Consider the following 72,089-nt stretch of genomic DNA (forward strand, 5'->3'; position numbering starts at 1 on the left):
AGCTTTCGAAGCAACTCCGTAGAATTACCCAACAACTCCACTAATAGTTGGATTTTACCCAGTTGAATTCACTAAATTAAATCGTATTTCAATAAATTTAAAACGATTTTCGCGACGTTTACGACGAACTACGATAATCCATATAGTGGTTTCGTAGCGCGGTGTCACGAACACTAATGCAAATCTACTGGTTGAAAATATGCCCATTTGATTTTGCTGGGAACAGATGATCTTTGTTTACTATTTTCAACCAGTAACTCAAGTGGTATTCGTGTAATGCACGCAACACTACTAAAAGTAGAAACCACTATTGGTTCGCGACGGAGAACTAACTGACAGCATAGAGTTGGGTATGTTAGTTCGGTATAGATGTGAATGTAGTAGTAAAGTGATGCTGGAAGGAAAAGAACCGTCGCGAATAGAATACCGGATCACTACTAGGGGTTTGTACATAGGGATAAGCGTGGGAGTAGTTTATGGACGGTCATGTAGATGATAAGTAGTCATTGTAGGTTTCCTTATTCGGATTGTAATCTGAAAATAGAATAGAAAATAGGCTTCAGTTTCGGTGCGGTCGTCGCGAGATTAGGTCGAATCGTTATTTGACCACGGAATTCAAGTTCAGTATTTCGGTTAGTGCCATGTTCTCGGATTGTTATCTGAGTGGGCCATCGAAGGCCAGAAATAGTGAGAGAATATTGAAGAAGAGGAATAGAGTGATTGGGAAAATTGAAGAAGATGTAGTGATTCGCAACAGCGAAAGAAAATGATAAGATGAAGAAGATTTAGAAGAGTTCCGTAAATAGTCGAAGATCAAGTGCATGCTAATAGTGTAAGATAGAGTGAAGACAAAAATAAATCAATAAGGAAGTAGTGTATAGGAATTTATGTCGGTGTCTACAGAAGACCGATGGATGACTGGCAATGTATTAAGATGCAGTTCAGAATCGCGTTGAATTAGGTTAGAGGGAAGACATATTGAATTCGTTAATGTTTGTATGTAAGCGTTTTTTGGTGCCCTATAAATTTGCAAAAACCTAGAATTAAATGTAAAACTTTTAAACATATACCTGCAGAAAAAATATATTTCCTGCGTCAATATATTTTTTTGGTGAGAATGGGGGTAGTGCTACCCCTTGCAACGTACCCTTTGTAACGTGGTTACAAAATACCGTTTTCTTCCTATTTAGATTGATTCGCTTTTCGTCTTGAAAAGTTATTAGGCGAATCCAGATGACCCCCAATTGTAGAGGCGCTTGGTGAGATAAGGGGAAAACCGTTTGTTTACATAAAAAAGTAAATTTTTTATCGTCAAATTTTACTCATTTTTTGCTCTAGAAGTTGCTATTTTCCATTTTCAATGGCTTCTAGTATCATCAATCTCGATGCCCACGGCGACAGACACCGGATTGGCCAGCTAACAAAAAATCCGGAAGATTGCCCGCCGGAGGCATAGCAAGAGCTCCTCAAATTAATCACATAAATTGTTTGTAAGTACCAACCGGATCTAAGCGCATTTGAATGAGAATTAAATTTTCTTTTAAAAAAGTGCTCGTTTGTTTCTCTACGATGCGCAATTCGATATGAAAAAGTGAATAAAGTGCACTTTGCCTATGCTGCGCCATGTGAAATTTTGGAGGAGACACGTTTTTCATAGGGTTCTCATTCCTGCCACCAGATGCGGAGGGATCGTTAGCTTCCGTTGGATTTACCTATTGGCATCGTTTAAAAAGGAAAGCAGAAAGATTCGAAAACCCTTTATACATCTGGAGCGCCTCTGGTGGTCGGATTAAGAATCACCACACACCCCACTTCACACGCAATTAGCCTAAGTCACTCGTCGTTACAAAAGTAATGAGACGATAAGAGAACTTTTATCCAATCCATTCTTAAAATTATTGAAAGAAGTATATAGAAAAAGGAACACCAATTGATTGCTCTTTTCCGAGTTGAACAGCATTCAACCAGGGCCGCTCCACTTTTTAGAAGTTTCAACGAAGAATCTTTCACAAAATCGTCCAGGGATTCAGTAAGAAAATTCTCCAGGGATTCCTTCAATTTTTTTTTTTTGAAGTATTTCCCAAAACAATCTTGAAATGATTCTTTCAGTTATTCCTCAGCGATTTCTTCAGAAATTATTTAACTCGATGGATTAACCAGGTAAAACGCGATGAGTGGACGTGACCTTGGCGACCAGGACTGAATGTTTTAACGTGAAAATATGAGATTATGGAAGATTGATTTTGAAAACGTTTAACATTTTAATTTTTTTAAAGATCTCAATGGCGGGGGAACGGATGAAGTATTGCAGTATACTAGAGAAGTTGCTCCTCATCCTCATCTGCATCAAAATAACAGACCTGGTCCGCAGCAATGACCTCTGTGCGAATTCCATTTCACAAACGGTCCCCTCCGTCTCCATCCGGCACACCATTCATTGTTCCAGTCCCACAATTGCATTGAAAAGTAATTTCCAACATGTGTCTGTCAGTCAGCATCAGCAGCACACCGAGAGGAACAACTCTTCCTCCCATTCCGAATTTCCGAACTTTTCTTCCGAACCCGAAAAGATGTTTCCATTATTCGCTCTGTCCATCATCCGTTTTCTTCAATGTCACTCCTCGAGAAACTAGCAGCAGCATTCTTCCTGCACCGAACGAACACCAGAAGACTGACGTAAGACGACTGCGTTGTGTCCTTCACACCCACCTCAGCTGCTGCTGCTGCTGCTGCACATTCCTCCTGGTCCCATGTCAGTCCCAACCAGGAGTTGAACCAGAGTGAATGAGTGACTGACTGGTTAGCACAAGGACGACGACGACGACGGCGAATGGATTGGGTTGTTGCAGCAGCAGTAGCAGCTCGCACTCCAAACCTTGAGGAAATTCTGCTACTACTTTGTTAGAGAGGGAACACGTCGGGACACACCACCCTAGCTCAGCTGCCGCCTTCATAGTTTAGTGTATGAAAACTTTGAAGAAAAAGATCTGTAACTGACACATGAAACTGTCGTAGACAGGCGACGTCAAGTTGTCAGTCATTCTCCCGTCTCGGTGTGCCATTGCAGCTTTAAATTCCCATTTCCAGCTCGTCCAGACTTCCGCAGACGAAATGAGTTTTAATATGTAGTCCCACGTCCTTTCAGAGCATGTTTTTTTTTTAGTGGGGATGATTGTTTGCAACGGGTTGAAGCGCCTCTCGGCTTAATAAAGGCAACAATAATGACAAGAATATCATTATGCAACAAAATAATGCAAAGTGCCACGGCTCCAGCACAACAATGATATAATGGTATGTGATGTTAACAGATTTCATTCGCATTTCATAAATTTATGCGCCACAACCACAGACTGCTTGCTGCTGATGCTGCCACGGCACAGGGTGGACCAGACTGAGGTATTGCGGAAGGTCACGTTGAACAAGATAAGGCCGGCTGGAGAGGTGCGTGGGAGCGGACATGTTTATGTGTCTACTTATTATGTGTGAGAGACTGGTTGAGCATTTTCCGCCATCCTGCGCACCGGGATCCGCTTAACATCCGCATATACGAGTATGTGATGGGGTTGCAGCTCGCCGTTTGCCCTCGCGGTGGTGTATGCTCCGTGCACGGTAATTCACTAGTTGAACGATTTATTTGATGAGTTGAAACAAAAACAGACCTTGTCAGGATATCAGCTGCACACAGTGCGACGAGTCACGTCGCGGTCATCGCACAGTGGGACTATTTACTCTTAATCCTGTTAATCCTGAGAAGATTGATGTTTCTTGTGCGTTTGAAACCTTTCGGATCATTCTGTTTGCCGGACTAGTTTTTTTTTTTCAGCTTTCTGTATTTTTTTACTCTGATAAAAGTATTTAATTAAAAAAAAAACTCTAGGTCATACGATATCTTCAACATCAACATATCAACAACATCACGCCAAAATATTCGAATTCTGACGTCAACTCTCCATTCTCAATCACGTCCGATACTCGCCAGATAACGTTAAACCTGTCCTACCCATCTAGCTAGCTGTACATTATCTAGTACAAACTGGACCTGTGCTGTACACCAACATTGCAGGGTTATTGTCTGGCATTCTTCTATCTGGATGCTAGGTTCGCAACAGACTGCAGTGACAACTACATATATCATTCTCCTGCATACCAAAGAACATTATCCTCAGTACTCATCGTTTGTATACCTCAAATACATGCAGATACGGTCTTATATGGGTTCTGGGTCATTTGGCCGATCGCCGTTTGGCCGAATCCCGTTTGGCTTAAAAATAATTATGAACTCAAGTGATGATGCCACTGTTCCGCACATCAGTATAACTCGAAAGAACAGCCTTTGTTTCAAATAAGGATAAATCTCTGATCAAATAATAATAGTTTCAGCGCTAACTAATTCCTGTATGGTAAAACTAGACAGATTAGCCTGTGGTAAAATATTGGCATGGCACGGTAAAGGCTGGGTATGCTGCGCAATTCAGATCCCATTGTGATCCACTAGCCTCTGCCCAGCAACTCCTATCCCTACCTCCACGCGGTACCGGCCGGAAACTATGAGCAACCTTAGGGAAGATCGGGTAACCAACCCCGGTGGGATCTTTGGTCGTAGGCTGACAGGGAAGGGGGGGTTTGCTTCGGCAAACCTGAGCGTCTGTTCTCCAGGAGGAGGGGCTCACAACAGTGTCTGATCCTCATGTTAGGGGCGGCTGATCTACGTCCGAGTGCCAGGGAAGGACTCTAAGCTCAACTGTGCACTATGGTCCTCCGCAAACTAGGGGGTTGGTGTCAGGCCCTGCGAGCCAGCCGTAAAAAACCATTTTAGCGGAAAATCAGCAACAGAATAATACGAACCGAGACCAACGGCAACGACCCCAGCGAACAAAAAGGACTTGCGATTGGAAACTCGGTACGTGGAACTGCCAATCTCTCAACTTCATTGGGAGCACCCGCATACTCGCCGATCTACTGAAGAACCGCGGGTTCGGCATCGTATCGCTGCAGGAGGTGTGTTGGACAGGATCCATGGTGCGAACGTTTAGAGGTAATCATACCATCTACCAGAGCTGCGGCAACACACGTGAGCTGGGAACAGCTTTCATAGTGATGGGGGATATGCAGAGGCGCGTGATCGGTTGGTGGCCGATCGACGAAAGAATGTGCAGGTAGAGGATCAAGGGCCGATTCTTCAACTTCAGCATAATAAACGTGCACAGCCCACACTCCGGAAGTACTGATGATGACAAGGACGCATTTTACGCGCAGCTCGAACGCGAAAACGATCGCTGCCCAAGCCACGACGTCAAGATCATCATAGGTGATTTGAACGCTCAGGTTGGCCAGGAGGAGGAATTCAGACCGACGATTGGTAAGTTCAGCGCCCACCAGCAGACGAACGAAAACGGCCTACGACTCATTGATTTCGCCGCCTCCAAAAATATGGCCATACGTAGCACCTTTTTCCAACACAGCCTCCCTTATCGTTACACCTGGAGATCACCACAGCAGACGGAATCTCAAATCGACCACGCTCTGATTGACGGACGGCACTTCTCCGACATTATCGACGTCAGGACCTATCGTGGCGCCAACATCGACTCCGACCACTATCTGGTGATGGTCAAACTGCGCCCAAAACTCTCCGTCATCAACAATGTACGGTACCGGCGACCGCCACTGTACAACCTAGAGCGACAGAAGCAATCGGATGTCGCCTCAGCATACGCGCAGAATCTCGAAGCCGCGTTGCCAGACAAAAGCGAGCTCGATGAGGTCCCTCTAGAGGACTGCTGGAGTACAGTGAAAGCAGCCATCAACGACGCAGCCGAGAGCACGATCGGGTACGTGGAACGGAATCGACGGAACGAATGGTTCGACAAAGAGTGCAGAACGGTTTTGGAGGAGAAGAACTCAGCGAGGGCGGTAATGCTGCAGCAAGGGACTCGACAGAACGTGGAACGTTACAAACAGAAGCGGAAACAGCAGACCCGCCTCTTTCGGGAGAAAAAGCGCCGCCTGGAAGAAGCGGAGTGTGAAGAAATGGAACTGCTGTGCCGTTCCCAAGAAACACGGAAGTTCTATCAGAAGCTCAACGCATCCCGCAACGGTTTCGTGCCGCGAGCCGAAATATGCAGGGATAAAGACGGAGGCCTCTTGACGGACGGACGTGAGGTGATCGAAAGGTGGAAGCAGCACTTCGATCAGCACCTGAACGGCGTGGAGAACGTAGGCACGGGAGCCCACGGCAACGGAGGAAACGACGACGCCAGTGCAGCGGAGGACGGAAATGAACCAACTCCCACGCTGAGGGAAGTTAAGGATGCCATTCACCAGCTCAAAACCAACAAAGCAGCTGGTAAGGACGGTACTCATCAAGATGGGCCCAGAAAAGTTGGCCACCTGTCTGCATCGGCTGATAGTCAGGATCTGGGAAACCGAACAGCTACCGGAGGAGTGGAAGGAAGGGGTCATCTGCCCCATTCACAAGAAAGGCGACCATTTGGAATGCCTAACGTGTATTTTAACTTAAATGCTAATTCTACACTCGAGATCATTTTCCGTCGTCTGTCACCTAAAACGAATGAGTTCGTGTGAAGTTATCAGGCTGGCTTTACCGACGGCCGGTCGACAACGGACCAGATCTTTACCGGGCGGCAAATCCTCCAGAAATGCCGTAAATACCAGGTCCCAACGCATCACCTGTTCATCGACTTCAAAGCGGCATACGACAGTATTGACCGCGCAGAGCTATGGAGAAGTTGAACAAGGCTCCGGGTCCGGACGGTATCCCGACATTAGCCATTAAGACGGCCATCGAGGCTAAGCCTGACATGTTCAGAATGGCTATGCAGATGTGCCTAGACAGAGGCGAATTTCCGGAGAGGTGGAAAAGGCAAAGATTGGTTCTACTGCCCAAACCCGGGAAGCCACCTGGCGACCCGTCGGCATACAGACCTATCTGCCTGCTGGACACCGCCGGAAAACTGTTGGAACGGATCATTCTGTCGAGGCTGATGGTCTATACCGAGAAACCCGATGACTCTGGTCTCTCGGATAACCAGTTCGGCTTCCGGAAGGGTCGATGGACGGTGGACGCTATTAGGGCTGTAACCAAAACGGCCAAGATAGCGCTCCAAAATAAGCGAACAGGAATCCGCTATTGCGCGGTCGTCACGCTGGACGTTAAGAATGCGTTCAACAGCGTCAGCTGGACCGCCATTGAGTGCGCAATACACCATCTAGGAGTCCCGGTTAGCCTATGCCGGATATTGGAGAGCTACTTCCAGAATAGAGTGCTAATCTATGACACCGAGGAAGGCAAGAGGAGCTACAAAATCACCGCAGGGGTACCGCAGGGGTCCATCTTGGGCCCGGTACTATGGAACGCGGCGTATTATGGCGTATTGAGGCTCAAACTTCCACCGGGCGTAAAGCTGGTCGGTTTCGCCGATGATATTACCCTCGTGGTATACGGCGAGTCGATAGAGGAAGTGGAACTGACAGCAACTCACGCAATTGGCATAGTGGAGGATTGGATGAGGTCGAGACATTTGGCACTCGCGCACCACAAAACGGAGGTGGTGGTGGTAAACAACCGCAAGTCTGAACAGCAGGCAGTGGTCACCACAGGTGGATGCACGATCAACTCTAAGCGCTCACTGAAGCAATTGGGGGTCAGGATCGACGATAAGCTGAAATTCGGAAGCCACGTAGAATATGCCTGCAAAAGGGTAAGCATGGCGATAATGGCATTGTCAAAGATAATGTCAAACAGCTCGGCAATAGTCTCGAGTAAGCGTAAGCTGCTCGCGGCAGTAGCGGTCTCCATACTACGGTATGGCGTCGCTGCATGGTCGAGGGCGCTAGTGGTTAACCGAAACGTGAAGCGACTTGAGAGTACCCACAGGCTGATGTGCCTTAGGATGGTGAGCGCATACCGCACGGTCTCAAAGGACGCGGTATGTGTGCTAGCGGGCATGATGCCCATAGCTTTAGTGGTGGCAGAGGATGAAGAATGCTTCGAGCGACGCGGCATAAGAGGCGCGAGGCGTATCTCCAGAACCTCGTCTATGCTGAAGTGGCAGAGCGAATGGGATTCCTCCAGCAAGGGTAGATGGACACACAGGCTCATACCGAGCGTGTCCAAGTGGACGAGCAGGCCCCATGGCGAGGTGAATTTTCACTTGACTCAATTTCTGTCAGGCCAGGGGTGCTTTAGGTGGTATCTGCACAGATTCGGACACGCAGCCTCCCCCGCATGTCCGGAGTGTGCAGACTGCGACGAGACCGCGGAGCTTGTGCTCTTTGAATGTCCACGTTTCGTGGAGCAAAGGTCGAGTATGCAGGAGGTATGCGGTAGAGATATCACGCCTGACAACATTGTTGAAAGGATGTGTATGGGGGCGGACAAGTGGGACTCCGTTACTTCCACGGTTTCTTGAATCGTACTTGAACTACAGAGAAAATGGCGAGCCGAACAACAGCTAGTTGAGTTGGCCCCCCTTCCCCATCAATGAGCTTGAGTTCAACGGGTAGTCTAAGTACTAGCCAGGACCCGAGCCTCCAGTGTGTCCCGAGAGTGAACAACTTAAGGCGGTAGCTGGTGGAACGCTTACTATTAGAGTGTACTCATGTACGGTCCCCCCTTCTCGAAGTCATCCCTAACGGGCGTACCGCGAAGGTAAGGAAGAGAGAGAATGAGTTTTTAGTGGGTCGATCCCCACATCACCCGAGGAACCACCTCTTGGGTATCTGTTGCAGATTTTCTCATTCTATAAAAAAAAAAGAGCTATGGAGAATCATGGACCAAAACGGCTTTCTTGGGAAGCTGACTAGACTGATTAAAGCAACGATGGACGGTGTGCAAAACTGGGGTTTCGGGTGAACTATCCAGTTCATTCGAATCTCGCCGGGGACTGCGACAAGTTGACGGACTCTCATGCCTACTCTTCAACATCGCTCTGGAAGGTGTGATGCGACGAGCCGAGCTCAACAGCCGGGGAACGATTTTCACAAAATCCGGTCAATTTGTTTGCTTTGCGGACGACATGGACATTATCGCTAGAACATTTGGAACGTTGGCAGAGCTGTACACCCGCCTGAAACGCAAAGCAGCAAAGGTCGGACTGGTGGTGAATGCCTCAAAAACAAAGTACATGCTGGTAGGCGGAACCGAACACGACCGGATCCGTCTGGGTAGTAATGTTACGATAGACGGGGATACTTTCGAGGTGACGGCTGACAACAACGTGAGCCGTGAAATTCGAAGGCGCATCATCAGCGGAAGTCGGGCCTACTACTGGCTCCAGAAAAAGATGTGGTCTAAAAAGATTTACCCACGCATCAAATACACCATGTACAAAACGCTAATAAGACCGGTGATCCTCTACGGACACGAGACATGGACCATGCTCGAGGAGGACCTACAAGCACTCGGAGTTTTGGAGCGACGCGTGCTAAGAACGATCGGCGGTGTGCAGGAGAACGGTGTGTGGCGGAGAAGGATGAACCACGCTGCACTTTACGGCGAACCCAGCATCCAGAAGATGGCCAAAGCCGAAAGGATACGGTGGGCAGGGCATGTTGCAAGAATGCCGGACAACAAGCCTGCAAAGCTGGTGTTTGCAACTGATCCGGTTGGCACAAGAAGGCGTGGAGTGCAGAGAGCACGATGGGCGGACCAGGTGGAGCGTGACTTGGCGAGCATTGGGCGCGACCGAGGATGGAGAGCGGCAGCCACAAACCGAGTATTGTGGCGTACTATTGTTGATTATGTCTTGTCTTAATGATGTTGAACAAATAAATGTATGTATTTAAAATATTGGCATTGCCGGACCTATATTTGTTTCATTTGGTGTGCAAATGAATCCTTTTTGGTCACAGGTTCTTCTGGAACCCATAGTAGTTGTAGCCTAATCTCATTTTGCGTCTTCGTATTTCACGACTCACATTATTATCAGCCCGTAAGAACCCGAATTATACGAATTCTTTCACTACCTCGAAGGCATCCTCGTTCTCCGTGACATTACTTCACTGTACGTACACTGTACGTAGAGCTTGGCAACTAATTCAAATATTCTGGCGATAATTTCCATGCCGTCCGCAATGCAAAGATATTGATCAAATTTCGTGAAAACCAGGAAAGCCGTTCTCTTCCATGTTTTTCCATAGTTCTATGCGGTCGATATCGTCGTATAGCGCCTTGCAGTCGATGAACATGTGATGCGTTGAGACTTGGTATTTTGGGGAACTTCTAGAGAATTCGCTGTAGTGAAGATCTGGTTCATTGTCGACCAGCCGTTGATGAAGCTGGCTTAATAATATTTCCTACGAACTCATTCATTTTCGGTGACCTTGTACGCGGCATTCAACAAGGTGACCGCTCGGAAGTTGTCACGTTTTCAAATGGTTACGTTTCTTATGAATGGATCAGAAAACACTTTCCTTCCACTCCTCCGGTGGTTGTTCGGTTTAGTTGGTACAAGTAGAAGATTAAATTTGTTTGATCTCATCTTAAGGAATTATTCAGCTACGATATCATTCTATAAGCTGCTTTATTACTTTAAACCTTTGGAGCCGAATAATTTCGCCACTGCTTCCGCAACCTCGCTGGCCTCGAATACGTTTGTTATGCTCGGTTTCATTTCCGGGGTCATATTGGCCCCTTCGGCTCCAAAGGGTTAAGCGGGTGAAGGGTATCCTTAACTTCCCTCACTGCAGTAGTTGGATTATTTCCGTCCTTTGCTGCATTGAAGTAGTCACGTTCATCGTCAAGATGCCGTCATTATCCGTAAATCTTTCGGTTTATTACAAGACGCCATTGCGGGATGTGTTGAGCTTTTGGTAGAAGTTCCATGTATCTCGAGAACGACACAGAAGCTCCATTTCCTCGAACTCCTCATTTTTGCTCCTTCAATATTCGAGTCTGCTGTTTCCTTTTCTGTTTGTAACGTTGCAGATTCTGCCGGGTTCAGTGGCGCAGCATATCCGCCAAGGCAGCAGTCTTCTACAAAATAACCATGCATATCTTGTTGAAGCATTCGCTCTGTCGACTACGGTCCACGTACCCGATGGATTTCTCATCTGTACCCGTTGCAAAAACGTTCAAAAATGGACGGCATTTTAGTTTGCCTGTCACTGTTCTTTTCCAGTCGACAACACGGAAGAGAAATGAACTAGGCACTCACACTGACATGCAGCGTGCTGACTGAAAGCGAGAACTGGCCGCGCTAAATTTTATTCAATTTTCACTCGTGATAACGTATGAGGCATTCATTCTCACAAACGAATGACCTGTAAGCACGGTTCGTGTGTGGATGATTGGGGAGGATACTTGGTTGGGTCACTCACGAATGAAGCTTTCAGTTTTCATAACGAGAAACTGTTAACTATCACCTCATCTTCGTCATTGAATATCAACTGAAAAACAGGCACTGAGACTGACACTTAGCAGCTCTGACTGGGACTCCATCAGAAATACCTCCGAATAATAGAAAGTTTCCTGGGATGCTTTGAGAAATGCGTCCTGCGATGTCTTCATATTTTTTCTTATAGACTTTTTTTTCGAAATTCCTCCAGGTAATGCTTCGATTTTTTAAATAGATTTTCCCCGGAACTCCTGATCGTGTTGCTTCAAAAATATATCAAGTAATCATTCGGATATTTTCAGTGGAAATTCCATCAGATATTCCTCCAAAAATGTCTCAAAAGTTCATTTTAAATGAGGATTGCTGATTATTGTTGAAGGTTGTTTTAAAAATTTCAATAAATGCCATTAGAAATCCTTTAGGAGTCCTTTCAGAAATTCTTCAAGAGATTCATCCAAAAATTCCTCGAAGGATTCATTTAGAACTCATGAATTTCTTCTAAAATTTCTCCATTGATTTTAATAGAAAATTCTCCAGGGATTTCTTCAGAAATTCATCCAGTGAGTCCTTTGGAAAGTCATCAATGAAAGCTTTGAAAAATTCTGCCAGATTTTTGTTGAATGGATTCCTTTAAGAAAATCTTCATTCATTCATAAAATCTTCAAGCATTCTTACTTCTTAGTGACTACCGGTAGTGTTCCAGAAACGATTGTGTATGTCCCGTCAGATTGACCGAAATGTAAAATGAATCAAATCCAGGCATGTGACACATCAATAATTGGCGGCTATCCAGAAATCCTGTTGAACAATTAGCAAAAAACTAGTCTCAGACCATATTTGAGACAATAGGTACTGTCTTGGAACCGGTTCCGGATATCTCACAGGAAGAGGTAGAGAACAGTGAAATAATCAATGTTAGCGATAAATATGTGTAAGAGAACAAAATCTTGACAAAACTGAAGCAGGTTCATGAAATCACACCTTTTAAAATTCCTGAGGTGTAAATATACAGTAAGATGGGAGTTGCATGGAAAAATTGAAATTTAGTCGCATCAACCTCGAACAAAGTTTTTCAATCTCCTTTTGCGTCTAAAATTTCTGCGCAATATTTTGATCAGACTGGTTGCTCATCGCTCTCGGTGATATGGTCCAAATTTGAATTGGATTTAGTATGAAAAATTTCACTTGCTTGCATTTTTTGGTCAAATTTTATGAATCTAGTAACTAGCGATAATAAAATATAGCCTGAAGTGTGCAGAAAAACTTTATCGAAGACTGTAAAATTATTTTTGATTGTGTAAAAAGTTAGATATTAACTTGTTATCGTCTTGATATTGATCGGTCTCCAGTAGTAGTATAGGTGGTCAAGCAGTCAAGTAAGAGGCCTGATATTTTTCAGCTTTGCCTATGCATTGAACATAACATAACGTCGGAATATGTGCAATCAATAAGTTTCCCAACAATTAATAATATTCCTTCGCTTATTTTCCCAGAAATTCCTTAATAATTTCCTCCTAGGATAAATCTAGATTTTTTCCCACGGATTCAAAAATTTCTTAGGATTTTTCTCAGCAATTCCATTGGAAATTTTTCGGATTCTTCCAGATTTTTGAAAAAAAAAACACTTCAGTTACTCTATTGAAGAATTTCACCAGAAGTTTCTTAATAAATTCTCTTGGAATTCCACCAAGCGTTTTTCCTGAGTTTCCTTCAGAATTTTTTGTGGAATTTCTTCACAAATACCTTCAAAGATTTTTAAAGTAATAAGACCGGAGATTTCTTCAAACTTCTTGTTGAGATTCTCTTAGTTGTGTTCCATGGAATTCATCCGATTTTTTTTTGTTCTGGATTTTTTTCCGAAACATCTACAGGGACTCTTTCAGTATTTTAAGTTTTTCTTTAGGAACTTCTGTTCTTCTCTGGATACCTAAAAATCGGAGATGTTGCGATTCCTAGAAGAAATTCTTAATTTTTCAGAAGTATTCCTAGACTAAACTCTCTGAAGAAATTTCTGAATTTTTAATAAACACACTTGAGAAGTGTTTGAGGGAATTCCTGGTAAAACTTCTTAGGAAATTCCTGAAAAAAAAACTTCTGGAGATACCTCAAGAGACATGTATTTTAGTGCAGGAGAAATCTTTCAAAGGAATCACTGAGGAAATATCTGAGACAAAGGATTTTTGAAGAAGCCTCTAAAAAAATATCTAAAAAAAATCTGAAGAACCCTCTCCAGTTGATGATGATGAACCTGGGCTTTGTAGGTGAATATCTGTAAGTAAAAAGAAAATCATGTTAAGCACTGTTCCTTTGAATTCCACTAAGAATTTGGATCCTTTGACAGATACGTATTTCGACCTCAACTGTAGGGTCGTCTTCAGTGTCTTGTACTTGACTCGTAAGTCGAGTTAAGTACAAGACACTGAAGACGATCCTACAGTTGAGGTCCAAATACGTATCTGTCAAAGGATGCAAATTCTTAGTGGAATTCAAAGGAACAGTACTTCGATTTTCCTCTGCAGTTACTCCCAGAATTTTTTTTATGAAATTATACTTGAATATTATAATTAAAAATAAAACTCTGAAAAAACTTATAAAGAATCACCGGTAAAATGGCTGAAAGAATCCTAGGAACAAGGTCTGGATCCTATATGATGCAGCTTTTGGAGGAATATCTGAATAAGTTCCTGAAGACATGTCAGAAGAAACTTCTAGAAGAATCTTTTAAAAAAAATTCAAGATAAATTTCTGGAGATATGCCTAGGACTAACTCGTTGAGCTATTTTACAAGAAAAACCTGAGGAATTCCCGGGATTCCTTCCGAAATTTTTGTTCTGCAAGTTCTTCCGAAATATCTCTAGGCTCTCTTTCACTATTTTAAGGATTTCTTCAGGAATTTCTACAAGAGATTTCTTCTAAGTTCTTCTACGGATTTTTTTTCATGAAAGTCCTTTCTAGAAATCCAGATACCTAGAAGAATTTTTTTTTGAAAAAAAAAATCGGAAGTTTCACTAGACTAAAACCCCTGAAGCAATTTCTGAAACAATCTCCGCAGGAGTTCCTGGAATAAACCTTGGGGAAACACCTGTAGTAATTCCCTGAGATATCTATGAAGGAAATCCTGAAATAATGCCATGCGAAAAGTCTGGTGGATTCTGGAGTAATTCCACGATAAAACTGGCGATATTTTTGAAGAAATTTCGTAAAGAATTTTTAAAGTAGTTTCCGAGGGAAACCCTGAAGAGATTTCTTACGAACACTCTTGAGAAGATTTTGAGGGAATTCCTGGGGAAAATTCTTAAGCAATCTCTGAAAGAACTTCTGGAGAAACCTCCATTTGAGACATGCTTTTTTTTGTAAATCAAAGTCCTGGGATTTTTTTGTAACAATCACTACGAAAAAAATCTGATAATAACTTTCTTTGAGAATCTCTAAAGATAGAACTGAAGAACCCTGAAGAAAGCATCCTTTCGAAGTGCCAAAGAAGAAAGCGTTGAAAAACACCGGTAGAATGACTTAAAGAATTCCTGAAGGAAAGTCTCAATAATTTGCAAAATAAGTAGACCTTGGAGGAATATTATGTGAAACTTTTGGATAAATCTCTGGAGGAACATCTAGAAGAATCTTTAAAAAAAAATCTTGAGGAATTCCTGAAGGAATGCCAAGCAACAAGTCGTGGAGGAATTTTAGGAGAAATACCTGAGGAAATGCCTAGAGTAATTCTTGATGGTATCCTAGCTGATTATATGGAGGAATACATGAAAGAATCTCTAGAGGTATTTCAGAAAGAAATTCCGAAAGAATTCGTGGAAAAAATCTATAAGCATCCATAGAGGAATTCTCGCAAGAATTTCTGACGCAATCTGCGAAGGAACTCCTTTAGAAATCTGTGGAGAAACTCCTGGTAAAATTTGTAGATGTAGTCCTTCAAGATACTGTAAGGAAATTTTTGCCAAAACGAGATTTTTAAGGTACACTGTGGTGCATAATTGATCGGACAAACACCGATTTTCATACAAAATGGCCAAGTTTGAGATGCTGTAACTTTGGTTTGCTTTGATGCATTGTGCTCAATTTTTGACACGGAACTACTTATATGCTGAATTTTACGTATACAAGATACAAAATGTTTTCGTTTACTGGTTTGGGCGTGGCAAGGTGTTCAAAATGTGCAAAAGTGGTCGGACAGCGGCACGCGTGTAATTCAAAGGTATAAATCAATGTATTGCATTAGGGTACACCAAACATCGGCAACAGCCAAAAAAAGATTTTGGTCTTCGTAGCAGCTCGCTTATTTTCCATTGTTCCGAGGAAAGCTCCCTCGTGTGAAATCCTTTTCCTATCGAAAGCAGTTAAACCACGGTAGCACTACTAGGCGGGCACATCACACATTAAATGCGAGGCGTTGAATTGCTGACCCTTGGTTGTTGCAGATGGTGAAACAGGCGGAAGGGCAAACGTTTTAAAAACCTGCCCGGCGAAAATGAGCTGCTGTAGTTGCTGCTTGAAATGCCATTTCAGTACACACTTCACATAAACAAAGTGACGGCCGGCAACATCACCAGCAAGCAAGTCCAAACAGCAGCAGCAGCAGTCCTAGCAGTCATCGTCGGCGTCGTAGTCGTCTCGTTTGGGTTGTACAAAAGTTTGACAGAATCATAAAATATCTGGATATACATTTCACGTATTATCATAATTATATTTTAATAACATAATTTATGTCATACAGTATACAGTGTTCTGTTGTTTTAAATTTATTATTTTCCACTTTTCTGTTTTCTGCACAACATGTACCCCGACCCGAACGTAAGGCAAGTCGAGTGTGTTGGAGCTGATTTTTTCCACCGTCCGTCGTCGCATCGTAGTCATCCATCCAACCTCCCTCCTTGTTTCTGCACCTGGGACCCTCCTGCCCCAGCTTTGGCGCAAGGTTTGAGTTGCAATTCATACCTACATGTGAGTTTGAGTTCCCCTTCCTGGTCCTCCCGCCGCATTTATAAGAGTAGAGCATATGAGCGTTTGTATGATTGCCGTGTGGATCCCTCTGCCACCACCAACGCCGCCTTCGTTGCTGGTGAGGGTGACGATGACGATGATGATGATGGCGGCGATGGTGGCGGAAAATATGCACCGAGCCACTATATTTCTTTCACCGATTTGAATATTCACTTCCACACTTTTGCCACCTTGTTGTTTTCGATAAATTTATCCGACGTTCTCATGCAATTGGTTTCTCCACCGGGTCCCACATTGTACCCGTTCTCCTCCGATGCGATGCGATGAGAGCGGGAAATGAACTCACGGACTGTAACGGAATCTAAAGAGGGACTGACAGGTTAGCAGTTTACACTATCGATTGCGCAGATTTCGGAAGTTGATAAGCCCGGAGTGGCATAATAAAATGCATTATTTGCCTTCGCATTTTATGATAATTCGAGCCAGGGTCACATTTCGGAGCACTAGTGAAGGATGGTGATGAAACATATAATTGTTACGAATAGATGGATTATGTAGTGCTAGTGCTGTTATGTTGTATATAATTAGAGTAAGTTTCAGTGAAGTAGAATCGTAAATCAGGATTTCAAGGTATGATGGGCATGCGGCAACGAAATTCAGATATGATGGCCATTAACAAGAAAATTCTTGGTGGTATTCTCATGGAGGTTCACAAACACATTCTTTTACATATTCGTGGCATATTTCTTGGAAGTTCTTAATGGAAATTTGCGTATGACATACGCAAAAGGGGCGGAACATAGGGAGGAATATATTTTTTAATTTTTTTTCTCCGGAATTCTTCCAGAAATTCCTCAAGAGGAAGCTGTAGAAATTTCACCAAAAATTTTTCAAGGAAACTTTCCATGCTTAAGTAATTCCTCCATGGATTATTCCAGAAATATTTCCCGGGATTCTTTCTTCCGCAGATTCCTTATATTCTCTCAGTGTTTTATTTTGAATGAATTTTTCAAGGAAATAAAAAAAAACCTACAGAGTATTTTTTAGGGATTCCTTGAGTTCCTCCATAAATTTTAAAAAGAATTTTCATTCGAAACCCAACAAAATGTTTCCATTAATCCCTTACAAATTCCATAAATTATATCATACAAAATATGTCGAATTCAACCCCCTTCTCCTATGGCACGCTCTTCATATTGAACCTCTAAAACTCTTCAAAGCGTCACATAATTAATGGATGTTCACGCTAAAGAAACAAAAAAAAAGCTTAAGGAACAATCCAAGGTTACTTTCAGGAATTCCCTCAAAATTTCTTTCAGAACTTCAATAAGGAATGTTTCCAGGAATTTCTCCCAAAGTTCTTTCACGATTTTGTTTAGTGATTCCAGTAGATATTCTTCCAGAGATTTCTGCATGTAGAAATTCATTCATAAATTCTACCAGGTATTCCTTCATGTATTTCTACAGAAATACCTCTAGAGTTTCTTCCAAAGAATTTTCACTCGGATCCTTTGAGACATTTGATGTTTTTTTTGAGAAATAGTGGCTAGGAAGTTTTATAGATTTTTTTCTGAATCTTCTCGTAGGATGTTACTAGAAATCTTTGCAGAAGTTTAAGTGTTTCTCCAGACATTCTTTTTGGGATTTCTGTAGAAATGCGTTCACGAATTCCTCTCGGAGTTCTTTCAGAAAATCTTCCAAAAATTTTGGTAAGCGATTTGCTTATGATTTTTATTTTAATATTTTATATTATATCCTAATAGTATTTCCATGAAGGTTTTTTGGATGAATGTTATTTAAATTTATTTAGCAACTCCTTCCAGAATTCTTTTAGCAAATTCGCTGAGTTTATTTTACAATAATCTCCAGAGATGTTCTCATGAACATCTCCAGGGATTTCAACACGAATTAGATTGGCGATTATTAAAAATAATTATCAATTGATTCTATAAGAAATTCTTCCACGGCGGTCATCTATAACATCCCCAAGAATTGTTTCAGAAAAATCACCAAATCTCCTTCAGTAGTTTAATAAGGATTTCTTCATGAATGTCAGCAAAGGATTACCACAGAAAAGTTTCCATGCATTAACTCGGATGTAACAACTACGCGGTCTTAATGAATCAAAACGGGTTGTTATCTAACCCGACGTTTCGACACTCTGGACGGTGTCTGCTTTTGAAGCAGTGGTTTTCAACACTTTCTCCCCTGGAGCTGCAAGCTCGCTATCTCCAAATAGGTCCATCGAAAATCTCTGTTCTTAAGTGTTGGAATGTCGAACGAGATAACAACTCATTTTGTTACATTAAAATTGTGCAGACATTGAATACGAGTTGCGCAGAAAGAAGTCGATTCCACCATCAAAGGTTTCCTCAGGAAAAGTTCGTCTGGGAAATTTCTAGAGGGTTACTTTTTGGAATTCCTCTTGCGGTTCCTTTAGAAATATCTCCTGGGAATCCTTCAAAGATTCCTCTAAGCTTCATAAAATTTCATAAAATAATATTTGAGTAATTCTTCAATGATTGCCCGATTTTTTTTTTAATTTCCTATATAAAATTTACTGAAGCAATTTCTGAAGTAACCGATGGAGGAGTTCCTGAAAGAATCTCTAGGAATACCTGAAGGAACTCTATGACTTTGTAGGAATTCCTAAAAGCATTTTATGAGAAAATGTTTGAGAAAGAAAGGGAAAAAATCATGGAGAGGTTTCAGAGAAACTCCCTGAAGGGATTTCTTAATAAAATTCCTGGGGAAACGCCAAGAAAAAAGAATCCCAAATTCATTTCTAAAGGAGCTTCTGAAAGAATCTTTGAAAAAATCCAGAAGGCTGAAGGGTCTCCGGAAATTTTTCTTCAAAAATCCCTGAAGAAAGCTTCAAATAAATAAGTTAGTTTATGATGCAACCCCTGTAGGAATATCTGAGGATCTTGTGGAAAACCCCTTGGAGCAACTTCTGGAAGAATCTGGAAATTCGTATTTCCAGAACAATTGTTATAGTTATGAATACCTATAATTACAGAATCAGGATACATATTTGCATTTTCGGTTTGCGCACAAAGAGAAACAGGTAAACAGCCTTTTTTATTAGTTGAGCATTATCACGTGAACATGGACATACTTTTACAGAGCAATTGTGAGTAACCATGACTCTTAAAAACCACAAAATTTTCACTTAACACAGGCTGGACTCGATTATGCTAAGTCCGTTCTTAAGCTTATATATATGAGAATGGAATGCTGTATAAACCTAAATTTTTGGCTTTTGTAAAACCAGCTTTGATTCGTAATTGTTCAAAATGTCAGTTTTGTGAAGCATTCCGTTTCCAAGATTTATGTTATCGACTCCGGATAATCGGCTGCGGCCGGTACATACGATACAAGAAGTTTGTGTTCTAGGAAAAACATGTTTTCGGCGATTTCTCGGGAAATATTCCCCGAAATTGATTTGCAGTTTATTGATTAATCAAGATTCCTAAGTGTAGAATAGTGTAGTGTAGCGCTATGTTAAAATACACATAAATAAAAACAAAAAAAATAGGAGTTTTTTTTAAATATATCTCAGTAATTCCTTTGGAACTGGCAAATTTCTTCAGTAATTACTTCGAATCCTATTCGGCAATTTCTTCGGTAATATGTTTGAAATTTGCTACAAAACGCCTTTCGACAAATCCTTTGAAAATTGCATCGATTATTACTTTGGAAATTCGTTTGACATTTTCTTCAGGAGTATATTTCTATTTTATTTTATTTTATCGGCAAACCACTCGGAGTTTATTTTGAAGTTCCTTCGATATTTTTTTAGTATTTTTATTTCGTTATTTTGTCACCAGTTCTTTAGATATTTGCTTTTTTTTGGGAATCGCTTCGGTAATTCCTTTGGTAATTTATTTGACAACGATTCTGGTAATTCCTTCTGCATTTTATTCCGAATTGCTTTCGGAATTTTTTGTTTGTTGAATTTCTTTAATCATGCTATATGGTATTCCTTCAGTAATTCGTTTGAAAACTTCTCCAGTATGTCTTTTATTAATTTCTTCCATAATTTCTACTCAAATTCTTTGGACAATCTTTCCAATAAATGTTTAGTAATTATTTGAGAAATTCCATCAGCAGATTGTTTCGGAATACCTTCGACGATTCTGATGTATTTTGCTTCGTAAATTTCTTTGAGGATTCTATCAGCTATTACTTTGAAAATTTATCAGGCAAATGTTTTGGAAACCTCTTTGATTGTTACTTTGGAAACTTCTTAGGTATTGGAAATTATGGAAATTTCTTTATCAAATTTATTAAAGCCATCCTTTGGGAATTTCTTCGATTTTTTTTGTGATACTTTCAGAGTTCGTTTGGGCATTCCTTCAGAATTTGCATGAAAATTCCTTGGGCAATTACTTTTGGAATTCTAAACCAAAATTACTTCAGCAATTCCTTGGATGATTTCTCCCTAGCACGGTCTTTGGGAAATCATTAGGTAGTTCCTTAGAAAACTCCTTAACTAATTCTTTCGGACTTTCCTATCAAATCTTCTTCGGCATATTGTTTGAGAATTTCTTTAAACATTTCTTTGTGAATATTCAGTAGATTTGGTCTATTTTTTTGAAAAGGTACCATAATTTCTCCAGCCATTCATTTGACAATTCTCATATGAACTCCTTCAGTAACTCCTATAAAAACTTCACAGGCAATTCTTTTGTAAATTTCTCCATGATTTTTCGGGAATTTTCCGACTTTTCCTTTGAAAATCCCTTCGAGAATTCCTTTTATACGGCAAATACAGCTTCAAATTTCTTCGGCTATTCTTTTGGAAATCACAATCCCTTTGTAAATTCTTTGAGCAAGCTCAATTTATAATTTTTGAATTCCTAAAGGAATTCTCTAAGGATTTTCAAAGGAAGAGATGTAGGATTTCTCAAAGAAATAGCCGAAATATTTCCCAAATAATATACCTACCGAATATTTATTTTAAGATACATAATAAATAATCGACTGGAAAATTTTCAAATCATTCGCCTATGGAATTACAATAAATCTGAAGGGTATTTCTCTGGGGTAGCGCTATTTGACATAGAAAAAGCATGCAATAGTGTTTAGCACGAAGGCATGATCATAAAATTGAAAAAAAAATATAACTTTCACTCTATACTCTCACTATATATTATTGAAATAATCCAAAATTATATATCCGATCCAACACATCAGGTTAACTTTCAAACTCCCAAGTATCTGACTTTACCTGTAAGAGCTGGTGTCTCACAAGGCAGCATACTGGGACTAATATGTTTACCTCTGGCTTACCTTGTAGTAGATTGCAAAAATGTTAAGATGTTTTTTTTTTATTTGCAAAAAAATGGATTTTTTTTCCAAATGTTTCCAAAACTCAATTCATCATATTTCCATATAAGCCAAGAGCGTTTTTTTTTAAAACCCTCCAGAGACATGCTGTTACTATGGGGGGAACTCTAAATGTTCACACACAAATGTTCAGACCGGCCATGTTGTACGCTGTCCTAATACGGTCGAGCTGTTGCAATACCAGATAGAAGCAACTTCAGAGGATTTGAAAATGATTCTGAAGTTGCCTCCCTGGTATAGCACTAATGAGAAGCATCAAATTTCCAATATTGGAACATTGGAACAGATGTCAACGAAAATCATTGCTAATTTTCGTCAAAAATCGTTGCAATCTTCTATAGCTACGATTAATTCTTTATATGTTTAAGTTTAGTTAATTAAAGAGTTTAGATTATAGTTAGGGTAAGTTAAAAAACCCGAATTAATCCACCTAGCGGTGATGGTGCCTTTCTCGTGCTTTAAAATATCCTTTCGACAAAACTTATGCGACATGTAGATGACATTGACATAAATACAAAATGAAAACTGCTTAATCCACTCAATATGGATACATTTTATACTACCATGACATCCGATACGCAAAGTGGGAAAAATAGGTATAAAATGCGAATAAACTCGATATCTCTGCTCGGAGTGGATGGATTCGAATGAATTTCTGACACAAAGTGCAAAAAATCTCTATAGTTTCAGATAAGGGGGGTGTCATTCGCCGCACGATGCTGGAAATCAGTGTATTGAGCTCGTTTTACCCCACGCTCTCTTTCTCTCACCTTTTTGAGAAAATCCTCATCTATTCCCGACTGGCGTGCAAAATAAATGACTCATTTAACTCGTATTTGTGCAAAAACTAGCATAGTATCGACAATTTGACATAAGGTTGGTCTTACTCTTATCGATTGCGTTCCACTCCTGGCAGAGATGCATGTGAAAGTTTTAAAAATAGGGGATATCGGAGTTATTTGAAGATAATTCAATTTTTAAGGCCGTGCGGTGAGCCAAACCAGCTCCATTCGATACTACGGAAGTTCTTATACAAACACAAATTAAATAAATCATTTATTTTGCACTTCAGGATTTTTCCAAATAGATGAAAACGAGAGATAGTGGGGTAAAACGGGCCCGATACACCGATTTCCAGCATCGTGCGGCGAATGACACCCCCCTTATCTGAAACTGTATAGATTTTTGCAGTTTGTGTCAAAAATTCATCTGAATCCATCCACTTCGAGCAGAGATATTGAATTTATTCGCGTTTTATACCTATTTTTCTCATTGTGCAACGATCCAAAATTCAAACCAAACAAGTGTCATGCAGCCGCAAAATTTTGAAGCGTCATTCTAGATTTTCAGGTCATCATTTATGAGAACTTAGACCTATTCGTCACTGTTCATACCCAACGTTTATCAGGCCATCAAACAAAGCCACGATATGATTTATCACTTGAACGTTAGTTTTGCTACACAACAGTTAGTATATGTGATCTAAGGCTATTTTCTTGCTAACCGTTCATTAGGTTATCAAAAAATCTGCGATCTGATGTGTCGTATGGTATGGGTTTGGTTCATGTTTATATTTGGTAACTTCCGGTGGGATACCCGGAACTGATTCCATGACACTACCGGTTGTCCCAGATATGGTCTGAGATTAGTTTATTGCTAATTCTTCACCTATACCTAATCGCCGCGATTTGATATACATATCGCATGTATGGGTTAGATTCAAATTATTGTTTAACCGCTTTCGAAGGCATACCCGAACCCGCAATAGTGCCGAGAAGTATCTAATGTGGTCTGGCCCTATTTTTTAATTGTGAATCGGATTGTCGATAAGTCGTGATTTGATGTACCGTCAGTAAAGGCGACATTAGGCCTGGGGGTAACTTTGGGCCAAAAATCAAGAAAGATGTTTCGTTCAAAAAACTAACATTTACCTAAGTGATTATCAAAAGTAGGTAGGATATGATAGATATAACTTGCGTCAACCATCTGGTGTAGAAAAAAAAGTGATCTTTAGTTAATTTTTTAATTAAGAAACAGTGATGTGAATTTTATTGTTAGATATACTACACAAAATCGTTGTTTTAAAATATCCTTTAGAAAAGAGAAGAACACCCGGTATGCAGGGATGGGAACACTCACTTGCAAAGAGTTATACTCACTAGATATTATCTCTGCTCAAAAGCATGCTATCAAAAAATAGTGTATGGAGCACTTTTAGCTTATAATTTTATCTAAAAGTTTGCCGAATAATATGAGGGTCGCACATGCATAATAAAGCCGCGACAGAGCTATGAAGGCAACTCTCCACGTGGAGAGTTGCTTTCGCAGCTTTGTCGAAGATTTGCTAAGCGTGTGCGACCCTTACACTGTTCGTCAAACTTTCAGATAAAACTACAAGGTAAAAGTGCTCCATACACTGTTTTTATAGCATGCTTCTGAGCTTAGATAATATCAAGTGAATGTATCTGTATGTCAAGTGAGTGTTCCCATCCGTGCCGGTATGTAATGCGTAGCTGATTCCAGGGTGTATTGAGCACTTATTCTGAAAAGTAATATAAGTTGTATTGGTTATGTTTGCTATTTTGTACAGAAAATTTATCAATACGAGCTGTTGTGCAAATCCAGCTTTTTGGGGGTGACTGGGCCATGCAGTTGCAAGGAAATAGACTTGAGAACCCTACAAATTTGAATTAAAACACCTGTAAGCGAGCGTTCATAGAATTTTATGCCCAATTCTGCGAAAAAATTCAGAGATTATTGTAAGATTTAGTCAAAATCCAAAGGCACGCACAAGCTTACGTACCTAAATAATTTTAGCATTTGATGAATAATACTTCTATCTTTTATTGAGGATGCTAGTTGAATATATTTAAGTGACAACGGATGATTTCTATTGTATCGTTGATGGATGACAATCAATGTGGTTCAATTTTTACGTTTATTTGTCTGTGAAGCTATTTTAAACGGATTTAACACTAATCAGTTGTGCGTAAGTATCAATATATTCAATATTTTTGATAAGCTTTCAATATTTTGTGAAATTGAACAATTTTGGTTGATTTTTAATGTTTGGACCAATGTTACCCCCTAGAAGGGGTTACATTGGGCCAATTTTAATTAAGCTACAACATCGCTAAAAAAAATTAGAGCATGTATATCTACACTAGTCCTGAGTTATACCTAAATGAACGAGTATACGAAATTTCAAGTTAATTTGGAGCTAAAATATTGTTGTAACGACTTATAAAAGGAAGGACTATGCTATTTTGGCCCATTGAAACCCCCACTGACGGCACCACATCCATGCGTTAGGTTAAAATTTACATTTTACTACCCGGATCCGGTTCCAAGTAACTACCGGTTGTACTAAATATGGTCTGACACTATTTTCTTGTTAACTGTTCATCGGGTTACCAAAAACGCTACAAAATTATGTGTCGCATGCATGGTATGACAATTCCGGCGGGACACTCGGAACCGGTTTTGGAACACTACCAGTTGTTTCTAATGTGATCTAAGGCTACTTTCTTGCTAACCATTCATCAGGTTATCGTAAAAGCTACGATTTGATGTGTCACATGCCTGGATTTGGATCACTTTTACATATGGCCACTTCCGGCCACTCAAAACCGATTCCGAAATATTTGGTGGCCGTTCATTAGGTAATCGAAAAAGCCGCTCTTTGATGTGACGCATGTATGGGTTTGACCATTTCGGCAGGATACTTGGATCCGGTTCCGGAACATTACCGGTTCAGATATGGTCTGAGACGAATGGGTGACAAAACGTCGAAAGACAAAACGTCGAATGCCAAAACGTCGAATGCCAAAACGTCGAAAGGACAAAACGTCGAAGGGACAAAACGTCGAAAGGACAAAACGTCGAGAAGTGTGTAACTGTTCGCAGTTCAGTGTGGATTTTTTGGATTTTATGTGGATCGATTTAATCCTGTTGATAGCTTGAGAGGGGTGGCGATACGGTGGATCCACCAAGATGGCAGGATGACAAACAAATTAACGGGGACACTCTCATTATGTCTCATTATTTGGGGTCTCTGCCCAAGCGCTGGAGGTCAGTGACTCATTTTGGACTCTATGATGCTTCAGACCCGAGTTGAATCCACCAGCTGTGTAAAGATTATTGTGTGGATGCTTGGCATTGTTGTGCTAGTACCATATTCTGGAATTCCGGATGAATTGCGGAGAAGTACAGCCGTAACCAAACCAGACGCCCTTGAAGGAATAATGCGCCCGATGATCGCCATCGCCACCCTAAATGTGCCAGAGACCAGAGATGGCATTTCACCGTAGCGATTCACTGCGGCGTCAGTTTATCGACCACACTGGGGATAGGAACATTTTTCACCACACCAAGAAGCCAGTTTCTCTTGTTTTGGGTGGTAGGTAGACCAAGCGCTAGTGCGTGCTCTTGCTCGTCCGCCTTGGATCGAGTGTGGCTCACTCTTTCGCGCGCATCGCTCTCCGGCGCTCTCTCGTGTTTTCACCCAGCAGTCACCGAATTATCACCATGGTGTCGCCGGGGCGAGAACTCTCCGGCGTTTCACCGCAGCGCGCACTCTGGCGCAAAAACCTCACTGGAGCGCGCACCCGGGTGATTTTTTACACTTTCACCGAAGAGAATTTTAAATCGCTCTCGCCGCACTGTTGTGTGGCCTAGTGCTCAGGGAGCTAAGAGATTTATTTCTACCCACCAAGCTTGCGCGCATCCGAATCGCAGTGGTGGATCCACATATAAGAGAAGGGCTCCTGTTCAGATGCACAGCGTGAGTGGTGTATTTTTTGTTTCTCTTTCCCGCACTGAGGATATGGACATCTCTGCCAGAGACCCGGCCGACGATAGCTAGAGACCACCATCGTAGCCACCCTGAAGCAAGTTATGACGTTATGCTGAACATTTGTGGAAGGTGGCACTGACATTGTGCCACTCGCAGTGTTGCATTTGAACGCAATCGATTTGCGTTGAAGTTCAAAAACGGCACGCTGCGATCAAACATAACATAACATAACGCACGTGAGCTCGACAGTGAACGCAACTTGAGCATGAACTGCACTCGCAGAATGCCAACATGGTACCCTGGTACCTGGCAAACTGAAATGGTCATGTTTCTACCTTTTTTCACCAATTCTAGCAATCTTGGGCTGATTCAATTCAGAAACTCACCCTCTATTGAGAGGGGGAACCGGTTCGGTCACCGTGAATTACCAGAAAATCCGGATTTCGGTGCAGAATCTTAATGCCCGATGCCAAAATGTACCACTTTATTGTGACGCAACAACGCATGTATGCAGATGCGCCACAAAGTCCTAGGGAAGCACCTTGGTCAGGACGCACATAAGATTTGATGACACATCCAAGCCCAGTTTATTTTTGGCTCGCGTTTAGTTCAAATGCAACACTGGCCAGTAGAAGGGGCTCCAAAGAAGTAAGAGAAGAAAAGGCCAGGAAAGTCCGGGAATACATAATGTTACACTTAACGTGACGTGTTGTGAGTTTTTATATATGACAGGACGAATATTCCCTACCCGCGAAGAACTGGTCAAGAAACATGCCCAGCCTGAGGTGTTGTTTCAGGCAGCCTCAGGAATGCTCCCCTCTGAATTAATGAGTTGGCAGATACATACAAGTGAAAGAATGAGTATCCTTTAAAAGAATAAAGAACTCACTATTTACTTAAATTACTCGTTTTCGACGTTTTCGACGTTTTGTCCTTTCGACGTTTTGTCCCTTTCGACGTTTTGGTATTCGACCTTCTGGCATTCGACGTTTTGGCATTCGACGTTTTGTCTTTCGACGTTTTGTCCCTAAACCGTCTGAGACTATTTTCCTGCTTATTGTTCATCAGGTTATCGAAAATGCCGTGGTTTGATGTGTCGCATGCATGAGTTTGAATCACTTTTATATTTGGCCTCTTCCGGCCGGACACACAGAACCGGTTCCGGAACACTACCGGTTCAGATATAGTCTGAAACTATTTTCCTGCTTACCGCTCATCAGATTATCGAAAATTCCGTGGTTCGATGTGTCGCATGCATGGGTTTGATTCACTTTTATATTTGGCCACTTCCGGCGGGACGTTCGGAACCGGTTCCGGAACACTACCAGTTCAGATATGGTCTGAGACAATTTTCCTGCTTACCGCTCATCGTGTTATCGAAAATGCCGTGGTTTGATGTGTCGCATGCATGAGTTTGGTTCATTTTTATATTTGGCCACTTCCGGCGAGACACACAGAACCGGTTCCGGAACACTACCGGTTCAGATATGGTCTGAGACTATTAACCTGCTTACCGTTCATCAGATTATCGAAAATGTCGTGGTTTGGTGTGTCGCATGCATGGGTTTGTTCCACTTTTATATTTGGCCACTTCCGGCGGGATGTCCGGAACCGGTTCCGGAACATTACTGGTTCGGCTATGGTATGAGACTATTTTTCTGCTTACCGTTCATCAGATTATTGAAAATTCCATGGTTTGATGTGTCGCATGCATGGGTTTGTTTCACTTTTTTATTTGGCCACTTCCGGCGGGATGTCCGGAACCGGTTCTGGAACACTACCGGTTCATATATGATCAGAGACAATTTTCCTGCTTACCGCTCATCAGGTTATCGAAAATGCCGCGGTTTGATGTGTCGCATGCATGTGTTTGTTTCACTTTTATATTTGGCCACTTCCGGCGGGACGTTCGGAACCGGTTCCGGAACACTACCAGTTCAGATATGGTCTGAGACAATTTTCCTGCTTACCGCTCATCGTGTTATCGAAAATGCCGTGGTTTGATGTGTCGCATGCATGAGTTTGGTTCATTTTTATATTTGGCCACTTCCGGCGAGACACACAGAACCGGTTCCGGAACACTACCGGTTCAGATATGGTCTGAGACTATTAACCTGCTTACCGTTCATCAGATTATCGAAAATGTCGTGGTTTGGTGTGTCGCATGCATGGGTTTGTTCCACTTTTATATTTGGCCACTTCCGGCGGGATGTCCGGAACCGGTTCCGGAACATTACTGGTTCGGCTATGGTATGAGACTATTTTTCTGCTTACCGTTCATCAGATTATTGAAAATTCCATGGTTTGATGTGTCGCATGCATGGGTTTGTTTCACTTTTTTATTTGGCCACTTCCGGCGGGATGTCCGGAACCGGTTCTGGAACACTACCGGTTCATATATGATCAGAGACAATTTTCCTGCTTACCGCTCATCAGGTTATCGAAAATGCCGCGGTTTGATGTGTCGCATGCATGTGTTTGTTTCACTTTTATATTTGGCCGCTTACTGGGGTACCGTTCCGGAACACCTTAATGGCCATATCTCCGGAACGGCTGGACCGATCCGAACCATTTTCAATAGGAAACAATGGGACCAGATTCCCCGTCGAATGAACCATTGGTCATTAAAATCGGTTGAGGTTTACTGCCAAAAAGTGATGTGAGTTTTTTGTCCACACACACACATACGCACACACATACACACATACACACACACACATACACACACACACAGACATCATCTCAACTCGTCGAGCTGAGTTGATTGGTATATGTGACTTGACCCTCCGGGCCTTCTATCAAAAAGTCATTTTTGGAGTGAACATATAGCCTTTCCGGTACACTTGGTGTACGAGAAAGGCAAAAATGTATTTCTGAAACGCAGGTGAAAAATAAAGCCTTTAAAAAATTGTTATTGCTATCGCAAATGAAATGTAATAGGTTATTAATAAATATTGATAATAGCTTATATAGTTATTTATGTAACGAGTTGCAAAAAGTTGATTTTTTCAGCACGAGTCGTACATTTATCCAACGAGTCTTGCCTTGAATCGCTTCGAAACGTGTCTAAGGTGGCACAAAAGTTTATCTTATTGGACGCAGTGGTTTAATTTCCTCAACCTGAGAGCTTTTGAAGCTAAACGCCCAGACATCTCCTCTAAACGCCCTTAAACGCATTGAAACCCTTCAAAACGCTTCTTAAACTCACACGAAACCTCCGTGAAATTCACCTGAGAGCCTAAAACCCCCTGAAACCTCAACGCTTCTTGTTCTCCTTCGTTATGGCTCTACGTCTCCACTGGGACTTGGCCTGTCTCGCTTCAACTAGTGTTCTTTGAGCACTTCCACAGTTATTAATTGAAGGGCTTTCATTGCCTGCCATTGCATGAATTTGTATATTGTGAGGCAAGCACTATGCCCAAGGAGTCGAGAAAATTTTCCCGGCTGGAACGGGAATCGAACCCACCGTCTCCGGATTGGCGATCCATAGCCTTAACCACTAGGCTAACTGGAGAACATCAACGCTCTGAAACATATTGAAGCGCCTTGAAAGGCTTTGAAACGCCTCCGCCACACCAATGAAGCCTCCTTAAAATTCATCAGCAAGCCTCTGAAGTCCCATGAAACCCCCCCACCCCCCCCCCCCCCCCCCCCCTCTGATACCTCTCGAAACCCATGTAAACACCTTCAAACGGTTTGAAACGCCTCTACAGCCCCCATGAAACCTCTGTGAACTAGCCTGAGAATATCCGAAACCTCTAAAAACACCTCTCAAACGTTCTGGAACGTCTTGAAACGCATTAAAACACTTGAAAATGTCACTGAAATCTGTCTGACATCGTCGTGAAGTTCATCTGAGAGCCTATAAGACCCTCTAAAATGTATCTGAAACCTCTTGAAACAACTTGGAATGATTTGAAACGCAGTAAAGTTCACCTGAGAGTCTATGAAGGCCCCTAAAAGCCCTCTGAAACCTCCTGAAGTGCCCTGCAACGTCTGAAAATGTTTTTGCGTCTCCTCTACCTTCCTGATACATCACGTTGGGAATATCGCTGACGTAGTACAGGGCATACTTAAAATAACTGGGACAGGTAAAATTTTCACTTTTTAACAAATGTTCAACTCGCTGTAACTTTGCGAAAAGGGCATCAAATATCCCCAAATTTTCACTGCAAGTTCACCAACTAGTTGTGTATCAGTGGTCAAAATTTGGAAAAGATCGGGCCATTCTACACAAAGTTATAAAGGTTCTAGAAAAAGAGATAATTATCCGATAGTCAATTTTGAGCTGTTATATCTCCGGATTCAATGATCCGAATGCAATGAAATTTTGATCATTTATGACTTATATAATGAGCTATTAAAAACATTTGACTAAACTTAAAATTCTTCACACGAAAGAAAATTATTTCGATTAGATTATTTTTCTAATATAACACCCATTTATCCAAAACTTCATCATCGTTTCGAAATTCAAGATAGTAATTATAGTTCATTTAAATTCCCTTTAATTGAATTGAATATATTTATGTTTCAAAGGAAAGCAACCAAATAGCCTTTATTACATTGAAAAAGTAATGGGATGCTCATGAAAAATAGATAAATTTACTGAAAAAACATGGCATAAATGAAATTGCCATAACTTTTTTTTTATTAATTATTTCAAATTCTATCAACTGTTTTTCAAAGTTTCGGTTCATTGAATCCGGAGATATAGCAGCTCAAAGTTGGCTATCAAATTATTATAACTTTTTCTAGAATCTTTATAACTTTGTGTAGAATGACCCGATCTTTTCCAAATTTTGACCACTGATACACAACTAGTTGATAAACTTACAGTGAAAATTTGAGAATATTTGATGCCCTTTTCGAAAAGTTACAGTGAGTTGAACCTTTTTTGTAAAGTGATAATTTTACCTGTCCCAGTTATTTTGAGTATCCCCTGTATATGCTATGGGTAAAAAATAACTTTAATGTACAAGGAGGGTTAGAACTCCCTTGAAATTCCTCCAACGTTCCCACTCTTCGCAAACCCATTTACAGTTCAGTATGAATTTGTGCAGATACATTGGTATCTGCGGTCTGCCGTGGGTAAGCGAATTGCGGCTTCACTTGCTTTCCTTACATTAACCTGCAATCTGACGTAACAGGCACCGTTATCGCATAAAAGTAGAAATTAACAACACTCAACATTTAGGATGGTTGTTAGTCAAGACCACTTATCCCATTGATTCCTTTTACGAGTGCAGCTGACCTGGCAATACTGGAGTAGTGAGTTCAATCAAGCTCAAGCTGCTTGGAAATGTATAGAACAATTATTCTAGGTGATATTTCAAAATCCTAAACTATAACGTAATCGCGTGTTGCTGTGCGTGTTTTGGGCTGCAAAACGGTGAGTCGATAAGGAGAGCGTCTAACATAGCTCTGATCCTCACAAGTTCCTACCTCATGCTTCCACGGGTCAAACGATGACAAAGACCGCCAGCTAAGAGTTGTGTGCTTAGCTGGTAGTGCAGCCTGGGCACTGTTGTCCTTCTGACTTCGCAGCTAGATTGAGGAGGTACGACCCGAGCGTCTGTTCACCAAGGAGGTGCGGCTCAAACAGCGTCTGTTCTGGCATCCAGCGGCTGAGTAAGAAACGCTGCACCACGCCCAGCTAGATCCAAGGTGGTAGCCCCATCAGCGTGGTCGTCCCAGTGTTGGTTGGGACGTTAAACAGAACTGGCACGATGGCCCTCCGGCGAGACAGGAGTGTTGGCGTAGGCCCAATAAGCCACCCGTAAAAATTCCCATTGCGAATAACATATGAGAAAATACGACTCGATACAATCGGCAAAGACCCACGCGACGAAATAAGGACTACGATTGGAAACTTGGAACATGGAATTGCAAGTCACTTGGTTTCGCAGGATGTGACAGGATAATCTACGACGAACTACATCCCCGCAACTTCGACATCGTGGCGTTGCAGGAACTTTGTTGGACTGGACAGAAAGTGTGGAAAAGCGGGCATCGAGCGGCTACCTTCTACCAAAGCTGTGGCACCACCAATGAACTGGGAACAGGATTTATAGTGTTGGGCAAGATGCGACAACGTGTGATCGGGTGGCAGCCGATCAACGCAAGGATGTGCATGTTAAGAGTTAAGGGCCGTTTCTTCAACTACAGCATCATCAACGTCCACTGCCCACACGAAGGGAGACCTGATGACGAGAAAGAAGCGTTCTACGCGCAGTTAGAGCAAACATACTATGGTTGCTCGCCGCGTGACGTGAAAATCGTTGTCGGCGACATGAACGCGCAGGTAGGAAGGGAGGAAATGTACAGACCGGTAATCGGGCGAAACAGCCTGCACGCCGTATCGAATGATAACGGCCAGCGATGCGTAAACTTTGCAGCCTCCCGTGGTATGGTAGTCCGAAGCACCTTCTGCCCCCGCAAAGATATCCACAAAGCCACCTGGAGATCACCCGACCATCAAACAGAAAACCAAATCGACCACGTTCTAATCGACGGTAAATTCTTCTCAGATATAACCAACGTCCGCACATACCGCAGTGCGAATATAGATTCGGATCACTACTTAGTAGCTGTATGCATGCGCTCAAAACATTCGACAGTTATCACCACGCGTCGAAGTCGAACGCCGCGACTCAACATCGAGCAGCTGCGTAACGTAGAAGTAGCTCAAGACTACGCGCAGCAGTTAGCAGTGGCCCTACCAACGGAAGAGCAGCTTGGCGCAGCTAAACTTGAAGATGGCTGGAGGGACATACGATCCGCCATAGGTAGTACCTCGGCTACAGCACTAGGCTTCGCGACTCCGAATCACAGAAACGACTGGTACGACGGCGAATGTGAACAGTTGAAAAACGAGAAGAATGCAGCTTGGGCGAGAATGCTGCAACACCGTACGAGAGCGAATGAGGCACGTTACAAACAGGCGCGGAACAGACAGAACTCAGTCTTCCGGATGAAGAAGCGCCAGCAGGGAGAACGAGATCGCGAAGCGATGGAAGAGCTGTACCGCGCTAAGGACACACGAAAGTTCTACGAGAAGCTGAACCGCTCGCGCAGAGGCTTTGTGCCACAAGCCGACATGTGCCGAGATAATTACGGGAATATTCTCACGAGCGAGCGTGAGCTGGTCGACAGGTGGCGGCAGCATTACGATGAGCACCTCAATGGCGACGTTGCAAGTACCGAAAGTGGCGTGGTAACAGATTTAGGAGTATGTGCACAGGACGAAAGACTTCCGGCCCCTGACCTTCAAGAGATTGAGGAGGAGGTTGGCCGGTTGTAAAACAACAAAGCCGCTGGGGCAGATCAACTACCAAGCGAGCTTCTAAAATACGGTGGAGAAGCACTGGTGAGAGCACTACACTGGGTCATTACCAAGATTTGGGAGGAGGAAGTACTACCGGAGGAATGGATGGAAGGTATCGTGTGTCCCATCTACAAAAAGGGCGACAAGTTGGATTGCGGGAACTATCGTGCGATGACACTACTGAGCGCTGCCTACAAGGTACTCTCCCAAATTTTATGCCGCCGTCTATCACCGATTGCAAGAGAGTTCGTGGGGCAATACCAGGCTGGGTTCATGGGTGAACGCGCTACAACGGATCAGATGTTCGCCATCCGCCAGGTGTTGCAGAAATGCCGCGAATACAACGTGCCCACACATCACTTGTTCATCGATTTCAAATCAGCGTATGATACAATCGATCGAGAACAGCTATGGCAGATTATGCACGAATACGGATTCCCGGATAAACTGATACGATTGATCAAGGCGACGATGGATCGAGTGATGTGCGTAGTTCGAGTATCAGGGACACTCTCGAGTCCCTTCGAATCTCGCAGAGGGTTACGGCAAGGTGATGGTCTTTCGTGCTTGCTGTTCAACATTGCTTTGGAGGGTGTAATAAGAAGAGTGGGGATAAACACGAGTGGGACGATTTTCACGAAGTCCGTTCAGCTGCTTGGTTTCGCCGATGATATTGATATTATTGCTCGTAAATTTGAGACGATGGCGGAAACGTACATCCGACTAAAGAGTGAAGCCAGGCGAATCGGATTAGTCATTAATGTGTCGAAGACAAAGTACATGATGGCAAAGGGCTCCAGGGAGGAATCACCGCGCCCGCCACCCCGAATTCATATCGACGGTGATGAAATCGAGGCGGTTGAAGAATTCGTGTACTTTTGCTCACTGGTGACCGCCGACAACGACACCAGCAGAGAAATTCAGAGGCGCATTGTGGCAGGAAATCGTGCTTACTTTGGACTCCGCAAAACTCTACGATCGAATAAAGTTCGCCGTAACACGAAGATAACTATCTACAAAACGCTGATTAGACCGGTCGTCCTCTATGGGCACGAAACATGGACCCTACGTGCAGAGGACCAACGCGCCCTTGGAGTTTTCGAACGGAAGGTGTTGCGTACCATCTACGGCGGAGTGCAGATGGAAGACGGGACTTGGAGAAGGCGAATGAACCACGAGCTGCATCAGCTGCTGAGAGAACCAACCATCGTCCATATCGCGAAAATTGGGAGGCTACGGTGGGCGGGTCGCGTCATCAGGATGTCGGATAGCAACCCGACTAAAATGGTTCTCAAGAGTCATCCGACCGGTACAAGAAGACGTGGAGCGCAGCGAGCTAGGTGGGTCGACCAAGTGGAGGACGATCTGCGGACCCTACGCAGAGTGCGGAACTGGAGACAAACTGCCATGGACCGAGTGGAATGGAAACGGCTACTATGTACAGCAGAGGCCACCCCGGCCTTAGCCTGATTGGTAAGGTAAGGTAAGTGTTGCTGTGCGGCAGTGAAACCTGGTATGTCGGTGGTGAACATTCAACGACTACAGGTCTTTATCAACAGATAAATAAGATGTATAATTCATGCATGCTGGCCTCGTCGCTGGATATACTACGATAAGTTCCATTGTCGATGTCGTCAAAAACCGAAAGCGACAGAAATATTGGACAGAAATAGTGGAGGTGGATCTCTACACTCTACGTAGGAACGGGTAAAATGAAATCTGGAAACAAGCGGTAGACTAAAACCTAGCAGGACATCACAGCAAAGGCAGACCCAGAGGCTTATGATGACTTAGTTACAATAAAGAATTAATAGAAATTCATGGAAATTTGATGTGGTTACAGATCAAGACCTTGATGGTAGTCGATCTTCCAGGTCAATCCTCGCACCTAACGAGGTGAATCCAGTTACAGTAGATTAAAGATGATGTATTTAAACTCCATTAGCTATACCTGTGTGCAAACGGAAAACACCACACCCGTCATACGTCGGGAAAATGTTGGAGCGAGACCATAAAGTTTATGAGTGAAACGCGTTGCAGATAACGCCAATAACTAACGATTCAGAGTGAAAGCCCTGATCTCGCAGAATGAGTTCTATCACCGTGCATCGAAAAAATCCTTTCATTTACAGTGGCTTGCAGGAAAAAGGCTGTTGAGAAAAATGGAAGACAATGGAGAAAATCAATTCCATTCGGCCTGGCATGGCAATCTTCTTATGTAGGACACGTACTCATTTCTACCGGAGTGGCATATCGAAATTATTAGATGACGTGAATGAATTGGGACGTGGCGAATGACGATGATATTGAGATAATTTTTTATACCATACCGTAGACAATTTTACCTTTCCCTTGTGGTTTTGTTCAGCTGGCTTCGTCGCACAAATCAAACGTGGCATCTCAGTCACTGCTGACTAGAGAAACGTGATGAGATCACCGAATAGTGCATCGTTCTCAGCTTAATTTTAGGCTCATCAACATCGCCATCACCATCATCGAGCGTGCACATCTTAAATCTTTCGTCAGAAACTGACTCACATTTATCTAGCCGGAGATTAATGCATGTCGATAAATATTAGCACGGTGTTTTGTCGCGTCAGCATGTTCTTCTCCCGCTTGAACACAACAACGCTCGTGCAGTCCTGAACAGTCACCGAATGATGTGTCGCGACAAACAACGATCCGTCCAAAATGAACGTGAAATTTGACAAAATCTATATTAATCAAACAACCCACATGCGGTGCGAGTGCGAGGAACCCTCCTCAAGAGTCTGGAAGTTGACGAGAGCGTGATGCATATGCATCTCATTGGCCTGAATTCACAGTGGCGGCACTGCACGGAACGGCCGCCGTAGTCTATTTCATCTCAAAGTATCAGAACTTGGGTGGAAAGCGGGTCGTCGGGAGCTGCCAGCCGGGAGCAGTGTGTCATTTCCAAACTCATCTTCATCACCCAAAGCGCGCGTGTTTTGTCGGAGATGTCATGGCTGGATGCCATTCAGCACTTGTTTTGCACTTTTAGCAAGTCTGGTCGAAAATCTCTTCTGACGCCACCGACCAACCAACCAACCTCTACCATCGTCTCACCCATCAGCTGAAACGGTGTGGACTTCTTGGCAGTTTAATGTCACTGTCTAATTCGCGACCGAGAAGGATGCCACGGTTCGTCGCGAAGTCAACTAACTCCTCAGTGTCGTATCATGGCCGCGCCAGAGCTAGTTGCCTTTAGTAGTTGAGATGGATTACACCATCATCATCGTCGTCAGCGTCGTCGGCGGCGGCGTCGTCTTCGGTGTTGTCGCGCAAAGGAGAAATTCTGAAACGCGCGATGAAGAACTGCTGACAGGTGTGTGAGCGGGCATCATTCTCACTCCGTGCCGGGGCGAGGTCCTGACACGGAGACTAGATTGCACACGGCTGTTTATAGTTTCGTGCTCGATATTGCACTTGGCTTGCTATATCTAGGTGTTCCCTCTAGCTCACAGATGCCCTGATAGTTGTCTACTAGGTAATGACTTTGATGAACGAACGCTGACAGACAGTAGCAGCAACGCTATATGTAAGAAACCCGTTGGACGTCGTTGCAGAGCGCAAATTTTCTGAGATCCTGGCGGTGACGATGACGATGTGATGAGGGAGATTAATTCAAGTACATCATTTTCGGGGAGCAATATGCCATAAGTTCTGACGGAGGCCACCGTCGCCGGCGTTGTCATCTTTTGGTGTCACCTGATGGTTGGTGTAGTTGGTATTATTATACTTGTCGTTGCTGATATTACTCGGTGTCGGTATCAAGAGATTTCTGCACGATAATGCACAACTTTAACATGGTGAGCAGTAGTGGTGGGGTGATTTATCAAGTTGTACTGTATTTGTTTTTCATTGTACATGGTAGTGGATAAGATGTGCCCACCTAAGCATCACAGTTCTGGTACTGAATTGTGCACAGTATTATTCTAATCATATTTTTGTTTGTTTCGTTGTTCAAATAACTTACCTTACCGATCAGGCTAAAGCAGGGGTGGCCTCTGCTGTACATAGTAGCCGTCTCCATTCCACTCGGTCCATGGATGTTTGTCTCCAGTTCCGCACTCTGCGTAGGGTCTGCAGATCTTGGTCGACCCACTTAGCACGTTGAGCTCCACGTCTTCTTGTACCGGTCGGATGACTCTCGAGGACCATTTTGGTCGGGTTGCTATCCAACATCCTGATGACGTGACCCGCCCACCGTAGCCTCCCGATTTTCGCGGTGTGGACGTTGGTTGGTTCCCTCAGCAGTTGATGCAGCTCGTGGTTCATTCGCCTTCCCAAATCCCGTTTTCCATCTGCACTCCGCCGTAGATGGTACGCAAAACATTCCATTCGAAAACTCCAAGGGCGCGTTGGTCCTCTGCACGTAGGGTCCATGTTTCGTGCTCAGTAGTGTGACCGCACGGTAGTTCCCGCAATCCAACTTGTCGCCCTTTTTGTAGATGGGACACACGATACCTTTAATCCATTCCTCCGGTAACATTTCCTCCTCTCAAATCTTGGTAATGACTCAGTGTAGTGCTCTCGCCAGTGCTTCTCCACCGTATTTTAGAAGCTCGCTTGGTAGTTGATCTGCTCCAGCGGCTTTGTTGTTTTTCAACCGGCTAACCTCTTCCTCAATCTCTTGGAGGTCAGGGACCGGAAGTCTTTTGTCCTGTGCACATACTCCTAGATCTGTTACCACGCCACCTTCGGTACTTGCAACGTCGCTATTGAGGTGCTCATCGTAATGCTGCCGCCACGCTCGCTCGTAAGAACATTCCCGTGATTGTCTCGGCACATGTCGGTTTGTAGCACAAAGCCTCTGCGCGAGTGGTTCAGCTTCTCGTAGAACTTTCGTGTGCCCTTAGCGCGGTACAGCTCTTCCATCGCTTCGTGATCTTGTTATTCCTGCTGGCGCTTCTTCATCCGGAAGACTGAGTTCTGCCTGTTCCACGCCTGTCTATAACGTGCCTCATCCGCTCTCGTACTGTGTTGCAGCATTCTCGCCCATGCTGCATTCTTCTCGTTTTTCAACTGTTCACATTCGCCGTCGTACCTGTCGTTTCTGTGATTCGGAGTCGCGAAGCCTAGTGCTGTGGCCGAGGTACTACCTATGGCGGATCGGATGTCCCTCTAGTCATCTTCGAATGTAGCTGCGCCAAGCTGCTCTTCCGTTGGTAGGGCCACTGCTAACTGCTGCATGTAGTCTTGAGCCACTTCTACGTTACGCAGCTGCTCGATGTTGAGCCGCGGCGTTCGACTTCGACGCGTGATGATAACTGTCGAATGTTTTGAGCGCATGCATACAGTGACTAAGTAGTGATCCGAATGTATATTCGCACTGTGGGTGATTCCCAGGTGGTTTTGTGGATATCTTTGCGGGGGAAGAAGGTGCTTCGGACTACCATACCACGAGAGGCAGCAAAGTTTACGCATCGCTGGCCGTTATCATTCGATACGGCGTGCAGGCTGTTTCGCCCCATTACCGGTGGGTACATTTCCTCCCTTCCTACCTGCGCGTGCATGTCGCCGACAACGATTTTCACGTCACGCGGCGAGCAAGCATCGTATGATTGCTCTAACTGCGCGTAGAACGCTTCTTTCTCGTCATCAGGTCTCCCTTCGTGTGGGCAGTGGACGTTGATGATGCTGTGGCTGAAGAAACGGCCCTTAACTCTCAACATGCACATCCTTGCATTGATCGGCTGCCACCCGATCACACGTTGCCGCATCTTGCCCAACACTATAAATCTTGTTCCCAGTTCATTGGTGGTGCCACAGCTTTGCTGCCCATATTCGCATAGTCAATGTAAGCGCCACTGGCACTGTACTTTTCAACATGCTTTTGGAATTTTAACAATGAATATATATAAATTTCAAGATTTTTTTCCATTTTGACATCTAACTAAGGGTTAGGTGTTGTGAGCTATTGAATGAGGCTGGTCATAAATATGCACACGCGATATATATTAGCTTTTGTACGATGGCATTGCCAGTGGTGGATACATCGACTATGCGAATATGAGCAGTTTGGTAGAAGGTAGCCGCTCGATGCCCGCTTTTCCACATTTTCTGTCCAGTCCAACAAAGTTCCTGCAACGCCACGATGTCGAAGTTGCGGGGATGTAGTTCGTCGTAGATTATCCTGTCACATCCTGCGAAACCTAGTGACTTGCAATTCCATGTTCCAAGTTTCCATTCGTAGTCCTTATTTCGTCGCGTGGGTCTTTGCCGATTGTATCGAGTCGTATTTTCTCCTATGTTATTCGCAATGGGGATTTTTACGGGTGGCTTATTGGGCCTACGCCAACATTCCTGTCTCGCCGTAGGTCCATCGTGCCAGTTCTGTTTAACGTCCCAACCAACACTGGGACAACCACGCTGATGGGGCTACCACCTTGGATCTAGCTGGGCGTGGTGCAGCGTTTCTTACTCACCCCCTGGATGCCAGAACAGACGCTGTTTGGGCCGCACCTCCTTGGTGATCAGACGCTCGGGTCGTACCTCCTCAATCTAGCTGAAGTCAGCAGGACAACAGTGCCCAGGCTGCACTACCAGCTAAGCACACAACTCTTAGCTGGCGGTCTTTGACATCGCTTGACCCGTGGAAGCATGAGGTAGGAACTTGTGAGGACCAGAGCTTTGTTGGACGCTCTCCTTATCGACTCACCGTTTTGCAGCCCCGTTGTTCAAATAAGTTTACCATTACTTTAATTAGGTTAAAATAGGACTTATGTAGCCGATGCAATGAGCAGCAAGATCATGCCGAGGATGACGAATTTGATTCCCGGTCTGCCCATTTCGTAAAGTAAATTTCCTTGACTTCCTTGGGCATTGCGTATCTTCGTGTCTGCCACACGATACACAAATGAAAAATGGTAATTGACAGGGGAAGCTCTCAGTTAATAACTGTGGAAGTGCTCTAAGAACACTAAGCTGAGAAGCAGGCCAGGAAGAAGAACATCCAGGTTTTAAACTTTTTGATTGTGCTTGAGAAATCTTACCGAGTATTGTTGAATAAATTATAGTAGGAAATCCTGTAGGAATCTCAGCAGGAATTTCCGCTGCTATTCCAAGAAAGACTTCCATAGGTATCCTTGAAATAAATAACTTCTTGAGTAATCCCTTCTTGAGTCATTTCTATAGAAATGGCTGGTGGAAGTTTTTGTAATTGCTGATGAAATGCTTCAAATGATTCCTTCAGGAATTCCTACAGAAACTTCACTTGAAGTTTTTCTTGTTATTCGTCCATTTCTTCAGGGATTTTCTCTTAAACTCCTCCAGTTTGATTATAAAAAAAAAATCCACTATAGTTTTCTTCGAATTTTCCCAGAAATTTCTGTTCACTTTTTAAGAAATGCTTCTTGGACTCACGGAAAGATTTCTCCATGGAATCCTCCAGGAATTTTTCTCGACATTTCTCCGTGAATTTCTTCAAGAGTTCCTATTCCTCTAGTTTTTTTATTTATTTATATTCACGAATATTAACTTAGAGTTAGTTTTTTACACAATTTTTCTAGGAATTCCTTAAAGGACAACCACTGGAATTCCTGCAAAAGATTTTTCAAAGCTCTTGTCCAGTAATTTCTCTTGAAATTTTCCTTTGTATGCCTACTAGGATTCCTCCAAGAATTCCTCCTTTGGTTCTTCAAAGTTTGAAAATTCTTCAAAAAATACTTCTTGTGGTTTTGCAGATTTTTCAAAGAAGCCCTTCGGGAATTTCTCTGGGATTACCTTAAGATATTCTTGCTGGGAATTCTTGCTGTCGTATCTCCACAGATATCTCCTGAAATTCATTCAGAGATCTTTCCAGAGATTCTTCTTAGTATTCCTACTGGAAATCAGGGCTGAAAATTGTCGCCGTCTGAGCAGAAAAGTTGACAATGAGAACTAGACAGTCGTCGTTGCTCTTTCCTCATCCAATGACTCATTTTAGTCAGTGAACCGTCGTGAAGGGCTTGCATCGTGAAGAAACCAATATCTTAATTCGTTTTGTTTCGCTCTTCGTTCAAGTCAACCTAACTGACGAAGTCAATGTTGCCCCCAGCTGGGAACACTCTATTATGAACTACTGTTGGGATTGCTCCAGCACTGCTACTGGGAATCCTGGGAGATATGTCTGGTAAAAATCATCTGGGATTTTGTTTTGGGTTTCGAGGAAATTTCTGGAAGACTCATAATAGCAATAACTTTAGATATTCTTACACACTCAGATTCAATTTCGCTATTCGGTTATTATTTTGCTGGAAAAATTCGGAAAAAAACTACCATTTTTCGGTAAAGATTATTTATTTTACAATATTTCGGTAATTTTATACTGTGACAGCATCTTCTGTCAAAAAATTTACAGTACGCACTGTGAAATCGGATTTTTACCGTATACTGTAAGAAATACTACCGAAAAAGTTTGTGAACCATCCCCCACTTTACCGAAATTCCGTAAAGTTGCTAGTGACGTTTGCGAAATGTCAAACTGGTGATGTGTTACATTTTTATGCCGGTTTCAAAAGTTCGAAGTTATAGTGGCCTCCAAAAATCTAGTTTAGTGACCTGTGCAATATGATTATGGTGAACGGAACATCACATATGCTGGAATTTGGTAAGTATTTATCATACATAATTTTTACCTGGGCTTCCTTCATTAAAATAATCAACATTCCGTTTCAGGCTGTCAGCTGTTTACATGATTCAATGGATGGAAACTCGCGTCGCGTTCAAGCTACGGATCAATGCCGAGAAGAAAATAGTGAAGTTGATATAATTTGCTTTTAAAAATGAACAAATTTATTTAAAAATTCGTAAATAAAAATCCAATGAGCATTCGCCTGTATCTTTCATTCTTAGAAGCACCGAAAATCTGTAAAACATCCAAATGAAAACAATAAATTACCGAAATCCTACGGTAATTCTTCAACTCACATTACCGGAGAAATTCGGTAATTTGTGGCAGCCTTTCGAAAACATCATTACCGGATGTTCGGTAGTCGTTTGGCTTACCGAACGGATTACCGAACGATCTGCTGTTGAGAATTCGTTAAAAAATTACCGTATACTGTAAAAAAATCTAAGTGTGTAGGTGGATGCTTAAGAAACCTCAGCAAATATTCCTGGAGACATTCTAGTATGAGCTCCTGAAGAAACCCCAGAAGAAACTGTATTCCAAGAAAAAAAACATCTAAAGGAAATATAGAAGCAATTCCTGCAGAGGAATGGAGGAATCCTATGAGAAATTTTTAGAGGAATCGCAGCAGGCTTCCCTGAAGGAATTCAAAGAGGAATTTGTGGAGAAATATGCGAAAAACTCTTCTTGGAATTCTTCTAGGAATACCTGATTGGATTCCTTCAGAAATTACTGCTGGGACCGTTGCAAAACATGCTTCTATGATTCTTTTAGGTATTCCATCAAGAATTTCTCTAAGAATTTCTATTGGAATACCTCCAGAAATTCTTGTTAGGATTCCTTTAGGAATTCCTAGAAGCATTTCCAGATTTTATTTGTATAGTAATCTTTTAGAAATTCTCTAGGAATCCCCGGAGGATTTACTTCAGGAACTTCTGTAGAAATTCCAGCAAAATTTCTTGAAAAAACCCGATAGAAATTCCCTAAATATTGCCAAGAGGATTCACAGAAAGCATACATAAAGAAATTCCTGTAAGAAACACCAAGAGGAATTTTGAAGACACCTCCAATAAAACATTGAATGAATTTCTGGAGGAATCCCGTAAAGAAATCACAGCAGGAATTGCTGCAAGATTTTTTGCAGGAATTGCTGCAAGAATCAATAATATTTGGAGGAATCGCAGCAAGAATTTCAAGAGGTAATCTTAGAAGGACTCTTGGATGAAACCCAGGATGAGTTACTGAAGAAATCTCTGGGAATATATCTGGAGAAACCACATGTGCAATTCCTGAAGAATTCTCAGCAGGAATTCCCAAAGGAATTCCAAGAAGACTTTTTGGTAGAATTTAGTTAAAAATTTGAGTGAAAATTACAGAAGTAACTGCAGGAATCCTAGTGGGCCTTCTTAGAGGATTTCTTAGAGAAATTCCTGAATGAAGCTTTGAAGAAATCCGCGGAGAAATGCCAAGAGGAATTCCCATCTCCATGGAAAATCCCTTGAGATATAACAAGAATTTCTGAAGGAATTCTTGCAGGCATTCATAGGGGAACTTTAAATGCAACTTCAGGAGCAGTACAAGAAGAAATTACAGAAAATCTTCCAGTGTACTATGATACATATTGTCCTTATCTGGCATTTTAAAAGATTTGCTGTTATGTCTGCCAATAATTAAAATTACTGTTGGGAGTGATTCAAAAACTCTTGGAGGATTCTCAGCAGAATTTATCTGAGCAAGCCCAGCAAGAATTTCTGGCGGACTTTACCAAAAAATGCTGAATAAATCCCAGCGAGAATTCCTGAAGGAATCTGAATTTGATTGCCAGCATGAATTACTAGGAAAATTCAAAGGAGAATTTCTGGAAGAATTCTGGTGAGGAATCAGAGCAGGATTTTTGCTGTGAGGAATCTAATTGCACGAGGAATTCCAGCATTCTCCAGCGTTCCTATACCAACTGCTGTATTTTTCATCACAGATATCTCTTTCTTCTACGATGATATTTTGAATTTCTTTATTTTGCTATTGTTAAAGTGTTGAGGATGCTGATTTTACATACACTTTTCCTTCATTTTCTTTGCTAATTTCTTGAAAAATGAAACAAATTTTATCAGACGTCAAACTTTCGGAATACGCTGAAGGAATAATGGAATTCCTCTTTTTCAATATCACCCGAAAAATGAAGGGAAACGAATTCACTCAAACTGCCAGGAACATGTCTCAAAAGTTTTCCATCACTAGATATTGCCCCATTCGTCATTCTCAAACCCCCGGACGAGGAAACCCATCCGGGGACACACCAGTTTGACAATCGATTGATGGCTGTCGCGTCTCATTTTATTCATCCATCTCTCATCGTTCGTCGTCGTCGTCGTCCCAGCGAGAAAACTCCTGGTATCCTTGCTCGTACGGTTGTCTTGTCTCACACCACTAGCTCGTTGCGATCCGGAACACCGCCACCGGAACGAATGTGTCTCTATTTTAGTTTTGATACGTGATAGAACGATTTCTTCATTTCTCATCCCCAAAGGAGGAAGGAACCACTCTGGTCTGGTCGCCCAGGCAGGCTTGGGTATTCGATTTGTCTGTTCTGTGCTGGTGCCTCCACCAACGAGCGCACCAAACCATCTTCGCTGTGACAAAATTCGTCCAGAAGCTCCTCACTGCTCTTCATTTGGGTGACAGCAGTTTCACGGTGGAGACGGTGAAAACGGAGTCCTCGAGAAGGATCTGCTGACCACCTGTCCGCGCTTCGTCTGGTCGCTTCGCTTCCGGATATTTTCTTGTATACTGCCTTTCTAAGAAAAAGCCTCTTAAATATATTGAACAACAACATCCCAGAAATATGAAGTCCTACCGTAGTCCGACAACATGAACCTTACAATTTGTAGACTTCTTCGATGAGACTGGATAAATTATTTTTGAAATTGCCTCCGTCTTCTTGTGAAAACATTTACAACAAATCTAAGCCGATCTTATGACTAAAATAACCAGTATAGTTCAACGAAGACAAAACCAAATTGTGAAATAAGTTTCCTCCGGATCGATCGATCGAATGTGAATCGAATGACCGAGTCGTGATAGAGTATGAAAAGAAGAGGAAAAATATATCTAAAATATAGTGCCTCCTTTCCGGATGGTGGTGCTGGTGATGCTGCATCCCACCCTCTCGGATCAGTTGAGCCCGTCCAGGTTGTTCAGCAGTTTGGGTGTCCCTCGGTGTTCATACGTCGTTGTCACACAGTCGATTCCGCAACTGGGATGTGTCGTCGTCGGTCTTCGGTCGTCGTCGGACGCCAGGAAGAGTAGTGACCAATCTTCTGCCGCACGGATGCCACCGTCGTCGTTGCCAGCCTCATATCGGACAGATTTGCTACATAACTCTAAATTCTTTCCGATTGGGACGATCAAAGTTGGAGTTGCTGCAATTGTTGGCGAAACGTTCACACGGCCGCCACCGCCGCATCGTTCGCCTTTGTCGGGCACTCTGGGGTGATGCGTGACAGTTCAGAAGCGTTGGCTTCGGTGGTGGCGTTACGGGAAATTTCCCTCCGTGTGTGTCGTCTGCAAATAAACAGTGAAACTGAAGAGACTGCCGCAATCAAGATGGACAGATGAATTTTCTTCTCCAGTTCATCTATTTATTTCACGTACGTGAATTGAAATCCGTTCGGCAGTTGTGTTGCAGGGTGGAGGGTTGTGGTAGAGTGAATGATAAATATAGGAGGAAATTTTGGTGATAGCTGATGTATTGTTTTCAAGGAACATCATAAAGTATACTAATGAATCAATTATTAACGAAGGGTGGTTTGGATAAAAAGTAATATCTTGTTGCAGTTACAAAAACGCATTTAGGATAAAAGACCAAAATTTACTAAGTAGAAATTAATATAGTTCATATATTTTCGGAGGCCATGCCATAGAGCGACGGGATCACTCATCTCGCGGAAGTTGTACATGTTCGAAAACCGATTTCCAGATTCAGGCCCGTGCACAGAAGTGGCGCCAAGGGAGGGATTTTTTCCCAAGTTCGGCAAAAGGCGTAAAAATCATAACAAAAAAATGTTCCTGGAATTTAATAACATGTTTTGTTAGTTCGATAACAACATAATAACAATGAATTGGGGAAATATTTCAATAACAAATGTTGTTATTTTCAAGTTATTGATAACAATCCGAAAGCAAAATTAGTTATGATATCAAACTAATAGCAAAGTAAATAATAATACTTGGGTCTTTTGAGTCTATTTTTGGCACTTGCCGCTGTCACTAAATCAATTTTATACCTAATTGGCACACGATGAGTTACGTACAGTATCTAACACTATACAAAAATTCAAATCAATTGGTTTAAAATTGACTTAGATATCAAGTTCCCAAAATAGGTACACCTGCCCAAATGGTACCATATCCTATATGAATAACAAAACAAGCGTTCAGAGTACATAAAAAATCATTGCTAGTTATTATATGAAATCAATTGAAAATTACACAACGAAAAATACAAGATGAAAAAATTTCTAATAATACAAGATGTAGAAAGCATGGCTTTCTCACTCTTCCTCATCCACAAAAAACGATACGAATGCCTCGGGTGGGGCACTTGGTCAGCTAACAAATTTCTAAATATACCGTTAAATTGGTTTACGATTGGAATAGTGTTTGTCTGTTTGTCTGTGCTGGCAGGCTACCGTTGTAATAAAATGACAATTACAAATATAGTAAATTGCCAATTGTTGCACACTTTGAAAACTCATTAATTGTTGCACACCTCATAAAAAAATAGAGTGCGGAACAAAATTGACAAGTTTTTAAGGTGTGCAATTTGCCCAACAATTACTAAATAATAAAAAAAAGTCGGTTCAGTGGTTAAAAATTACGATTATTTGAAAATTTAAGGAATTGGAAAATCTTTTTTTTACTACCCTTTAAAACAATCCAAGACCTAAAGCCTGAAACACAACGTTCGTTCCGTTGAAGTCTGCGTTTTTTTTTAACAGTTTTCCCATGGGAAATCTGTCAAACTACTGTCAGTCACGCACACGCAAATGTATGCAATGTGTGGGCCACTTAATCCTAAAGAAATAAAAAAAAATAAATATGAGTCTAAGTATTTGTGATGAACTACAAACTCATAAAGTAAAATGACATTCTGAGGTCCGCTATATTCAATTTCTAAGGAATAGCCACGAATATACGTAAATACTAAAAAAGGAACATAAAACAGGTCATAATTATCGAAGTGTTTATAAAATAAAAAACTGAAAAGCTCGTTCAGTCCCAATTAGAGAAGCAAATTAGATCATACACACGGTTTGCTGTAAACAAAATCTCGAATGATGTAGTTTCAATTTCAAAACTTGCTATTGTTGTGCTATCGTTTATTAAATATTTGTACACTCTCAATAGTATAATAATAACTAAATTTGTTCCATATCAAAACATGATTAAAATATTATTTTCTGGGTGTATATCATTAGCTTGATCATAACAAAATAAGATTGTCAAACAAAACATGTTATGGAAAATCAATGCCTTGATAAGTTAATAATAACAAAACAAGACATAAAAACAGATTATATGATTTGATAGTTATTAGTTTGATATTCCCCTCTGCTCGGGTAGTTTTATCATGAACTTAGTGTAATACTAAATAAATGAAATGAGTAAGTGGTTGGCATCTTGGGCCTGTACGAGACCAACAATCAGTGGCGTACGTACATGTGTGTTCGAAGAAAGTTTCATGCAAATTGTTTCGCCAGTTGCAGACTGTTCTAGTGTAGCCCATTTTGCATCATGTCAAGTCGGTGTAATTGGAGCACTTATCCCAATTTCGCACAATTCCGGTGGCAACTGTGGAGGGTCCGCCGGTAGTACATACAACCAGCAACGGAAGTCAGTAACATTCCTTCCCTTCTTCGGTAGACCGTAAGGACGTGGCCGGCGCCGTTATTGACCTTAGACAGTTTGAGTTGTCGGAACGTGTACATTGAGGATGCTGTGCTGTCCAAGAATCAATTTGCGACCCAACAGTGGGTTCAGACCCAGAGTTAGAGAAACGCTGCCCTTAACATCTACCTTGGCCTTATACTCTATTCACTACTTTACCCTTGGTCATCATTCTCATTGGGTAAAAGTCTCATCTTCTGTTAGTCGTCTATTACGAGCATTATTAATTAAGAATTTTGCAATGTGAATCCCCATAACAGCCATCCCATAAAAAAACTCCGATTGTCGTGAAACTTAGTGGGTTTGTAGTTCATCGAAAAAAAAATATTTCTCCTGTGAGTGGATGGATAGGATTCCTTCAGATTCAAATTTTCTCAGGACTCCTGTGAGGATTACGCAATGTAGGGGGAATGTAAGTCTTCCATCAAGTAACATATGCCATGTAACACAAATGGGCAGCTCTATAGGACAAAACTCCAGAGGTCGAAAGGACAAAATAACTTAGCTTCCTCTGCCAATGACCCTTCGTATATCGTGTGGCAAGCACTCTATGCCCAAGGAAGTCAAGGAACATTCCTTTGCGAAAGTTCTTGGACCAACTGGGAATCGAGCCCCCGTCACCATTCAGCATGGCCATGCTGAATAACCAATCCCATGCGCTTGAAGCTTCGGCTATATGGTCCCTCAAGATGTTACTTTACATGAGCATGAATTTCAAGAAGAGAAGAATATGAAGCACTCGATTCTGTCGTTTAAAATTTTCAAGACTGCAGCATTAATGAAAATATGATATTATTTTTTTTTGCTGTGTAGCTGAAATTGTACCGTAAAATGGGGTGTTAAGGGACGGAAAAATTTTTCGTCCCCATTAACTCATGGGTTCTACTTCTTAATACTTTCAGGAAAAGCAAACCGATCATTTTCTTGTTGTCTGTTACGCATATAAATTACAAAATTTGACGATTTTTTGGAGAAATTGAAGATATTTAACAAAATGTGCGAATTTTTAGAAAATATAAAAATGGGGTTTTAAGGAACTTAAGGGGCTAAAAGTAAAAGTTCTTATATTTCAAAGAAAGATAAAAATTGTTTAATTGTAAACAGTGACTGTAATATTTCTTGAATATCGCCGAAAAAGAATATCATAGTCCTGAAGCTGCAGGAAAAGTTTCATTGTCATCTACCTTTGTATATGAGTTTTATTTTGTTAAAGCCTCGAAATCTGGAAAAATACCGTCAATTATACCTGAATAGCTTCAATTTTTAACAAACACATTATTCACAGCTACTATTTAAAGTAATAAAATTGAACAGTTCAAACTGACTAACAGATTGTAAGCTAAGGATATGTTTTGACAGTTTTTTGTTCACTTAAAACTCTTTTATATTGAAATGTTTTATATGCAAGCATCATTAGATGGCCCAATGTGTACTGTGTATTAAATGCTGATATTTCTACTCTGGAGCATCGCTGATAGGTCATATTTTAGATATTGAGATATTTAAGCAGCCATGCGTCATTTTCATAAATACTTGCTTTTGCAAGAGTTAGTTACAGTCTAGTTCACAAAATATATGGAACAAGTGAGCATATTCATTTTTTTTTAAAAAGCTGTTACGTTTTAACGCCAAAAGTAGATAATATTAAAATAAGAAAACAGTTGGAAAATCTATCTTGAAGAATATGCCTTCGTTAAAACATAACATAACACCTAAAGAACACAAACTTCTGTAAAGAGGGGTCTACAGCGACATTGAGTATAAACGTTTGATCAATTTTCTTATTATATGTATCAATCCAACACTTGCTGTAAATATATATTGTATTAGTTGAAAATTATCATCCATTGCAACTGACCCAACATGAAATCCGTAATGTAATTCAGAAAAGTTACCATTATACAATGAATCATTTGTATCAAAACTTCGTGATACAAATAAAAAAGTTGTATGAGAAATGTCATCCCCTAACACCCCACCAGTTTATGAAACTAGCCTTTTCTCTCAAAAATTGTCGGTGTTTGAAAACTACCTTAGTTTTATCAAATATTTTACCCTAGTTTTGTTTGAAATTAGTTGTGGAACACCTTACGATTACTCATTTTTCCTAATAATATTTCTGACCTTACAAATGAATGTTTTAATGGTAGCGAAATTGAGAAAAAGCAATGCCGTTCTATTTTTGATATCTAGTATCCAGTTTAAAGCGTATTTTTATGAGTGGCAATCCTTATAGTATACCTTTACTTCCAACACACACTTGAAGCGAAGTTGGAATTATTGAATCAATTTTTATACGGTTTAGCTATTTTTTAAAGTAGTATGTGAAGATGAATCCCTTAACACCCCATGAGTTCTTAACACCCCATTTTACGGTATATTGGGAATATCATTTTACTAGGAGTCAGCTCAATCAAAGGATTCATCCATGTTTCACACACAGGTGTACTATATCTAGCAAATCGATTTGGAAAGATTATTCATCCACATCAGTTGTTCCTTCCCAGTTATTATCCGTTCAAAACAATCGAATCACAGTTCAAATGAAGATTAGCAATGAATCAGAAATCCATCACAATAATTGTTTCATATTAGCTCCGACATTTATTCTAAAAACAATTCCGATAAAACACCTCCTCCTGTCGTCCCAAGTAGTCAGACCGGTACCGAGCACAGACATTCGGATCAACCCGGAACAATTTCCCTTCACTCTCTGGCCTTCGTCATCCCTCCCCTCCCTACAAACGATGCAAAAAGCAATGCCATTTGATGTGTTCTGCACCTTGCCGGCTCATCAGACTTCTCCGACGGAGCAGCAAAACTGATTGAGGAAAATAATAACACAACATACGATGCGCCTTATTCGATATCGATAACCCAAAGAGACGTTGCCAGGTCAGAGCCAGAGTCAGAGCCAGAGCTTGATGGCACACAAATGGAAAAGAGCATCCAGAACTCCGGCTCGGAATCCGAAGCCATCAATGGTGATCTGCATTTTGCATCATAGGACTCTCACCCAGAACGCCACCCACTTCAAGGCCCATCCAGCCATAGTCATCCATCGATCCATCCGTCCCGAAACCAAACCGGAAAGCAAAGCAGAGATAAGCAAAAGACCCCGATAAGAGCTTGCTGCGGCATCAGGCCGGTGTCGGTCGGTCGGTCGGTCGGTTCAGGGTACTGGCTTTCTATTAGGGGAATGTCATTTGCATGCATCCTCACTCAAGCTGAGGCAACTCGGAGCAGTCACAGAGCTGCAGAGGCAGACAGAGAGACAGTAGTGGAGCATTTGGATCCGGGCTGATGTGACTGCAACAACGACGACCGACCGATGACGACAAACGGAGATGATGGTGACGACGACGACGACGACGACGAAGGCAAAGACTTGAGCAGTCCGGCCGACTGACTGGCCGGCTCTGAGAAGTCCGGACATAATTGCAGCAAAAAGGGACAGCCTTAATCGATCCTAATCGACCGGAGTGCATTCTGGTGATGCGTTTGATGCATAAAAGTGACTGCAGAGCCTTATAGGGGAGAGAGAGCAGGGGGGGACAGGGTGAAGCCTATCAAATCACTCAAAGTCAATGAAAATTTAAAACTACCCTCCTGGATGCACGGGACACGACGGATAGACGACACTCGATCAGCCTTGCAGGATTGTTTGGATTTTGAGATTAGGGATGCAGGTGACTTGTGACAATTGTTTTCGATTGAGGCAAATCAGAATGGAGATTGGAATTGAGTGACGATACTGCAGTGGTTCAGCGGTTGAAGCAAAATTGCAATGGAGATTGGACCATAGGATACATATTCGTTAAGGGGCTGTCCATAAGCCACGTGGTCATTTTTTTGGGACTTCTCATCCCCCCCCCCCCCCCGCGTGGTCATTAGTCCATACAAAATTTTTTATTCGTCCATACAAAATGGTCATTGGCCGAACCCCCCCCTCTTGACCACGTGGTTTATGGACAGCCCCTAAGCCGGGTGCAATCGTGCCTACCTAACACTTCTTATTTTATTTCTTGTCATTGCACTTTGCTTATTCCTTCAAACTCTTTATCAATAAACCGTCAAAAACTGTAATAACAACGATAATGAATGGCTTCGCGCGCCATTCCGACTGAAGCCGGGTGACATTGTCACGATGGCAGATTTTATGACCGTTTCGTTGGTCATATGAAGAAAAGCAAAATGGCCTGATCGAGCCCCGAAGGAGACGCCTCGTACTTCAAGCAGGCGTTTTTATTTTTCGATCATCTTTTGATTCAGCCATCGCCGAAGCCATAAAATTGCATCGTCAAAGCTCATCGATCCGGTTGGCGTTGTTTTTGTGGTGTTTTTTTTTCAGAAATTTTAAATTAAGGCGATCCAAGTCAAAGAACACATAAATTACGCTCCACGGGCATTCGAGAGTGCCGGAGCCCGAACCGATCAAGTGATCAAGTGGTGGTGGTGCCGATGTCCGTAGGAAGAAGGTCCCAGGCGCAGTGAGAGTCCCCACGCTCTGACATCGGTTCGATTTGCCGGTTGACATGCACATACAATTTTTTGCCATATTTTATCGGGAGTTGAAGGAAGCGTCACTGACACTGCACTGGGCTCTCGTGGTCCGGTAATGAAATATAATTGTGGGACTAAGCTTGGACCAACGCGGTGTGGGGTGTGCTGTGGCAAGGTGATGCACACTGTGCACAGTAAAGAAGCGGTGAAACTTTGAAGAAATTCACACACATGCGATCAGTCACACGGTAGGGGTTCAGGTGGTAGACTTGGGGTGGAGTGTGTGTGCCAATCTTCACATTTTTGCCAATTGATTTTTCTTGTTCGGGTGTCATTCAATTTTTCCCAAATGAGCATTATTCTTGGGCGATCTGCGATGTTTGCTCGAAGCGTTTTGTACTAAATTGTATTAGAGTGACTCGAAACCGTGATGTTATCTGCAGAGCAGCAGCTTGTCTTATTTTGAAATTTTAGAAGTTTTTTTTTTATTTTGTGGACTCAGTATGAGCATTGCTCCTCTAAGGGGCTGTCCATAAACTACGTAAACTGTTAAGGGGGCGGGGGGGGTCTGGCCAAAGTCTACGCTCCATACGAATTTCGAAAATTTTGTATGAACAAAAGTCTACGAGGGGGGAGGGGGGGGGTCTGAGATGGCCGAAAAAAGTCTACGTGGTTTGTGGACAGCTCCTAACGGGCCTAGTGGCTACCACTTCTGATTCGTATGCAGGGGTTCAATCCCTGGCCCGTCCCTTCCCTCCTACTTAGTGTCTCTCTATATACTTTCTCCATCCTCTCTACAAATACAACTCATGCATATTCACAGGTTTATCGCCATCACTAGAACAGAACAGAACAGAACAGAACGGTTTGAAAAAGTCGATTCCCTTCCTTACAACTTTCACAGCACAGTGTCAATCTATCATATAACGCCTATGGGTTATGCAATCAAGCGAACTGTGTCGCATTATCTTCAGAGTAATAAATACACTAATCTATCACCTTACGCCTGGCATCCACGCACCAATGTATGAACCCATTGTAAACCATATCTCACCGCTCCGTCATCCGCATGAATTTGTGCAGACGCAGAGGTATATTCGATCTGATGTGGATACAAACGATTGCAATCATCACTTACCTCCTTTGCACAGGACTTTGAGAACGATACACAGTAGCATGATGCCCCGCTAACTATCGCATATAGCCAGGTCACCCTTTTTGGGTACCTTTACTACGACGCCTTGCAACCAGTCGGCTGGAAATGTCACGGTTTCCCATATTGTAGAATAATTGAAGCAGCAGTTGTGCGGATACAACGGGGTAAGCTTTGAGCATCTCAGCTGATATGTGATCGACAACTGGGGCCCTGTTCGATTTCATGCTACTGATGGCTGTTGCTATCTCTTGGACTGATGGAGCTTCGGTGTTGACACGGGTAATACGTCAAACCCTTGGCAGATCATGCTGAGGTATTGATGGCGTGGACGATACTTGAAAAAGGTTCCCAAAGTGCTCGAACCAGCGTTTCGTCCGGTCAGCCGGGTTGGTCAATAACTGTCCAGACGTGTCTTTCACGGTCATCGTAGCATTTATCTTATGACGAATTCGTTTATTTGCACCGCCTGCACCGTTTTGCCACCGGGTGTAGCAAACTTGCACCGAAACCGTTCGTTTATTCGCAGGTACTTTTCTGTTTTGACACCCGATTGGCACCGGTGCAAGAAAATGCTACACCCAGTTTGAGCGCGGTGTAGCAGGTACAAAGCTAGTTTTACCAATACATGCATATCACTGAACTTGTATCGTGGTTTTGTTTTGGTAGGAATGATGATTTTCTCTTGCGCATTGGGTAAACAGTTTTCTTGGATATTCATTAAACAGCAAATCTGTGCGTTTAAAAATTATTTAAACTTGATCGATAATTATCACGTCATTCAATCAACTTCTGAGGAATCTTTAAAATTTATCGGTAACATGAAATTTCAAACAGTTGATTCAACGTATATTTTCCCCATTACTAGTTTTTTTTGGTTATCGCAAATATGTGGATTACTTTTAATGATTTTAATCATTAGAACTTTCTGTCGCATGGTGATCTATTAATTATGAAAAAAATTGACGTGATAAAGTTTTGGTAAGCCCAGAATAGAATAAAAATCTATTCATTCAAATTGGACTGAAGTATTACTGAAGTAACATTTTGTAGGTACAGACAGTTTCAAAAACCGTAAATTCTATTTTTTTTCTTACAACAAATATTGGATTTTTGAATTACATTGAAAGTCAAACAAATGTCACTAAAGGATGGTTAAAGCGTTTTTAATATGAGTAGCGTTTCAATAACGTTATGTTTTAAAAAGTATTTATTTATTTTTCTTTTTACGTAGTAGCTAAACGTTTTCTACTGAACTGCCTTTAACATTTTTTGTGTTAAATTTGTGCACGTAGATCGTTTACAATTGTATGTTAGCATCCTTTTTTATTAGGCAACGGAAATTGTTAAATTCTAAAAAGTTGCTTTTAATTGAAAAATTATGATATTACGAGAATTTGAAGAAGATAAATAATGTAGGAATGTTAAAACATTGGATAACAATTTTCAAGTAACATTTATTAATACAAGTTTATCATGTACAAGTGGATTACTGAAAACTTTTAAAATTGTTTAATTGGATGTAGAAAGTAAAAAATAAAAATAAATAAAAATAATTTTGTTCATCACGGAAATCATGAAAACATTGATTATGTTTATTTTTGATATCCCTTATTGTTTTCATTGACACTCTCACGCGCTCTTACTTATACCATAATAAGCTGTCAAAAAATTGCACCGAAACCGTTCATTTTTCCGGTGTCAATTGCTACACCGGTGCAGTGCACCGTCGGGAATAAACGAATTCGACATTAGTCCCACTAAAGACGAATTTCGCACCAACTCGTCTTCGGGGTTGGCAGTACCCCCTCAGAATGTTATGAAATTTTGTAGGTTTCAAGACTTTACCTTTTCAAGCAACTTTGCGTATTTTGTTTTTTCAAAATTAACCTAGACTAACATTTAAAAAGAGTCAAAGTTCTTTAATCGTTTTTTTTTTCACAAAAAATAACTCGAATATGATAAGATGTACAAAAAAGTGATGTATGGGTGATATATAGAGAATTGTCCAAGCTTTCATGACAAAATATTTTAAAAATTCTAAATACATTTTTACACGCTAAAAAATATATTTTTAAAATTAAAAGTCAATTTACAGAAAATGCCCACTTTTTTATGTTTTGAAATTTTTTTCCAAGAAATTCAATATCGTTGCCTAACTTTCCTCCATACATCACAAGATGGGCACTTTTAAGGAAAAAAAGTTTTTCTAACAAAAACTTTTTCATGTTAGTTTTTTTAGCGTGTTGCGCATTAGCCGTTTTTTCACAAAAAATATAACTCGAATATGATAAGTTGTACAAAAAAGTGATGTATGGGGGACTCTTAGGGAATTGTCCAAGCTTTCAAGAAAACATATTTAAAAAATATAAAAAAATGTTTTACACGCTAAAAAATATCTTTTCAAAATTAAAAGTCAATTTACAGAAAAAGCCCACTTTTTTATGTTTTGAATTTTTTTTTCCCAAGAAAGACAATATAGTTGCCTAACTTTCCTCCATACATCACAAGATGGGCACTTTTAGAGAAAAAAAAAATTCTAAAAAAAAACTTTTTCATTTTTTTTTTTGCGTGTTGTGCATTAACTCGTACAGTAATGTATCCAGAATCCTAATGACAATCCATTAAAACTTAATGGGCTCAACTACTTTTTTAATATCTTAACGTGCTTGACATTGGAAACGTGCTTGATATTGGAAAGGGCTCAAGACAAATTTGCTTTTAGGGTTTTATATCAATGAAAACGCTTGTGTATTGATGAAATATGTACATATGTATATGTGTATTCAATTATTTTCTTTTCTACAATATATACATCCTTCTTTTATACATTCTATTGTAACGTTTTTTGAATATTAGATCTTTAGTCTATCTGAAACAAAGTAAACTTTTTTGGATTATCTTTTGAATTCGAAAACTTCTTCGCTTCAATTTGATTTTCAGAAATTGGCACAAATGAATGAAATTTTTGTGTACCAGGTATTGTTTTTACGTGACTGTATGTGTATAGTTCTTCAAGTTCATCCGTCATTTTTACATATTGTTCATTTGAAATAAAGCAGAAATTCAATTTTGTTATATGTATATCTGACTGTTTAACTGCCCAGTCATACAGTTCTCGAGGAGTTGTGATTGTGTTTCCATAATCTCGAGCAAGACTTGCTCGTTTTGCCATTCGCTTGAGAGTACCTCCAGCAGCGTCACATGGACCTTTGCCATGTGAAGTTGCGAAGAAGTGCCATTCTGCTTCCAATCCATAATTGGACCGAAAACTGCAGAAACTGGCAATTTTTTTTTGTTCTTATAATGAGCTGCTGCTCCATCTGACATGAAAGTAATTTTTGAGAAATCAATCGATTGTTTAATGAAATCCAGCAGTTTTGATATAAATAACTGAACTGCTGTTGTATCGTGTGTAAGTACTTCAGATATTATTATAAAGCTCAAGTTTTCCAACTTATTTTGTTTTCTGTAGTACACTTCATAGGGGTGAATGGTAGCTTGAGAATTATTCCAATGGTAACCTTGAGCTGAATTTTGAATGATAAATGAATAATTTTCTGAAAAGTCACAAATTGTTAATACTTCACCCTGTTTAAGAGATTCTTTTTTATCCCGCAAAAATGAGGATTGTTCTTTATAAATGAAATCATGAGTTATAAGCTTATCAACTTTTTCTACAAAATACGGAACAAACTCGTCTATAGTCTTAGTAATAGTTTCCAAATTACATCGATCAGTGGTTAGCCATTTTGAAATAAAACCGATTCTTTATCATTCGCTTCTAATAATGATGTTAGTTCACTGGTTCTAGGCACACAATAATACAATTTCAGCAAACAGAATGCTGTTTTAAGAATTCAGATATCGAAACAAGCTGAGAAACAGGTTCTTTTCCAGTTGGGATGTAACGCCAAGAAGAAGAAAGCACCCAATCAAACAAAGTTGTAATGCCCATTGAGTGTTATTAAATGGGTATAAGGATTCTTGATACATCCTGTACGAGTTAATGCGCAACACGCTAAAAAAAATAACATGAAAAAGTTTTTGTTAGAAAAACTTTTTTTCCTTAAAAGTGCCCATCTTGTGATGTATGGAGGAAAGTTAGGCAACAATATTGACTTTCTTGGAAAAAAAAATTTCAAAACATAAAAAAGTGGGCATTTTCTGTAAATTGACTTTTAATTTTAAAAATATATTTTTTAGCGTGTAAAAATGTATTTAGAATTTTTAAAATATTTTTTCATGAAAGCTTGGACAATTCTCTAAAAGTCCCCCATACAACACTTTTCTATAGGTCTTGTCATTTTTGAGTTACATCGATTTTAAAAAATTCTTCGAAAAAAAGTTAGGCCCTCTTCAAATGTTACTCTTGAAAATTTTCGAAAATTTAAGTATGCAAAGTTGCTTATAAAAACCTAGTCTTTATGCCCACCAAGTTTCATTCGATTCTGAGAGGGTGTTGCCAACCACTGGTCGAGTTGGCGCGAAATTCGTCTAAAGCGACGTTGTACACCGTAGAGAATACGGATGTCGCCGATGTTTGCGGTTTTCACGCCTTCGTCAGCTTGGAGTCCACCCACGCTTTTTTTTTCGCCTACATTAGCGCTTCACTTCCTTCTCGAGAGCTGAATAACGCTGACGAACTACGGCTTTGGCTCCTCCTGTTTTCGCTCGCTCTATGGCGGCTTTTGCGTTCCTTCGCTCCTCTATCTTCCTCCAGGTATCATATGTGATCCACTGCTTTCTCCGGGTCGGGCTCGTTCGGAAGTTAGCCATCAATGTTAACTTCTTTTCCCGATCAGCCTAGAAAGCTGTGTAGTGTCGGTAGCGGTTGTCTCAATTGGCTAAGAATAACACTACGGACCGCCTGATCCAGTGGTAAGAGTCCACTAAACAGGTGACCCCTAATTCATGGTGTTATGCGGCTTTATGCTTACCGTGCCAAGGAATGAATGGTTAGGGGGGTCCAATAAAAACCTAACCACAAACGGAGCCTGTGGAGAATTAGGGCGTCCTCCACAGTATTACGCCCTTACTGCGCTAACCGGAGCAATAGTGCAGTGGACCTTGCGTTTCTCCGAGATAATCAGTTGCCCTTCTTAAGTCTCAAATTTGAGGCTAAATAAGGGCGGTATTATTCAAATGTTGTAAATTAGCTTACATTACTACCTATACGGTTTCGCTCAATGCGTTTTCGCCATTGGCGTTTTATCAATTGACACCGATTTGGTTTGTCGTTGATGTTTCCTTTTTGTGCTGTGATTGTGAAGAGTGTAATCCTGTCTAGTTTGGGTAGTGGCTACGGCTAGGAAACCTCAGATCAATTTTCAGCGTAAAAAGCGTGCGTGGCCCAAGTGTAACTTCTGTATAGGCTACCTTGTGAACCCAGTTTTGCTTCTTTCATTATAAATGAAGTGTCGTGCCTCAAGCATGCTATATCTTAGAATAACGTTAACAGTATGTGTCAACCTTTCCTTATGGATGCCTTCAAGCAAGCTCTTGTATTCAGCATTTTTTCGTTGATATTTGGCAGTATTGTAATCATCGTAGACATCATCTGAAGTAGCTCAAACATTAATTTGAGGTGCTTCAGTTTGATGGATTACTTAGGTAGTACAGTTCATGGATAACTTAACATAGAATTGCACTTAACCAATCTCTGCATGAGCAGAATTTGTCATGAGTTGACTAAATGGCATGTGTCGGATGAGGAGTCTCCATTTGACTTTCTTTGTACTTTTGAGTGTTCCTTCGCAAAATTTGCGTATTCAGGCGTCCCTGCTCAACGAACTAGGAAACCTGTACTAATTGGTTGCGACCACATGTTGTGGATAACTCGCTTCCATTGCTACTCCAAGAGGGTTTCATTGTGGATTTGTACCTACAACGCCCTCCATTGTGGTATACCATAACTATTGCTTAGAAAAAGCTTGTCCTCTGCGGTCTGTGCGGACTGCAAGAGGTATGCCTGAATGGAACTCTGATCTGTTCAAGTTCAAAATATCTTCGGATAAACCATTATTTTGTATAGTTACGAATCTCTAGCTTCCGCTTGAGAATTATAGCTATATAATCTACTTAGTGGGCCCTAAAAAGCTCTGCTTAATTCAAATCTTCAGGAGGAAACGGGGTTTTGTCCTATTTTTCTGCGGAGGGATTTGAGTATTTCAAACATGTTTTGAACTCTTGTAGTTTCTATGGGGTATTTTCATGGCGTGAAATTACTCTGTAGTTTTATCCCGAAAGGGTGCGTGCGTTGTATAAAGATGGAATGAGTTTCAGATTTATCTGGTTACTTCGTTCTTTCTGAAATACTTGAAATGCATTGTCGATTATCACATCTGTGATGTTCAGCGTTGAGTGTAGAATTAGCAACTAGCTAAAATACACAAAAAAAATGTGATGTTCGTCTGGCTGTCATGCCTACTCATGTGAACTCACATGCCTCCCAATTTGGGATGTCCGCAGTGACTCTTTTACACAAAGTTGTATATGTTTTCAAGAAAGTACTCGCTCAAACGTACGATTTGCGGTAATTTCTTGAATATTGAGGATGACGTCACAAGCTACCTCCAATGAGCTATAGGCTCTCATTACGCTTATGCGTTCATTCCCTCTTCTAGGGTACCCCTTCATATTTCATCACCTTTCCCTTTCCTAGTCCCATTCCATCCCTTGTCCCATTCTCCCTCAGGTAAATGATGAAATAGGCTTATATGTATGGCGATGGCACAAATGTCCCAAATGGAGGATAACGTGCCTCTGGAGCCGGCCTTCTGATGCCTGATACCAACGCTTTTTTTCCCGCCTACATTAGCGCTTCACTTCCTTCTCGAGAGATGAATAACGCTGACGAACTACGGCTTTGGCTCCTCCTGTTTTCGCTCGCTCTATGGCGGCTTTTGCGTTCCTTCGCTTCTCTATCTTCCTCCAGATATCATCTGTGATCCACTGCTTTCTTCGGGTGCGTAGCTCACCCAAATTATTCTCGCCGGTGGCGGTGAAGGCGTTCTTGATGGCGCTCCATTGATCTTCAACGCTTCCATCTTACGGAATATCCGCAGCACGGTTCTCTAGCTCCTCGACGATGAACCTTTTCACCGCAGCGTCTTCCAGTCGGCGTGTGTTGAACCGGTGCCCGATTTTCTCCTCCTGTCGCTGGATCCTGGCAATGCGTAGTCGGATCTCGCCGAGTAGGAGATGATGGTCGGACGCAATGACGGCGCTCCGTTTGTTCCGCACATCAAGAAGGCTCCATCTTCATTTTTGGCTGATGCAGTTGTGATCGATTTGATTTTCCGTGACGCCATCACGGGAAACCCATGTCACTTTGTGAACCGGTCGATGAGGAAAGAGCGATCCCCCATTCACGTGCTCATAGTCCGAGTTATCGGAACCAACCTTCGCGTTGAAGTCGCCCATGAGGATCTTGATATCACTTTTCAGAATCTTGTCCACGACAGCTTTCAATTGTCAGTAAAAGTTCTCTCTGTCTTGCATTTCAGCAACATCGGTTGGTGCGTAACTTTGGCTCATGGTATTGTTTTGATTTCGTGTTCCTCTCATTAATAGTTTCCCACTTCATGAGCGCAGCATAGACGTGAGCGCTGAGCACGAGACCAACTCCTTGATGGCGAGAAGTTTGTTCACCTCGTAAGCCAGAGTATAGCAGAATTTGACCCGACGCCAGTCTGTGTTCTCCAAAGTTCGGCCAACGGACTTTGCTCAGTTCTACGTTCTCAAGCTTCATATGGCATGCCTCATTGGCTAGTTGTGCCAGTTTACCCTGCTGGGCTTTGCCTTTCATTTAGTTCGTAATCTTTCATTTTCGGTTTCTGTAACGGTGTTTTTGGGTTTCGAGAACAGTAGGTTGTTGGCCCAAGTTCCCCTATCCACCGTGATTGGGCTTGACACCTTCGGTATAGCTTCCGGTGGAGTGTCATTTCATACTCAGCCGCTGGATGCCAGATCAGATGCCCGTTTGATACAAACACCGAAACGTCGGATGAAAAACGATTTCTAGACGTTTGATTGCGTTTGATGACTGCGAATCCGAAAACCTTCCCCGGATATCAATAGCTGAATCAAAGAAAATCCCCAGCCAGCAATTTGGTTGCTAGATCGAAATTGCAACTGAAATAGTCACACATATATAGCACCAACGAAATCGTATTCAATGCACGAAATAGGCATATACATACTAAAGTGGAGGCCATATCGAAACATATATACGATTACTGCGATTCCATCCAACAAAATTTACGATTTCTCGAAAAATTTCTACGATTTCGCTGATTTTATCCGTCTAAATATACGATTATGCATGATCTTATTACGATTGAGAATACCAATATACGACTCAAGATTTTCAAATAAAAAAAACAATTGGTGTTCAGTGGGAATCGAACTTATGTCCTTTGATTGAGAATTGCGCGTCATCTCTATTGGTTATATTGCCAAGCTGAAAATAGAGCGTTCAAAGTGAATGGCATGAAACGAATAAAAATTAGCATTACACGGTGCGAGTGGTGGGAGCGTTGTTGTTGTGAATTGAGTGACACCGAAAGTGGTGCCGTGCAAGAGGCCCGGAATTCACATCGTTGTTGGAATCTATACATCACCTATTGGAAGTCATCTGCTAGTATGAAAACCTATATATTTGGTTGAAATTATTGCTACCATGGTTGGAATGTGTCAACAACAACGAAAATACAAATTTGTGATGCATACCTTTTTTCTTTTTCTCCATCATACAAATATGTAAACAAAACCATTTACGACTTCCGAGATTAAGATTCGACTATTAAAAGTGCAGTAACAATCATATGCGACTGTAAAAATGAATATTCGATTTCTACGATTTCATTCACTTCGTATATGACGGTAGGTTTAGGTAGCAAGCTCGATTTAGCAGATTCATATACGATGTGAAGCGACGATTTTACGCGATTTAACGCAATCATTGTCAACAAATATACATTTTATTATACAATTCAGATTCAATATGAAAATATACGATTTTTTCCACGCAATGATTTACGAAATATGGTTGGCTGGGTCCTTTTGATACCCACTTTGTCAGGAAGTGAAAATATCTACTCTATTGTAATTTTGCATTGAACTCAGGGCATGATTTAACACTAAAAATGATCATCAGCTAACCACATTGAAAAATGCTTTTGACTAGTGTAATAATATAAAAAACAATCGTCTTGTTCTCTTATTTCTTTCAGGTAATCGAAGAGTTCTATAACCATGGAATTTAGCCACGATTGGACCAATGATGTTTGGTAATGTTGAACTGACCTTCAGTTTTGAAATAGACTTTTCTACATACAAAATTATATTGATATCTTAACTTTGCAGTAAGAAATTACGTTTCAACTTATATGATTATGACAAAAATAATCAACTGTAAAAATATAAATCCATTTCGGTGATGCTTTTAACCAGTGCTGAAAAATTCATTTCGTCATATCTAAATTCAATCACCTACAGCTCATTTTAGAAGCAGAATCTGAGAATATGGTATATGAAAAACTTGTGCGGCTAGACCAGCTCTGCAAGAAAGTCACGGAAAAATCGCTATTTTTCGAATATTTAAGGTAAATGTCACGGACTACCTTTAAAAAATGCCAAATGATATTCACCGTGAATATCATTAGCATTTTTCGAAGGTAGTCCGTGACATTTATCTTAAATATTCGAAAAATTGCGGTTTTTCCGTGACTTTCTTGCAGAACTGGTTAAGCCGCACAAGTTTTTCATATACCATATTCTCAGGTTCAGCTTCTAAAATGAGCTGTAGGTGATTGAATTTAGATATGACGAAATGAATTTTTCAGCACTGCTTTTAACCATTCAAATACAACGCACCATTGATTTTTTTGTTTTCTTTGGAACTTTTCCGATTGCACTCACCAAAGTAAACAAACGAATTAAGCGCTAATGAGAATGCCAATTTCCAGTCCCCCATTGACCATCATCTCACATCGGTCGACCAGGAAGACTTCAATCATTTGTGCCAGCGAGTGGTCCTGTGCATGTACCGTGGCACCGCCATGATGCCGCGTTTCTGAGGAGAAGAAAAAGAGCGCGACAAAAGTAACGACCTCGTGAAAACGCGCGAACTCAAACCGTGGCACAGACTCATAGCGAGTGAGTGAGGCATCAAACCCGACGCCAAATGGTTGACGGACGAACGTCGGACAGACGAAGCGATATCACAGGGAGCCAAACGAGACACAAATCATGTTTATCTTCCCGGTCGAAGACAAGTGAATGAAAGCCCCAGCAGCATGGTCCCAGCATTCGTGGTCCATTGATGGAAGAAGGAAAAATATAGCACCAGAAGAAAGTGGCATGCGCGGTGGGAGCAGAGGGATACTGAGAGCTTGATGGACGTCGAAAAATGAACGCTTTGCGCTTCCAAAAGCGCTAGCGTTGGGGTCTCGCGGCCGCGGATGGATCTCGATCGTAAAATTTTATGGAATGCATAAAAAATAATGAGTTACTTACACTCGGTTTCGATGCGCGATTGTCGTAAATTATGACTTTTTAACATAACCAACTGCGAAAGCGACGTTCTACTAAGGTAGGAAATAGGTATTGGCATTGACAGATAGGGATGCTTGAAGTTTATCATTAGCTCCAGAAGATAGGAAGACAAGAAGACAAGAAGACAAGAAGACAAGAAGACAAGAAGACAAGAAGACAAGAAGACAAGAAGACAAGAAGACAAGAAGACAAGAAGACAAGAAGACAAGAAGACAAGAAGACAAGAAGACAAGAAGACAAGAAGACAAGAAGACAAGAAGACAAGAAGACAAGAAGACAAGAAGACAAGAAGACAAGAAGACAAGAAGACAAGAAGACAAGAAGACAAGAAGACAAGAAGACAAGAAGACAAGAAGACAAGAAGACAAGAAGACAAGAAGACAAGAAGACAAGAAGACAAGAAGACAAGAAGACAAGAAGACAAGAAGACAAGAAGACAAGAAGACAAGAAGACAAGAAGACAAGAAGACAAGAAGACAAGAAGACAAGAAGACAAGAAGACAAGAAGACAAGAAGACAAGAAGACAAGAAGACAAGAAGACAAGAAGACAAGAAGACAAGAAGACAAGAAGACAAGAAGACAAGAAGACAAGAAGACAAGAAGACAAGAAGACAAGAAGACAAGAAGACAAGAAGACTTTTTGCAAGGATTTTCATTCGTGCTGACTTCTTTGCACACCGTACCTTACCCACACTTTGTATTATAAATAAACACTGCTGCAGTACCGTACGCCCCACGTAAATCATGCACATTGGCTGATGATGGACCAATGGCGAAGGTATCAATCACTGTCATTTTCATGCTACGCTTCCTTGCATTATCGGTCGGTTGGCCCTCGGGTGAAGCAAGATGCCCGACGATGATGTTGTCGTCTTTGACGACGACGTCGATCTTCACCATGCCATAATGCACGTTCATATGCAGAGGAGCAGTAGCAGCCAGTATCCAATTTATGGCGCAAAATAGTATCCTTCACAGGTCACGATGTCCGATGAAGGCGAGGCTTCCTTGTCTGGGGTGGAGGAGAGAGGAACGGGGACTTTGATTCCGAGTATAGCAATCATCCTTCGGATGGACACGTTTCAAGAGAATCTGCCAAGATGATGGCGATGACGACGAGGCTCCGTCTTAATGTCCCCGAACGGGGATCGCTCTCTTTGCTGGGGCTGCTGCTTTCCACTTGGTTCCGTGTGACATTCTAAGATTGTGAGCATAGTGCGCGCCGCCGCACACATTCTCACAGTCTCATCGCTCAACTTTGTGCAGCATCACTGCCCTGATGGCCAACAGCAGCTTCGTCTCCTTCTACGGCGGTGATGTGGTCCTGCAGCAGCAGTGGCAATATATTGGAAGCTCTGAAAATGTTTGATTGAACGCTGAGGGATTTCACAATCGATGGCTTTCCCCGACCGTCGTCGTCGTCGTCGTCGTCATCATCGTCGTGATGTTTCTTGTGTGACTTGCTTGCCAAAGTTGGGCTGCCCCGCCTCGATGCTGGGTCTGCTGGATGGACATCCATTTCTCGTTATTCCGAAGATAGTTTTCTTGACAGTTGCAGTTGCAACTTTATGACGCATTGCCGTAATTGGAAATGTTCCGTCACGGGTTGACCCAGAGGTTTGGTTGGAACAGTGTTGCCAGTTGGAAAGTAGGACTATTTTACATTCTCTGATTGAGCTCCGATGGACAGGCCTGCTTTTTTTATTTTATGTTTAGATCATTGAGAAGCCTTTACTCCTTACAAGCACACTCATCAACCCAGTCGAGTCAAGTACGAAACACTGGAGACGACCTTACAGTCAGTGGACGACCTTACAATTGGATTTCTTATGCGTTTTATTACAGTCCCACAAAATTCCTCCACGTTTTGCTCAGGGGATTATTTCTGGAGCATTTTAAGTTTTAACCCAGAGGATAGGGTCTGGAACCATTTCGGCAGGGGAGCATATTTTAGGCACTTGCTGCTATAACTTAGTCAATCTTGAATCAATTGGCCTGATTTTTGAAATACGGTAAGATACGCACAGTATCTAGTCATGTACAAAAAATCATATCAATTGGTTTGAAATTGACTGAGTTATTGCAGCAAGTGCCCAAACTAGCCCTTCCCCCCTTTGGCCAAATGGTCCCAGATCCTTTTTCAAAATGGTTCCGTCCTGGGTTCTTAGTTTATTTTTTTTTTAAGGAATACTTTAAGTGGTTTTCTGCCAGATTTTTTCGTTTTCCAGCTTTCCCTCCGAGATTTCCTATAAGGACTTTGCAAGAGTTCATTATCGGGGTTTCATCTACAAGATTTATCCAAACTGTTGTCAGAGTTTGTCTTGCAGTTTCTCGTAGAGTTTCTTCCTCGGTTTCGCTTAAAGGGTTTTTGGAATTGCATCCTCTGCTGTCATGGTAAAATCAATGCTGGATTTCATTATTTCCAAATTCCAACGCCCTCGTGAAAATGATTTCAATATTCTGCGTTATACACAATATATTTGGAAGAATTTTCTTAATTTGAACGATAGCAAAGATTAGCAAGGATGGACGCCGCTCAGTGAAACTTCATACACCTTCCCTAGGGAAGTCGAGAAAAATTCCGACCGGAATGGGATAAGGTATTATTCACAAGACCAACTAGAGATCCCAGTGAAAATTATTTCTCTCAAACTTAATTTTTCGTGAAATAGCGGAGAATCGGTTTTTCCCGTTATAAGAAAAAAAAATAATTTTTGATATTGATATTCTATGAAAAATAGGCTTGCGTCGAAAACACAAAATGTATTTGATGCACTTCCTAATTTTAATGAATTCGGCTAACATTTTTAACAGTGACTTTTTACAAAATATCATTTTTAGAAATGAATTATTTTGTATATTTGTCGAAAAAAATATCCAGGAATTATTTCAGAAAATTTCTTATGATTTCTTCAGGAGATTCTCAAGAAAATTTACAAAAGATCCTTCTTGGAACTAGGGTCATTCGCCAATTGTTGAACAGTTCCTGAGAATTTCACTGTAAATAGAACTTAAGTAATTTTCACTCAATGTAAACGTATGATACTGATGCGTGTACATGTGTGGCACGATGCTGCCCCAATTCGGTTTCAAAATTATACATATTTTATGTTAAAAAAATTGGTTGAATATTCTGTACCGCTGATGACACGTAAACAGCACAATTTTTATGATTAATCTTGTTATTAATTTTAAGAAATTGCTTCAACGAAATAAGCTTTACTGCCAAACCGGCCACAAATCGCGAAGTCACACCATAGTTACAAGAGCAGGAAGGACTCTAACATTGTTCAAAATAAATAACATTCTCATTGTTATTTCATTTTACTTTTATTTAATCTTATTTTCATGCTTCCATGATCCAATTATTGAACACTAGCCTAACCTGACTGCCACATTTGTTTTCACTTTACCTAGTCGTACATATCAAAGGATTTTAGGGATGTACTGCGAAGATTCCAGAGGTGTTCCAGAGGGCTTCACGAACGTTCCAGGGGTTTTCAAGAGGTTTCAAAAGCGTTGCAGAGGTGTTCCAGAGGGATTCATTGCAGAAACCATTTTTTAGTGCAATTTTGTTCAAAAATGGTTTCTGCAAAAACGAAAAACATTTTCTACCGCGTAAAAAATTCAGAAGATACCCTGATCCATACTCTACATGTGCACGAAAACCGATTTTGAAAATATTGCTTCGTTATTTAATAGAAAATCAAAAATCAAAAAGTGAGGAAATGCTTCCAGTTTCGCCTTAAGGGAGTAGATCACGGCTTCCCAGGAGTGTTACAGGGGGTTTCAGGAGTGATCCAGAGGTGTTACAGGAAGTTTCGAGGATCCCACGGATATTCCTGGGGTTTCCAGTAGTATTCCAGGGGCTTTCAAAATGGAACGCTTGTTTCGAACGAGAGAGAGAACGCTAGAAAGTGTTTCTAGGAGTTTATAAGAAACTTCAACGGCTTTCAGAGGGTTTCATGGGCGTTCCATGATGTTTCAGCGGCCTTCTAAGAGGATTCCAAGTTTCAGTGGCGTTCCAGGAGATTAATCCCTGGTATCAACTGAAACCCTGAAACAGCTTGAGTGCGAAGAACTAGCACAGTAAGGTGAAATTCACCTATATTTAAAAATATTTTTTTTAAAAATAAACAGCTGCTCAGCGGGATCAATCCCTGAATCCCTCCTAAGTCTATTTGACCAGTGTTACACAAATTCAACTCATTTATCATTTTTGCTGCAAGTCATGTTTTAAACGATTTCAATCAACCACAACTCTCTTCAAATGAGAAGCGATTCCATCAAAGAGATTCCTCTCAAACGACTAGCTGGGCACAAAACACAAAAAAAACAAGAAAAATCCACCAGACTGGTACCAGACAACCAATTTGCACGTATAACGTTTGTATTCATGTTTGTGTTCATGTTATACGTACTTATATGCAGTAAAGTTGCGAACAAAAGTGGAGGCGCTATACGTGCTTTGACGGAAAAACAATGACACTTTATGATTTGAAGCGATATCTTATGCGATGCACGATATACATTATTGCGATGTAATATAGCATCTTATGCGACTTAATAATATTCAAAATAAAAAATCTTGTCACCTGAGTTCGAACTTATAACCTTTGGATTACACTAGTTTACAGCATTTTTGAACTCGATAAGCTGATGATCGTTTTCGGTGTAGAACCATGCCCTGAGTTCGAAAACGCGAAGGAAAAAAATACAGTAGAGCGAAATTTTTTTCGACTTTTCATACAAGGTTGATGATTTGAAATCGATTTTTGTTCTATTTTTAAGCAAAGTCGCTCACTTCACACATCTCATTCTCCGTAACCAATGCTTCGATTGGGCTCAATTTTTAACTGTATTTCGCCTACATATTATATGTCAAATAAACGTTGAGAAAGAATTTTAAAACTGTTTTTTTTTCTTATTGAAAAAATACATTAATTCATATAATTTTGGAAAATTTTAGGAGATCGTCCCCAAAACTCCCCAATATCTTGAATTTTATCAATCTGACGCAAAACCTGCATTCAGATGATCGAAAGGTATTATATTCAGCTTTTAATTTATGGAAAAAGATGTTTTGTGTTTGTAAAAGTATGACATGGAATGTAATATTTTTTTTAATTTTTTTTTGTCTCAAATAAAAATAGTATTTGCATCGGCTTAAATAGAAAAAAATTGAATAAATAAATAAATAAATAATAATAAATAAATAAACAAACAAATGAATAAATAAATAAATATAGAAATATATAAATAAATAAATGAATAAATAAAAAACTAAATTAATAAATAACTAAATAGCAGATACTCCTTCAATTATTTCTTCAAAATAGATTTCTTAAAAATATGCCTTTTTTATTTTTTCAGTGATTCTTCCAGGACTTTGGTTTTAAAATAAAAACAGCATTATTTTCTCACATGTCTTGAGAAATTGCACAAGCATTTTTTTGAAAGTGTATCTCCTGAGGTTTCTCGAAGAGTTCATTGAGAAATTCCTTCAGAAACTCTTCGAGGATGTTCACTGCAATTCTCTTTAAGAATTTTCTCAGAAAATACTCCGGAAGTTTCTATTGAAATTCTTCAAGGACCCATAAATAATACGGAAATGCTCTAAAATAAAATACAAAAACTCCCCAATAAAATAAAAATGACCCCTAAAAAAAGGAAATATGTCCCATATTAAATTAAATATTATTCCATAGAAAAATCGAATTGCACCATCTATATATATAAAAATGAGTTTGGAGTACCTTTGAGGCAACAAAACTCAATAACGGATAAACCGACCAGGATGACTCTTGCATGGTTTGATGCGTATTCATGGTGGCAGTATTTATAGGTAGAAAAAGTTACGAAAATCAACTAAAAAAGTAAGATAACTGATAGATATATGATTTTTCATGAACTGAGAAGAAAATCAATACGGCCGAAATGAAACCAATCTAGAATGCCGTATTGCAATGACCTTAACAATAGTTGTTAATTATTGTCAAACCACCACAACTTGGCAAGACAAAGTTTGCCGGGCCAGCTAGTTAAAAATAAAAATTGCACCATAGAAATTTGCAAAATGTAAATGTAAAAACTATAATCAAACTGCACCATATAAAATTTGAATTGTTTCATAATTTGAAATTTTATTTTGGAGCATTTCAGTATTATTTATTGATGCAAAGTTTCACTTTTAATGAGAAAATTGTATGTTTAACCGGTACATATTCTATGTAGTATGGAATGTTTTCAATTAATATGGGTAACATTGTGCATTTTTGAGAAACATAAATATGTTCATTCTTTATGGAGCACTTTTTGATTTTCTATAGAGCATTTGCAATTTGCCAAGGTTGCAATAATCTTTTGCCGTTGCGAATGTCGAAGACAAAGGCAGCCGAATATCGACTTAAAGGTGTCAATGACTGTGATCTCTAACAGCTCAGGGAATTCTTGCAGGTAACCCCAAGGACCCATATAGCCGAGGCGGTAAACGTACGGGTATTCAGCATGAACATGCCGAGGGTGATGGATTCGATTCCCGGTCGGTCCAGAATCTTTTCGTAAAGGAAATTTCCTTGACTTCCTTGGGCATAGAGTATCTTCGTGCCTGCCACACGATATACACATGCAAAATGGTCATTGGCAGAGGAAGGCTCTCAGTTAATAACTGTGGAAGTGCTGAGAAGTAGGCTTTGTCCCAGTGAGGAAGTTACGCCAAGAAGAAGAAGAACCCCCAAGTAGTCCAGGAGTCCTTCCGAAAGTTTTTCAAGATTTTTTCAAGAAGTTCTTGCAGAGCTGAAATAATACCGAAAGTGTAAGAAATCCAGAAATTCCGTCAACATTTCTCGAAAAAATCTTTAAAACTGATGAAAATCTCTGGAGAAATTCCAGGAGTTATTTCTGATGAAATAGTAGTAATTTAAAAAAAAAAAAACCTTTGTAGGCATTTCTACATCAGTCCCTGGAGCAATTTCTCAAATAATTCCTAGAGGAACTCTTTGACGAATATTCGCACTGTTGTTGATTTTAGAAAAACAAATCTGGGGAAAAACTTTTGAAGAAATTTCTTGTTGAAATTCCTTAAGAAATTCTTAAAATAATGAGCGATTCCATGGACATTTTTCTGAAGAGATTTTAGAAAGAATCGAAGAAGGTATACCTTAAAGAATCCCGGAAAGATTTTTAACAGAATTCTCCAGTAAAATGCCTGCTAGAAACCCTGAAGGTATTTTTCAAGAAATCTCAGAAACAATCTGAAGTAATTCTCAAGAAAACTAGTTGATACTTGTTGGGAAACGCTTGATGGAAATACAAGAGAATTTACTGAGAAACTTTAGTAGAGATCTCGAAGAAATGCATCAAAAGATTATCTGGAGGATTTTCTTTAAAAAAATCCTTGCGGAATCCAATAAACTTCTTGAGAAATTTCCAATTCATACAATTTCCAGGGAATAATCTGGGATAATTTTTTTTAATTCGTAGGGGAAACGCTTTAAGAATTTCTGGGGAA

This window comes from Aedes albopictus, chromosome 2, assembly GCF_035046485.1.
Source record: "Aedes albopictus strain Foshan chromosome 2, AalbF5, whole genome shotgun sequence".
Lineage (NCBI taxonomy): Eukaryota > Metazoa > Arthropoda > Insecta > Diptera > Culicidae > Aedes > Aedes albopictus.